The 70,178-nt window shown below is 41.3% G+C and overlaps 6 protein-coding genes across 6 annotated transcripts; 5 read left to right on the top strand and 1 right to left on the bottom strand.

The window, feature by feature from the left end:
* Positions 1 to 26,590: 26,590 nt before the first annotated feature.
* Positions 26,591 to 30,222, top strand: rabepk (Rab9 effector protein with kelch motifs). Its single transcript, XM_030784869.1, has 8 exons — positions 26,591 to 26,676; positions 26,983 to 27,076; positions 27,158 to 27,312; positions 27,570 to 27,725; positions 28,918 to 29,079; positions 29,339 to 29,488; positions 29,677 to 29,826; positions 29,985 to 30,222. The coding sequence occupies exons 2-8, from the start codon at positions 27,024 to 27,026 to the stop codon at positions 30,206 to 30,208; spliced, it is 1,050 nt and encodes a 349-aa protein (XP_030640729.1). The 5' UTR covers positions 26,591 to 26,676; positions 26,983 to 27,023; the 3' UTR covers positions 30,209 to 30,222.
* A 1,115-nt stretch (positions 30,223 to 31,337) lies between these two features.
* hspa5 (heat shock protein 5) lies at positions 31,338 to 34,990 on the bottom strand. The gene is made up of 9 exons (XM_030783581.1): positions 34,871 to 34,990; positions 34,191 to 34,342; positions 33,841 to 34,072; positions 33,587 to 33,724; positions 33,353 to 33,465; positions 32,841 to 33,231; positions 32,467 to 32,704; positions 32,183 to 32,350; positions 31,338 to 32,080 (listed from the first exon to the last, which is right to left on the bottom strand). Exons 2-9 carry the CDS (start codon positions 34,316 to 34,318, stop codon positions 31,515 to 31,517), a joined length of 1,974 nt encoding a protein of 657 aa, XP_030639441.1. The 5' UTR covers positions 34,319 to 34,342; positions 34,871 to 34,990; the 3' UTR covers positions 31,338 to 31,514.
* A 2,288-nt stretch (positions 34,991 to 37,278) lies between these two features.
* On the top strand, positions 37,279 to 42,358 carry haus4 (HAUS augmin-like complex, subunit 4). The gene is made up of 10 exons (XM_030785295.1): positions 37,279 to 37,348; positions 37,743 to 37,852; positions 38,465 to 38,604; positions 39,174 to 39,305; positions 39,672 to 39,812; positions 40,160 to 40,256; positions 40,702 to 40,847; positions 41,017 to 41,147; positions 41,686 to 41,754; positions 42,175 to 42,358. The coding sequence occupies exons 2-10, from the start codon at positions 37,783 to 37,785 to the stop codon at positions 42,356 to 42,358; spliced, it is 1,110 nt and encodes a 369-aa protein (XP_030641155.1). The 5' UTR covers positions 37,279 to 37,348; positions 37,743 to 37,782.
* Positions 42,359 to 43,872: 1,514 nt separating this feature from the next.
* Positions 43,873 to 48,876, top strand: ddrgk1 (DDRGK domain containing 1). Its single transcript, XM_030784131.1, has 9 exons — positions 43,873 to 44,032; positions 45,027 to 45,179; positions 45,562 to 45,701; positions 45,853 to 45,954; positions 46,295 to 46,417; positions 47,042 to 47,080; positions 47,978 to 48,034; positions 48,130 to 48,178; positions 48,303 to 48,876. The coding sequence occupies exons 1-9, from the start codon at positions 43,945 to 43,947 to the stop codon at positions 48,461 to 48,463; spliced, it is 912 nt and encodes a 303-aa protein (XP_030639991.1). The 5' UTR covers positions 43,873 to 43,944; the 3' UTR covers positions 48,464 to 48,876.
* A 1,847-nt stretch (positions 48,877 to 50,723) lies between these two features.
* Positions 50,724 to 52,686, top strand: LOC115821470 (uncharacterized). The gene is made up of 4 exons (XM_030785294.1): positions 50,724 to 50,741; positions 50,845 to 51,028; positions 51,753 to 51,914; positions 52,303 to 52,686. Exons 1-4 carry the CDS (start codon positions 50,724 to 50,726, stop codon positions 52,611 to 52,613), a joined length of 675 nt encoding a protein of 224 aa, XP_030641154.1. The 3' UTR covers positions 52,614 to 52,686.
* Positions 52,687 to 61,248: 8,562 nt separating this feature from the next.
* Positions 61,249 to 68,729, top strand: lzts3a (leucine zipper, putative tumor suppressor family member 3a). Its single transcript, XM_030784992.1, has 5 exons — positions 61,249 to 61,773; positions 62,700 to 63,281; positions 64,676 to 64,996; positions 65,615 to 65,845; positions 68,010 to 68,729. Exons 1-5 carry the CDS (start codon positions 61,249 to 61,251, stop codon positions 68,727 to 68,729), a joined length of 2,379 nt encoding a protein of 792 aa, XP_030640852.1.
* Positions 68,730 to 70,178: the final 1,449 nt, after the last annotated feature.

Genomic DNA, 70,178 nt, shown 5'->3' with positions numbered 1-70,178 from the left:
CAGTATGATATTTCAAAAGTCAGGTTTTTGACCCAAACAGCATATACAGTAGCATCCCCTTATCCACTAATGTAAGAGGTAGTTATTAGGGTAGTGTTCCTGAAAGGGTTATCTGGGTAGTCAGAACTGTGATTGTACAAAGTTCCAAATTATTTCTCTGAAAACCTGTTCTAAACCTTTGGCAGCAGTGTTTTGAATGAATCCCTCCAGTGTGTAGTAAACAGTCATGTAGTCTGTGTTTTTGACAGCTTGTGAGCATTGTCTAAGGGCAGTTTGAATTAGGGCCAGAAGTTTGTACTGTTGGGTGTGCATTTTTAAAATTGTGTGTGAAGATTTAAGAAAATGGTTAATTGTTCCAGCAATTGCGTCTAAGCAATTGAGAAAAACTGTAAGATACTTAACAACAACAATAATAACAATAATAATGATGATGATGATAATAATAATAACACTGTATCTATCAACATAGTTGAAGTCAGATATGGATGTCTTATGGTTTAAATGAGCAAATGACACTGGACTGTCTTATGCTTTCAAAAGCACAGAGTGACACTGAAAGTGACTGGTCACTGATGTTAAGTGGGCAATTCTGGCGAAAAGTTTATTGTAGGTTAATTATTCACTCTGTCTTCAAAGTAGTCGTAAAATGAGACTTACTGAAACAAAGCTGATTTTTGATATGAAATACACTGGCTAACACAGTTTTATAATGTTTCACATACACATCTTTGAATGAGTTTAAGTTATGGGGGAGTAGAGTGTAATTCCATATAATGACTCAATTACAGTCATTTTTCTTTTTTTTTCTTTCATGTAACATATTTTCAGTCATTCATCTGACATAATTGAAAACTCAGACTAAAATGCCTTGAAATTTGTCAGGTTTAATCGACTTGTTTGAAGGAATGTATATAAATCCAAATAAATTTGAAAACATTGCTGATGGACAAGGTTTGGAATAATCTGATTCGTTGTTGCTGTTGTTGTTCGTTGTTCCTGCTCTCAAAATGGGGAGAGTTGGTTTGACCTTTTTCATTTTGCTTTTCAGTTCACTGTGATGTCAGCACAGTCAAGTCTTTAACTGCCCCCCTGACACACTAACCCATCAGTGACCCTCCTGCCAGCTGGAATCTGCACCAGAAGGCCACCCTAATCCTGAATTTTTATCCCCACCTTGTCACACAGCATTAGTCCAAACCACTCTAACCCTCAGCATGAAATGCACACATCTGATTGGCTGAAACCTGGGTGCTTTCCTGGCTTAAGATCACTCTCCATGCCCTCAGCCAAGAGTCTGTCAAAACCTTAAGTACTCACTCTATCATAGCCAGGAAATAAGACCACACACACACACACTTTGCTAACTTATACTGATCTTCTCTTATCTGATACAATTATGGGACAAAAAAAACCTGATGAAATTCCAGCTGTTCACCATTATATTGTTTCCTAATCCTGGCTTGTTTAAATAACATGACATTTTCACCAAAATGTTCTCCCTCCCATTCCTAAATTCACAGAGCCGGCACTCTGCAGGCCCTCTGTTCTTTACAACCATTCATTCTGTTGCCAGTTCAGCTTCCCCTTGGAGAACTGTGATGCTCAGGAAAGAAAAATGGCAGAGAAGATGGCGGTGTCACAGAGGAAGCAGTGGGAGCTTACGGGGAGGTCAATGCAATGTGAAGTTTCACTGAAATCCACAAAGACCTCTGTTCTTTAAGAAGAAGTAACAGCAGCAACGAATGTTTGAAAAACCTGCATAAAATTATAACAGCAAAATACAGTGACAGTGTGATCTTACATTCCTTAGTATGGCCGTTAGATATGGAGACGGTCATACATTTCATCAAAGAGAGTTTGTGTCTGAAATCTTCCAGGCACATGCCAAAGGCATCCCATTTATCTGAGCAGGCAATATTCATAAGATGACATAAGCCTTTCACATATACGTGGTGTCATGTAATCTCCATGCATTCCTCAGAGAGGAGGTGTAATTGAGACTGAACCAGCCCAGGTCAAAGGTCACCCAATTCATTTGAGTGGGAAAATTTTTTGAAGTTCAAGGTTCAACCAATGTCTGTCAGGGGGAGTGTCATACCTAAAAAAAATCAGGTTGTGGACGGTTCTCATGGAACTAGATGATATCATTCTGTTTCCTTGAATTTCTCTCAAAGGGTCAAGTGTGAGTTCCCCGTACAGGTATTTGTTTGAACTTTTGTATATGCTTTCCAGGAATCACCCTACACCACATTTTTCATAATGACTGTCAATTTAATAAGGCCCAATCCTAGAGCTAATCACAAAATTATACAAAATACACTGTTTTTTCACTGTAACACTAATTTCAACAATGAATTTGTACTGGTTTTTATTTATGTTACAATTTCATAAGAGTTAAGATGTGACCAGTAACATGAATAAGTTCCTAACCTGACTCATATTTTGCATGACAGTTCTGTAACTAAATTTCCACATATCCCTTAAATTTAGTTTAAAATACATATCCTGTATACCATTAAATGGCTGTGACTGCAAAGCCTGAGGACCATTGGTGTTTGCAGTCAGCACTGGACAGCAATTACAGTGCATCATGAGCATTCCAGGTGGTTGAAGTGTGTAATGCAATTTGGTCCACAAGTTTACTTTAAAATTGCTATTTGAAAAACAACTACAAATAGCTCATATAATGTTTGTTGATGGTGGGGCATGAGCACTTACTGGCCAGTGTTGGCATTGTAATTTTTTACAATCGCATATCATAAATATCATTTTTTGGCCTTGATTAGGTTTGGGGTTAAGTACCATTACTGGAAGACCAGATTGGGTTAGACTAGGTTAAGTTAGAGTTAGAGTAAAGTGGACTATTTCAAAATGCCATGGAGATCATAGACAGTAGCCAAAGAAAAGATGTCAGTATGTATTATTTTTCTTGTTGTGTGCTGGAAGTCACTTGAGGTTTACAATCTCTCATAAACAAAATATATTTTTGGATAGTGGCATTATAGTTTTGAATCACTCTTGTTGTTCCTACAAGTTGAGACAAATTCAGAATTGGAACATGCCTATTGCCATCTTGTAGGTTTTGTTCAAGCTCAAAGGAGCCAAAATTCAGCCCCGGGGGGTAGGGGAGGGGGCGGGGGTTAAGCCCTACTGCTTTTTTTTTCAGCTCTTACTTAGATGTTGACTTTTTCCTTGAAAATAGGTGTGCGCACTCTTAAGCCAATCACATTTTCATCTTGTTGTGTGCTAACATTGTGGCAGAGGTTTGAATCTCCTACAAGCAAAAAATTGTTTAGTGTGTCTTGAATCCCAATCTATGCTACCTAGGCTGCAGGCAATTTTCAGCAATGTCTTATTTTTTACAGTGAGGTCTGTGAGGGCTTTGTTCAAAACCCCGGTGAAACAATAAAAGGCGGATAAAAGGTGGATTGGGAAGCTGTCTGCTTATGTATTCTTCTTGTTGTGTGCTATCATTTTGCTGAGGTTTCAACATCCTTTGAACGAAACAGGTTTTTTGACATTATGCTCAATACAGGAATCTTCTCATTGTTTTTGCAAAGAATGATGGAAAATATTAAGGACTGGAATGTACCTATTACCATTATGTTGGTTTTGCTGGTTTAATAGTTGTCTATTTTTTGGCTGCAACTGTTCAATATCCCCATCTGAGTATCTGATCAAACTTCTATCCAGTCAAAAAAAGTTGGTCCTGTGGGATCTATTGCTTTGCATGCGGCTGAATTTTCAATGTCTGATGAACAAAAATATTTCACAGATGTCCAAGTAGGATTCTGGTCTTTGCTGCGTAGGTTGCAGGGAATTGCAGTCTCTTCAAAAGTCAGCTCAGAGGCTTTTTTCAAAATTCGGATGAGATGAGAAAAGTTTGCCGTAAGGGGAAGCCGTACCATTGTATACCCCTGTTCTTGTGTTCTGGAATTTGGCTGACACTTCAGTCTACATGTAAAAAAATTGTTTGGTAGTCCTGTCTTGGATGATGATCCTTGTTATGTAGGCTACAGCAAATTACAACTTTTTCTACGGTTAGATCTATGGAGGCTTTGTCCAAAACCCTGTTGAAATGATAAAAGGTGAACCCAGGAAAGCTATATGTTTCTTATTCCTGTTGCCGTGTGCTACAATTCATCTGAGGTTTGAATGACCTATGCTAAAAAACAGGTCTCTTGACATTGACATTCCAGTGGTGGATCTTTCACAATGTCTTGCAAAGTACAGGCATGATGGAAATTCAGGATTGGGGTACCTATTTCTTGAACTAACTGTCTTGTGGGTTGGATAGTTTGATAATTGCCTGTTTTGGATTCTAATATCCCTTTGTAAAAGCAACGAGCAATTAAGACATGTTCTTGCAGTAATGTCTATGGTAATATTTTTCAGAGAAAGTCAATTTAATGGAAGCTAACAGTTTGTATATTCTTGGCCTTGTGTGCTAGAGTTTGCCTGAGTTAGGAAATGGAATAACCAAAGACCTGTATGATAGCTGTCCATATTGGATCCTCATCATTGTTACGCAGGTTGTAAGCAATTATGACTGTCCACTCAGTGGGGGATTTGTTTTCAAACAAGATGAGAAAAGTTGGCCCCAGATACTTGATCGATTACTATTTTTTGAGGTTGGACTCCCATAATCACAAAAGTATTTGACAGCTATCCATTTTTCAGATTCTGATCTGTGTTATACAAGGCACAGGCTATTACAATTTTATTCTTGGATCTTGGGAGCTCTGTTCAACCATAAAAAATGGATACAGGGAATCACTTTATATATTCTTGTTGCTGTGTGCTAGAAATTGGATGAGGCTTCCATGCCATTTTAACAAAATGGGTTTTTCAACTGTGGCGTTCCAGTTTTGGATCTTATGCATTGGCCTTGCCAAGGATGATGTTAAATATTCACAATTGGAACATACCTATTACCATCTTGTAGATTAGATGTGCTTGTTTGATATCTGTCTGTTTTGGACCCTTTCCTCTCTTATGTAACTGGCTAGTAATTGAGAGTTTTTCTTACGGTCATGATGTCAGTGTTCAAATCCGCATGGAAGACATCAGATTGGCTCTGTGTGCTGGATTTTGTCTTCAATTTCATCTTCTAAAGAACAAAAGTACATGATAGCTATTCGCTTTAGATCCTGATTTTTATCACATAGGTCACAGGAAATTATCATTTTTATGATTTTTGTTGTTGTTGTTGTTGGTTTTTGTTTTTTGGGTTTTTTTTCCAAAAAACCTGTTGAGATGTGAACGGTTGGCTGGAGGGAACCTACTACTTGGCATATCCTTGCTCTTGTGCTATGGAATTTGGCCTAGGTTTGAGAGTCCTACTGACAAATTTCTTTGATAGCTGACCATTTTTCAGTCCTAATCTTTGGTACACTGTAGACAATTAAAAAGTTTTCCTATGATCAGATCTGCAGGAGCTCTGTAGGGGTCTGGATCTTATCCATTGGCATGCAGAATATGATGGGAAACACTGAGGACTGGAATGCACCTGTCACGATCTTGTTGTTTCAATGTGCTTGTTCAATAACTGTCTGTTTTGGATCCTGTTTCTTTTTTCTTTTTTTCTTTTTTTTTGACGTGAAACTACATTTTAGCAACTGAAAATTAAGATGCTTTTTCCTACACTAACATCTGTGGTATCATTCTTTAGATCTGTATTTCAACACAGCCTTCAGTTTGTGTGTTCTCAGCTGTGTGCTTGATTTTGGTTGAGTTTTCAGTGTCTAAAAGACAAAACTGTATGATAGCTGTCCATTTTAGATCCTGATCTTTGTTTCATAGATAGAAGGCAATTATGATTTTTTTTTTCTGCACTCAGTTCAGTGAGGGCTTCTCAAAACCCTGCTGAGATGAGAAAAACTGGCCCAAGAGAAGCTATTAAGTTGCATTGTGTACTGGAATTTGGCGGAGGTTTGAGTCTCCTATTAACACAATTGTTCAAAAGCCATCTGTTCTGGGTCCTGATCTTTGGTGTGTAGGCTGTAGCCAGGCGACTTTTTCTGTGATATGATCTGTGTGGGTTTTGTTAAAAATCATGGTAAACGATAAAAGCTGAACCCAGGTAAGCTTTCACTTTGTTTATTCTTGTTACTGCATGTAAGTATTTGGCTGAGTTCTGAATGCTGTATGAACAAAACAGGTTTGAGAACAGTGCCAGTCCAGATCTGGATCTGGATCTGTCTCATTGTTCTTGCAAAGACTGATAGAAAATATGGAGGACTGGAATATACCTATTATGATCTTGTAGGTTAGATGTACTTGTTTGATTGCTGTGGTTGGAATTTTAAAGTATCTGCTCCAATCCCTATCAAATCAATAAAACTCAGTCCTTTGGAAGCTAACACTTTACGTATGGCACAGTTTTCAGTGTCCAATGAACAAAAATACTTGATAGATGTCCAAGTAGCATTCTGATCTTTGTTACATAGGTTGCAGGCTTCTGTAACTTTTTCCATCTGTTTTACTTTTGCATTCAAAATTAGTCATTTAGCAGAAGTGGTGAATAAGCTTTATTCAACAGGCCTCAGTATGCAAAACTACTGCCGAAAATCATTGCAAGCACTGTGTATGGTTTTAGTGCTTCACTGAGTCAAGTCTTTCAGCATAGTGCTCACACTGAAAATACAGACAAGTCTACTACAGTTAGTGATTACGAGGTCAAAAAGAGTTGTGTTTTTAAGTGTTTTGGATCTTTTTGGTCATTATGTAAGTTACTGGTGAACGACACACTTTTAATTATGGTCTTATCTGTGGTGTCTTTGTTCAAATCCAGATCAAAACAACAGAAGTTGGCACCACTGAAGCTATTGCTTTGTGCACTCTTGCCTTTGTCTTCTAGAATTTGGCTTAGTTCTGAATGGACAATGAACACAGTTGTGTGATAGCTGTCCAATTCATATCCTGATCATTGTTAAGTAGGTTGCACACAATTATGACTTCTTCTACAACTCAGTGGGAGCTTTGTTCAAAACCCCGTAGAGATGAAAAAGTTGGACCCAGCACACAGTTTGTATATCCCTATTATTGTGTCCTTGAATTTAGCTGAGGTAAGAGTTTCCTACTCATAAAAGTGTTTGATGGTCATCCTTGTTGATCCTGCTGTTTACTCTTTGATCCTGATCTTGATACTGAGCTCGTTAAAAATTATAAAATGTGGACCCAAGAAAACTATCAGTGTGTATTTTATTTTTGCAATGTCTTTGAATTAAACCAAGATTTCAAGGTCATGCGATCAAAATATGTTTTCAGATACTGGTATTCCAATTTTGGAACCTCCTCATTGTTCTTGCAAAAGATAATGGTAAAAAAATTCAGGATTGGAATATGCTTATTAGACTCTTGCAGTTGTGTTTTGTTTGATAATCATATGTTTTGGATCCTTGTTTTTGTTATTTAGGCTGCTGGCAACTCAAACCTCTGTGTTTGGTTGTGGTAAGAGCTATGGGGTCTTTTTAACAAACTCTATTAAAATTGTAAAATTGGGCCTCAGAGAAGCAATTCATTCATAAGTCCTTGTTTTGTTTTGTTTTGTTTTGTTTTGTTCTGTTCTGTTTTGTTTTTTGCGAGTGGGGGGGGGGGGGGGGGTCGTACCTGGGGATTAACCCACTGAGATGATATATCTCAAACCCAGGCAGTCAATAGCTACGGTTACATGCACACATTTTTTTTATTGAAATCATTCCAGTTCCTGATTCCGAATGTACTGTTTACATGAAAGCGATGATAGTTTGTGTGCATTTACATGTCACAAGCATACAATCGGAATTAATTGCAAATGCGAAAAAATTACCTGGTGCCAACCTGAACGATGTAGTTGAAGGCTATATAAAAATCTCTAAGCCGGTCATACACAGAAATAAATAATGATAGAGTGGTCAAAAGAACTCTTACTTTCAAATATTTTAAAGAGCCAGGGCAACGATAGCTTTACTTCAGGTCAGTTATTTGATCAGTTAATTACTTAAGACAATTGTAACTTTATAATTATAATAACAATTACATCATCTCTGCATGTAATTTCATTACGATCAAAGTATTTACACGAAGCATTTTCATTCCGATTGAGCTGGAATCCTATTATTAATGGAATATTAGGCTCCATGTAAAAGCACCTACTCAGTTTGTACATTCTTCTTGTTGTGTGTCTCAATCTCTGGATGTGCAGGAGTCTTGGAGGCGCAATTCACTGCACTACATTTGTGCTGCTGAATCCTGGATATTTCTTTTTGTTCTTGCACAGGAAGCTGGGAAAAATTCAGGACTGGAATGTATCTATTGTAATTTTGTAGATTTATCGTAATTGTTTGATAGCTGTCCATTTTGCATCTTTGTTATCTGTCATGCAGGCCTAAGGCTAAGGTTTTGTTTTAGGTTTGGGTGTAGGCTCCTGGTTAAGAGGGATTCTAAGAATACACTATACATTTTGAATGCACAGGCCAGTTTGCATTGCCTCTCCATTTAAGTGCTTGAAATTCAGATGCACACTGAGTCATACTTGCATTTTACAAGTGTTCTAGTGCAGCCGGATACTAAGTGCATCCCAAGAGATACCACTCACGATCTGAAGAATTGAAAAGTTTTTGTTTTTTTTAAATGTCCCAACAACCAGCTAAGAATTAAAAACTATATATAAATACCAACACTTTGACTTGATACCATTGGAGTTCTGGTCTGGTACCCCTTGGGAGATTTTAAAGTGCCAGCTTGTTCACTGCCAATCCTCTGCCCTTCGTTTCCGTCACCATGACATGCAACACCCAGTCCTATTTCTGTTACCTGAAGTAGGTTCTGCGTCATGTCTTCATGATAAAACCAGCAGACAGAAATATTCTGAACCCTGACTGGCTGCCAGTTTTTTTTACTGGCACTTCAGGACAGGAGGCAATGCAAGTTGCTGTTTTTCACTTAAGCTATATGAGTATTTGGTCGCTTGTTATTTTTGTACCCATACCTTTGTCTTCATGTCACCTTTGTGCTTCTGTCCGATTTAGAACAGAATCGTTACGTGCTCTCCAAGATGTCACTCCTCCCATTCCTGAACCTTGTAACTTCATTCCATCCTATCCTGTGGGAGAAGGAGCCATTCCAATTTCCCACTGGAGAAGGGAGATGAACAGAAAAAAATACATAAAAGAGGACAGCAGTATAGCAAACCAAACAGTGGGACCTTACAAGGAAGTCATAGCTGGGAGGCATTTCAGTGAAATCCATGAAAACCTGGGTCCTCTGTGCAGCTATACCTTCTCCTTGAAGCCCACCCAACCCCCTCAGGGCCATGGGTTATGGTTCCAGGCATAATGACTGGAAAAAAAACTGATGGCTACACTGCTGCACACACACTTAGATCATACTTTTTCCCACTCAGGCCTCTTTACCCCAAAGGACAGATTGGAATGCATAAAAGAACCATGTTAATTGCCAGCTTTTGCTATGCTTTAGCTGCACACAGATTTGGCAGACACATTTCCCACACTTGGCAGATGCGAACATCAGTGTTTGGTTGCCTGATGCCTCAACACCACTTGATTCAATTCAGAGGTACAAGGGATTTTGGTGTATTAATTTAGTTATGCAAACCTCAGTGTGATGCATCATAGTTTAGTTAGTAGACATGCCAAATCTATTTAACATCACTACCTTGTAATTTGTGACCGATTAAAAAAAGAGACAGAGAAACATGTTTTTCATGTGGCCCTGAAGCGGCAGTGACATACTCAAATCTGGACTGAACTCTGGGTGAGATGAGCCATGAGCACAAGGTGTGTCTGATGTTTCTGACATCCGTTGCCCGGTCATGACTGGATTCGAACTGTAATTTGCTTCAAATCCAAGTCCAATGACATGATCCAATTAAACCGCACTCGGAACTCGAATAAGCACTGTTTCATTTCACTGTAATCTCTCTGCCTCCGAGGGAACACTGTCCTTTGTATGGCACCTCAGAGATGTCCTGTGGCCAGTGATTCATTCAGTCATGAATTCTCTCGGTCACAAAGGCCTGATTTGGTAGAACTAATTCCATCCATTTAATTTTGTGTCATTTTAATATCCAAGAATCCAAAACACTCTCTGTAGGTGCACCAGTTTCCTATTATAGTTGCTCCCTCTTTATGGAGACCCAGTATTGTTCATTTAAAAATGTGTGCAAAAAAAAAGATTTTTTATGAAAGTCACACATATTTTCCTTCATCATGAAAAGTCTGAACTTTGTTTTAAATGTCATATAAGCAACCAAATGTCTACAGAAGCCTCATAAATGAGGTAAGTTTTCACTACCATATGATTTATCACTCCCACACATTCTGGTGGCCTGTTTCTGCCACACAAAAAAGTTTGCTTAATTGCAACTTTATTTCTCGGAATTCTGACTTTTTTTTCTCGCAACTACGACTTTTCTCTCGCAATTCTGACTTTCTGGTTTCATCCTCGGGACAAAGGGGGATGCATGTGGAGGTGATAAGGCATCTGGAAAGGGCATTACTTTTTTAAATTATAACAGGGGAAGGTCTCTAAGGCAAGAAGCTATTTTCTGGGGTAAAACAGAGCATGTCAATTTCACAGGTGGATTAAACAGAAAAAAGCAGTAGTTCAGTTCCATCAACATCCATAGTTCAGATATAGACCTGTACAGTCCTGTCAGGGTTCAGTAAATCCATGAGATTTTTACAATTCCTTTACACTGTATATGTCTCCTTTATGTAGGAGCAGCTTGATGAAGTGATGACTGCATGGAATAACCACAGAATAAGGCCAACCCACAATCCCCGGGCTCCCAGTGGTCGACCTTCAATCATGTACGCTGTCCCCAGCCCATATGGAGCTCAGAGTTATCTGCAGACAGTTGACCAAATTAAACTGGAAATCTGTCGTGAGGATTGCTGTTTAGAGGACTACCCTTGTGATGAGGAGGTCTTTAATCTGTGTGTTGAATTTATGGCTGAGCACAACCTTGCAACATTGGATGACGTTTATGAAATTACAGATCTTTACCTAAGACTATGTGAAATTATCATTAATGAGCTGGACCATGAGGAATAGGAGGCTCCACACTCACCATGCCAGATTAATCAGTAAAAAATGGAACTGATGAACTGTCCAATTTAGAGATTAATTTACAAGGAATGCAAAAGTATTTGTATACCAAATGTTAGTAAAACAAATAAGTCTAATTTGAATATATGTTGTCATTCATTAGTAATTCTTATCTTTATCTGTGGAAACAAACATATTTGAAAGAGGAGTACATTTAATGTTGACCATTGCTGATTCTTTTGCCCTTTGACAGCTGCTGTGGGCAGTCATGGAAGTGTAACTGTACAAATAAATTACACCAGTAGGTGGCAGAACACAAAGTAAAGATGCTTGATGCTTCTTGTGGAATATTTGAACACTTAGATCACTACATCATTCACTATTACCAGTTCCTAGTTATAAGATCCAATTTTTAATTCCAACACCATTTCTGGATGTATAACTAGTTAATTGGCAAACAGAACTGCCAAGAGCCCTTCTGCTCATTTGGCACATTTAAACATTGAACATTTGAACACTTGGAGCATTTGAACATTCAGTTCAACTACATTGTTCATGACAACATTTATTTCTCTAGCTCCTAGTTAAAGAACAAGTTTTAATTTCTACACCATTCCTTGACATACAATAAAATTGGCTGGTTGAAAGAGTAGTCAAGACCTCACCCCCTTACCTTTTCGAGAAAACAAAAACAAAACACAGTCATGTAAAGTCCTCACTAATTACAACTAGGCTGTAATAGCAACTATAACATAAAGCCAGGCTTTTTTACATGAATACCAGGATTGTCTTCCCCAAGGTACAGTAAACAAGCAGGATATGTTTTACTTGAAATACCAAAAAACAGGATTATTTTGACCAGACTAAAAGGCTTGTATAGGCTATTTGTATTTACACTGGTGCAGCACCCTGTGGTTTGAATAAAAATAAAAAATTCAAGAGGTCTTATTAAACAGCTTAAGGTAAATGTAACTGCTTCGTCAAATAAAAGTATCATATAAAAGACACAACTGTCATTTCAAGTTAATAGGAAATTAATTACAAATTATATCACGTCCATGACCCATACATTACTCTCCAAAATTTTATTCATTTCAGACCTAAAATCTGGGTAGCTATCATAATGAATCGACAGCCTTAGAAAACATGCACGTGTATGTGCCACGGGCCTTCTCTCAAAGCCCTGGATGTTTGTAAAGTTAGTGGTTACAGTCTTACCTAGACACAGATCTGAGCCTGTACAGAATCTCAGAAACAGAGACTGTCATTTTGTATCACACTCTCCCAGGTATGATGTCAAATGCTTTGCTATTTCCTTCTTGTTGGCTGCATGTTTTTGTACACAGCTTTACAGCTGAGAGGGGCAAGAATGCTTGTCCACTGCTCAATAACAAAAGCAGGCTCTTGGATAAGAGTTTTGTGTGCCAATTCTTGTAGTTTTTGTTCAAATTGTCTAAGATCACTTTTCACATACCCAAGGGCTGCTTGCTCTAAGATCACTGGAGCAAGTTTAATGGGATGGTATTTTTCTTTTTGCCAACCAAAAGAAATGATCCGCCCTACACTTCCATGTTTGCTTTCCATAATCATGCTGAAGAAAGGGTACCTTGAAGTTGTTGCCCATGGTGCACTGCTCATAGAATTCATGCCAGAATTCAGAAAGGTAATCTCTGAGAACCCCTCCTTCATCCTGTCCCATCTCATATTGTCCATTTGGAAGTAGATGCTGTATTTCAATTTCAGACTGTTTATGAGCCAGATTTTCATCACTGAATAAGCTCAAAGAGTACCTGACCGCAATGGATGACAAGAATTTTCTTTTTCTGGTGTCAGAGGTAAGGTGTCTTCCAGGCTTTGCTCTTAACTGTAGATAGGTCTCCAGTGTATATTGTAACAATATTGTTTTCTTACAGTACATCCTTAGTGAAGACTGCAAAAGTGTTCTGATCTAAACTGGGATCATCTGTGACATCTGTGGGATAAAAGTTAGTTAGATTATCACTATCAAAATTAAAATTATTTCCAGCACTTCCGACATAAATCGCATCTAAAATATCTGAGCCTTGGGATGATTCTGCCAGTGGTTGATAAGCTTAGATGCTGGAAGAGGGAGAACCAGCACCACCCTGCAGGTTTTCCTGTGTTAGATCTATACTGTTTGGTTGTTCCACACAACTGCTGCCCCCTCTTTTTTTGTTTTTGTCAAGTAGAACCTCATTATTGTTAACTCTGTGGCCTCATACAGCGCTCCTACTGTGCTGTTCTCATCTACTGAATGTTTTTCAGAATTCTTCAAATCCACCTCAAACTCTGAGATGCTTCCTTGACCATTTTTTATTCCATCTGGGAAAAATAAATGTTTTGCTTCCTCTATTAGCTCTTTCTTTTTCCATTCCTTAGAAGCATTTATCTTTCATGTTCCACCTCCTTTTTTGTCCTTATTGTGCTTTGTCATCATACAGCATCCAGCCCAACTCCACTTTTCTCACTGCCCTGCGTGCATTCCTTGTATCCGCCTCTTGGTGAGACGCATCGTTTGTGTCATGACTCCACTTTTGCTTTTTGCTAAGCTTTGCCTTCAGTCTCTGAAAAAGCTCTGATTTCCTAGAGCTTGGCACATCTTCCTGCCTCCCGCAATACCCCATCACTGCCAATTGGTCTTCATAAGAAGGCAAATAGTTCCTCAGCTGCTCATCTGTCATTAAGGGTGTGTTCACATGTAGTGTCTTTTTTGATGAAAAATGCAGAGCATTTTCTCAGGTAGAAAAAAACGCTGGAAACGTTCGATGCTAAAAGCAAAAAAAAAAAATGCTCAGTGTAACAGTGAAATCAATGTGAAAACAGTGAAATTTGCAAGATCGTTATCACTGCAAGTTTCAGTGTAGGCTACCACTCACACACACACACTTGGAAATATTAAAATGCCGGGACAGAGCAGACGCAGCCTTTGTAGCATTTGCTGATACCCGTACCCACCCTCGTAGCCAGCTATAAGGTCGCCGAGGTCTGGACCTCAGTAAATTTTTTTCCTTCTCGGGCTGATGTTTTGCATTATATGTGCGTGTGAATGAACATGATTTTATTTTGTGAACAAAAGTGTTTTGACATTATTATAGATCCCCCTGCCGACACATCTATGACGCTAATGTTAGAGTATAGCCTAGGCAGAACAGTCAACAAATCTGAGTGAATTCTCTGTAAGCCCTATGGTCGTATTGATCCGCCAAATAAGACTTATTTCAGCCAATTAGAACTTGCGACCATGTTTCTATCACATCTAATAGTCTGAGGGATAAAAACAATGAGAGCCTACCAAGAGCGAGTAAAATTTAGGGTCTGTTAACTAGTGTCCTTGAAAACCAAGATATGGTCACCGTAGATAAATATTAACATTACATATTTACCATGTTCACATATCTGTTGAACCAGTCTGTTCACTACCTATGGGACAGCAGTACTTCCGAATGACATTTTGTATCATTTTGTATCAGCTAAACGTTATCGAGCTGGCTAGCTAGCTAATTAGCTAGCATTAGCTAATGTAACCAAATGTTAGCTAGCTGGTTACTAAGATTCTCAACCTCTTGGGAGTTCTTCAAGTAGAAGGCTCCTGTAGTTTTGCCTTGCACAGAATGATTTTTTTCTCAACATTCTCAATTTTATCTCTCACAGGCAGGACATATGTGTTATCTGGGCCTCTGCTCAGAAATTTCATCACGTAGTGTTCTCTGTCAGGGGATGTGGACATGTTAATGGGTCTTCCAGTATAACAGGTTGGATATAACAGTGTAGTGAAAATGACTGCATGGTATACATCTGTTTGTATGGTGAAGGATGGATCAGCTGGGGCTTTAGCATTTTCTGTGTCTCATGGCTTGGGATTCGGTGCTGCCATTGTTTTCTTTGATTCTGGTTTGTCATTTTTTCATTTTCCAAAATGCTGTTGGCTTTTTTTTTCCCCCCTTCTCAGCCAACCTGGCCATGGCTTCTGAAGATGTCAGAGATTCTGCATACTTCAATGTACTTATTCTCTGTTTTTTGGAGTTCTCTTTTTTACAGGCAAAGTTGATGTCCTCTGAAGTGCATGGCTGGGCTTTGGGAATAATTTCTTGTGGTGGACTGGCAACATCGATGTTTTTTATGTTCAAAATGTTTGACCCAGGGATTGTTTCCACACTCAGAACAATCTGGGACATGGAATCCACACCATTCATTTGCAATGCTGACAGGTTCTCTGGGAGTGGACTTGTCTCAGTCTGTAGACTATTGGTGGTGCTCTTAACACTAGTAGGCTCTGGTTAGTGCTGTATAGTAACACTCTCTGAAGGCTTTTTACCCGATTTGGGTTCCGTGGACAAATCCCAGTGGCCTCAAACCCACCTCTTACGTTCTGGGATTTTAGAGATGTCTCCAAGACCTCTCTGATCTTTGCAGGGAAACCTTTCCTCTTGATCTTGCCCCTGGACACCCATGCATCACACAGCAGCTTCTTTTTCCACTGCCTCTTAACCTCTCCAAATACTGCCTTGTCCAAAGGCTGAAGGATGTGGGTGAGGTGAAATGGAAGTTGCAGGAGCTTGACATTGTTTTCCTCTGCCATTTGAGCCATCTTTAGGGAGATGTGTGATGAATGGCCGTCAAAAATGAGGATCCTTGGAGAGTTTGGGTCTGAATACTTTGCAGACTCCAGCAAGAAAAGGTTTTTGAAGTAATCCTCAAACAGGGTTCTCTCCATCCACCCATGGTGGAGCACAGCATACCCAGCAGACTCTATACCACGAACACACCAAGAGCTGTAGAGGTGCTTTGCCTTGTAGACTGTAAAGGGTGGTAGACTTTGACCTGCTGCATTGCCTGTAATACACACAGTTATCTGCTCTCTACCACTCCCCTCTGTGTATTGGTAGACATTTTTTAAACCTTTTGGGGCAAGGACCCTATCTGAGGCAGGATCTGTAATGAAGCATGTTTCATCCACATTGCATATGTTTTGTGGTTTGTTATGCAGTTGTATGTCATCCAATATTTTCCCAAGAACTTCACTGGACCATGGTAAAAAATGGCAATCTCATTCATTGCCTTGGCCCTTGACTCAGGAAATTGCTCAGATTTTCTGAATGTCAACTTGGGATGGTCTCTTATGAATCTCTGGAACCACTTGCATCTAGGCCTCTCAAGTGGTGTTTCCAGATCATTCACCTGCACATACTCTTGCACCAGATCTAAAAGATCAGATCTGGTGAATCCCCAGCCCCATTGGGAAAGGACCAACACAGAGAAGAGATTAAATAAATAAATACATTTTTCTATACACATACACAGATGTATTCAAGCCTATATATTTGTATCAGTGATCAGTATCTATTGTATAAACTGACTCTTATCATAGACACCTCTATTTAATGGTCCAATTTGTCTTACTGTAACCTAGAATACCTGAAGACAACCTGAGATCTCCCTTTCTGTCTCTGCACTCAGGTAAACACCCTTGATGGGCCTCAACACTGATGTGCTCCTTTACTAGAGCGTTTCTGTCTACTCCGAACTTTGGACAGATATGACAAGTTTCTGATGGCTCCCTGTTCGTATAGATGACATGCCTCTTGCATCTTTCGGCATGTACTATAGTTCCACCCCAATTTTGTCATCTTCAGGCTGCAAAAATAATTTAATAGGCCTAATCATTTTTTAAAGATTAACTTAAAGTGACAACCATCAGTGAATGTTTAATGTCTGTTTATGAAATATTTACAGAGACGTTCAGTGTAAATGAGCTTAAAGAGAGCACAGGAGAAGCAGCAATTTGATTTAAAAAAAATGTTATATCAAATTTGAAGTATAATATTTTGCACCATAAATGATCTAGGTTATGTGTTAAGTTTGTATGTGACTTTAATATGAGCAAATAATATTGATATTAAATATTAAATGATACTTTTTCTTGTTGATGTCACACTGAAACTCTCTGGTCTTTATAGCACTGTACCCTTTAAACTCATGTTACAATGATATGAATTCTTTTAAAAAAAATTGCAGCAATCTACAACTGTTGACCATCAATAAACTGGAAATTTATGGTCTTATGGATTTTAACACACAAGCCAGTAATACCTGTGATTAGAGTTGAACCCGTCGCTTATAATAAGGGATCATCCTGTTTTGGAAAACAAAATGCTGCGTCCCGTATTGAATCAACAAGGGTATTTCCGGCCATCATTTCATACATATACTAGGTCTCCAAAGTGCTGAGAGTAACATAACATAATATCAAGAGAAATCAAACCAGTTATACAAGCGGAGTGGGGAAGTTTAATTTCAGTAGTGAGCTACAGACCGACAAGCCCTGTGTGCTGTGTGAGATTGCACGTCAGTGTCATTGTTGCCATTACACCTAACTCAGTGGTTGCCTTCAGTTAAAAACAGGACCCTCAGTGCTGTTTTTTTCTGATTATTATTTTAATGATGTCTGCAAGTCCGCCCGTGAAACGCAAAAAGAGGCTGTCGAGATATAGGGCTGAATGGAAGACGGAATATCGGTGGGTCAACCCTGTTTCTGGCGACAACTGTACAGTTTGCCATCGAGCTTTTTCGGTCAACCTTGGAGGGATGTCTGACCTTAAGCAGCATGCTGCAGGTGCTACCCATGTCTGAGCAGCTAAAGAGCAGACTACACAGAGTGGAATCACTCGATTCCTTACACCCCAGACTTCCCCCGAGGCCGACATGGTATTGTTTAATTAATTGTATATTCCCAACTGTAGCCTATATTAATGTACGTTAGGCTATATTACATGCAGTTCTTTACACCTGAAAGTGGAGTGATGAACAAAATGGTTGATTTCATGGAGATTCCCAACGAATCTGCAGAGGGAAAGTGGATTGCATACTGCACTCTTTCGGGAAACTTGGATTGTCATTTGGTCAAGTCTCAGCTTTCAGTTCTGCCAACACAAATGTAAACTATGGTATATACAACTCAGTCTACATGATCTTGAAGAAAAAACAAAATAATCTTCTTCAGGGTAACTGCCACACCCATATTGTGCATAACACAGTCAAGCGTGCACTAGACACAGTCAAGCGTGCACTAGTCTGACCATAGATGTTGAGAATGTGGTTCTAAAAGTGTATAGCCACTTTTCTGCATCAGCTAAAAGAAGAGAGTCACTGAAAGAATTTTGTGAGTTCTGTGACGTAGACCTCCAAGAAGTCCTGCGGCATGTCACAACAGGATGGCTTTCCCCCAATCCAGCCATCTCTCGGCTCATGCAAAACTGGTCCGCATTGAAGTCATACTTCATCAGCCTTGGGGACGCATCTGCACTTTCTGCACTTTGCTGAAGCTCAGCACTGATGTTGCTGGGGTGCAGGATGAAGAGGACAGTGATGCAATAACATTTTGTCCCTTTTTGAAAGTGTTGTAAAGAAGCTTGAGGCCAATGGTACCACCTGTGTAGAGCTGTATTCCATTATGCATTCCTTTAGAGCCAAACTGACACAGAGGCGAGACGACTAGGTCTATGGATACCTGACAAAAGTGAAGACGCAGCGTCTCTCTCCAGTTGATGCAGATAAAGCAAAGGAAAAATTCACTGCATTCATTGACATAGCCATTAGATACATTGAAAAATGGTTTGACTTCTCCAACAGCAACTGGCTTTACTGTCTTCAGCCCCTCTCTCTCCAAGAGAAAAAACACTGCTTAATGCAGCAAGGAGTGATAAAAAGTGCTCGTGGAAGACCAAGTAGAGAGAGAAAGATGATTGGCTCCACACAGAAAGAGTGACTGACTGAACAGCTGCTATGGAAACAAAGCGAGGCTACTGGGGAATTCTTGCAGTTACTGATGTTTCCATTTGTTTGGGATGAACACAATGTTATGTTTGTGATGTTTCAGTCTTGTTTGTGTCAAACCAATCAATATTACAAATCCAAAATATAATACAAATATTTTTGTTACACTTGTAATTGTACGTGCTTTTGTTATTTTGTCTTGCAATAAAGCACTTCAAACCGTTTGTATTGGCATATTGGATTCCAAGACAATCAGTGCTTCACCAGGGGGGAAAAGATGTAGGACTTGCTGTGGGTGGCAGGGGGGCAGGACACTTATAAAGGAGGCGTCCCTTATTTCTCCACATAGAAGGTGGCAACCCTACCTGTGATGTAATATATTGGTGTAGCAAACAATCTTATATGGCTAGTATGCTAACTATGTACTGTAGCGCCTGTGCTATGTCTCTAAAACGGTCTTTTGATTTAACTGTAACTATTTCCTACATCCAAGTTCCAAGATATACTATGCATAGTTCTAAACATTAATCTCTTAATTTTGCAATGACTAGTGATACTTACCCAAATTAAGGTAAAAACATCTGAAAAATCTGAGTTTACAGCACTCCACTTATGGTCAAAGTTTTCAGACTGCCTTCAAAATGGCTGCCAACAAGTGTGAACACACAGATACCCATATCTTTGTATGTAGTTATCTGACTGTCTTAAAATTACAGCCGCTATGTAGTAACAAACACATAAATTGGTTAAGACATCAAATAGGATAATACACTACTTTTTTCTATAAGTAATTTGAGCTAATAGATGATATTGTGCTTAATGGGTGCGTGAACTTAATAGGTATGCTTAGCCTAATGCTGCATTGTATGGTTTACAAATTGACAAAAAATGATTCAGGAAGAGCCTGCCTAAAACTTTTAGAAAACTTTGCTGAGTAGCAGGTCGCAGATAGCCCTGTTGCCAAGCAAGAGTGAGGCAACTGTCAGACATCTCTGAAACAGCTAGCTAGCTTGTAACACTCACCAGACTGTAACAACCTCATCAGTAATCACAAGCGCAGCACTGGCTGGTACTCTGCTTCTTGTCAATGTGATTTCATCTTACAGCACTGGCTGGCCTCATAATTTGACAGCTTTGAAAATTAACGTTACCTGTGCAATGTGGTCCAACAGAGTAACTACATGTTGCTATATTAACTAACTAACAATACTCAAGGCCCTGAGCTTATTTTAGAAAATAGTTGAGATAAACTGTTTTTTGGTTTTTTTTCCCAGAATATTTTCAACTATTTGTCCTAAAAGTCGATTTTCTGTTCATAGGTTACATTATGATTCACAAGCATTAAAATTTCACCAGAATGCAGGAAAGTACATGTCTGAAACTCAAAATTTCCTGGCAAAAAAAGTACATGCAAAAAAGTACAAGTAAAAAAAAAAGGGTACAAATATACAGATATAAAATAAACCCGCTTTACTTATGCTTCTAGACCTCAATTAAAATTTTGCCCTGGCTACGGCCCTGCAGATGGCATAATATGGGTTGGAATAACATAGTGTCGGAGAAATAATGTTTCCTTAAGTTACTCATTGTAACAATCATGATAAACACTGTAACAATTATGTAATCATTTTTATAGGAGTGAATCAGTGTAATCATTTGTATTAAAAGTTGTAACTATACAATCTTTTGTACTACAAGAAATATCAAGTTCTTTGTGTTCAAAAAGAAGAGGTCTGTGAGGCCCTTTAGGGGCTGCATGCAAGATAAGGAGGGGGCCTCTGCCGGTGTGTTGTGGTCATTAACAAAGCATGCGGACGGTGAAACATTCAAGGTTACACAGTGTGTCTTATTCCACTAATGAGTGGGGCAGTAAATATTGGTGAAAACGTATGCTTGTTGTAAAGGGAGAATATAAAATAATGACATATTGCAGAGTGGATGGGGAACCTGCAAGGCTGGGCTGGCAGGGGCACCCAACCACAAAGAGATGAGGCAATGCACATCCTTTTTTGGGGAATGGATAAGAATATGTATAAGAATCTGTGCTTTGTGAGGATTGCTTCAGCCACTCCTGGGACCGGCTCCATTTGTATACTGCATCAGACTCTGAAAACTTTGATTATTTATTTTGAAAGTAAGTGAACAGTCTGGTTAGAATCTTAGCCATATCTGGCCTAGGCTGAGAATTCTCTCCCACAATAGGAACAGAGTCCTCTCTGGGTTGTAGTGTTCCAAAGAGCTGCAGGTTTTTGTGGTACACCACAGTATGTAATTGCATTATGTTATATTCTTCAAACATTGTATATATAGAGCATACAGATATCTGTCCCTCTGTAATGGCTTATGGGGTAGATTGTTCACAGATTCACCTTAAAATATAAGATGAGTTTAAAATTCTGTTCATTACCTGCAGGAATCTGACAGAGTTCGGTGAAGAACCATGAGGGCCTGGACTGCCTGAAGCCACTGTAGAGATGGAGGAGAACTAAACTGTCGGTCAAAGACATCACACTCAACAGACAACCAATCACAGATGTTAACAATGCCAATAGATAAAAAAAAGGTTTGTCTTATGAAACTATGACTGTGTATGGGCTGACATCTAGAGACCAAAGAAGGTATAATTTCAGCTCACCTAGAAGTATCAAAAGAGGCACATCAAAAGAATGTTACATGACTGCATTTGGCTCATATCAGTGTCTTTGCAACATTTGAAAGACTGACATACACGCTGTCCCTGTTTTGTTTTGTTTTGTTTGGGGGGGGGGGGGGGGGGGGGGGGGGGGGTTCAAGGCATTGTTGGCGGTTTAACCGGGAATAAAAGCCAGCATTGAGAACCCCATGTGCTGCTCTTTAATCCTTTATGTTTTTCTTTCATTCAGTATTTGTCAAGTCTGCCTGGGCGAGAGCCAGTTCCAAGGCAAAAAATGTGAGGCGGACAGACTAGATTAATTTCTTTGTGTGTTTTCTATTTATTTGCTCTATATTTTGGGGGGGGAGGGGGGGGGGGTCTGACAAAGAAAAAAACAACTGTGCTGATGTAAAAAAAAAAAAACTCCTCACTCTTTCCACCAAATAATTATGAAAGAAATAAACTCTTAATGCAAGTACAAAATGAGAAGTTAATAATGGTTTATATTTTCTGTTTATGTTTTCTGTAAAAGTTACCGTTCTCAGTGGCAGAGGCACAAAGCCATGTTCCTGTGGCACTGTCAAATATACACTTATACCAGAGGTCGGAATTTTCCACATCTCCCCAAACCCACCATGACAGAAACACACACAGTAATGGTCAGAAATATAAAAGACACAGGTAAGATATTTAATTTATTGCAGCACATTCTAATTCTTGGATTGGGACAAAAATATACAATAAATCAATTATTAATGCTCACTGCTGAATACACAGTATGAAGACTTTTAATGATGACACAGTGTGACATAGCAGAATGCAATATTAAGTTTCACAGTTACCTTCTCCATGGTAGCAGTGAATAGCATAGCCAAAGTGATCAGGTGCAGTACAGTCCCTGAAAGCAACGGGAAGGCATGATGGTCTGTCCTGCACACAAAAGAGTTGTTGTAATAAGATGCTCTCTCTCTCTCTCTCTCTCTCTCTCTCTCACTGTCTCTCCATGGGTAATAATGACTTTCATCATGTCTTCCTCTGAACACTCTTCTGAATTTGCAGCAATTATCTGTGTACTTCTATTAACCAAGAGCAATTTGAACCACTGGAATTTGGATACTGTTTGACTGAATCTGCATTTGAAAAAGGAAACACACCTCTAGAATTAAATAGCACTAAATAGACATTACTTTTGTGGATCCCTGATCTCCTGCTCTGTGGCTATACTTTTCTGCAAATAACAGTTCATGTCTACAGATTGTATAGAAACATCCCTATTTATCCATCATGGGTGCCACCTGAAGACTTACTTTTACATTTATTCTTTTAACACATGATTTTTTTTCAAAATATTTTTACAAACAGTGCATCATCACATCTCTGTTTTGTCAGCAGCAAATAGAATGGAATTTTCATGGACTTTTATTCCTAGTATCAGTGACAACTGAGGCTTCACCTAGGAAATATTTCCCCAACACAAGTCTCACTTAACTGTTAGATGCTGTTACATTTAGATTGTTGCAAACAGATCATCAAAATGCACAAATTCCTTTAATTTAAACACGGTGAAATGTTTTTTTGTTTTTTCACCACCACTAAGAGGTCATATTCTAAACAAAAAGAAACAGATGAAAACCTGACAGAATGAAAATGCTGTAAATGAAGCAACTGCTTACAAAGTGTCTTTTCATCTGTTCTGCCCCGTTTACTCTGATGAGCTGTGTTTGGCTGAAGTGTGAACGGAAAGTTAGAGTCAAGATTTAGTAGGCAATGTTCATGTGCACGTCGGCTCACCACTGATTTCTACCGCATGATCATTATACTCACATGAGGGTATGAGTTAATAATACATTTTCATTCTTTATTGAAAATCCTTTTTTTTAGATGGACATTTGTGTGCGTTGGAGTCAGCTGCATTTGGAAAATCTGGTTTAAATTTATAGAGTTTTTTTTTCCTCCCAAAATTTCGTTTAGACTGTGCAGCAGCACATGATGTGTGTTGTGTACCTAGCACAGACATGGACAACAGTGTACTATGGCCACCTAGTGTAAGTCATGCAAGAAATAGTACCAGTGTACTCTAAAATTCTTCCAAACAATCGTATATTGCAGTGATTTCTTTAACTGAAATTTTTTTAACTGAAGTTCAAAATTGTATTTTGTGTTGACCAAAAAAGACATATATCAATCCATCAAAGCTCACAAAGTCTTTAAGGAAGATTTAAAATGCAGGACACTGTTCTTGGATGTTGGTGTGTTATCCAGTTCAAGTTCAAGGTCAAGTTTATTTAAAGCCCAATATCACTGTTTACACTCTCAGAGGGCTTTACATGCCCACAGGTTTACAGTAAACAAAGCAGACAAAGCAGGAGAGGATCCCCTGACTTAATCCACATAGCGGGCAAGAAAAAACTCCCTAAAAAACCCAGATGATATAGGGAAAAATCTTGAGAAAGACCACAGAGAGGAGATCCCATCATGGCCAGACAGGTATGCAATAGGTAGACAGAAATAGAGATGACAGAACAGTGGAGGGAGGGCACAACTGAGGCAGGCAGCACAGCCACGGCAGCACAGGAGGAAGAATAGCCATGAAGCCGCAGCAGCTGCCAGGATGGCAATGATGAGGAAGATGACACTTGCAACTCCCTGCAAGTTGAGAGCCAAAAACTCGATCAGTTCGACAGTTCGACAGTTCAATCAGTCCGTAATCAAATCACTTGAAAATTTATCACTGTTTTTCATTTCACATCCATTTTTACCACTCTATTTTTCAATTCACATGCATTTTCATGACCTCCATTTTTATCAGTTATTTATTTGTTTCTTCCACCCCTCATATCTTTCTACTCTTTTTCCTTAGCTGCCACTCCCCTCCCTTCTCCTCCTCTTTACTCACTCTCTCAGCTGGGAAATGAGAGGAATGCAGGCTTGATTTCTATGAAGGCATTCTCAATGCCCATTTCCTCCAGATTCCTTCAGCCCTCCTCTAAAATCTTTGGCTAAGTCTTGCACAGTAATAATGGGTCCATGCTGTATCCGCCAAAAACCAAAGACAGAACTAACCACATAAAGAGCATTTCAGCCTAACAATCACATAAAAACATGTAGGCCTACACATAAGAAAGAAAGAAGGAAAGAAAGATAGAGCAACATGCATCATATCTTATTTTAATATGTAATATTTGTAATACTGTAATAATATCACTGGGAAATATAAATTCAAGCTTATTTCGGCTGTTCTGACTTGTGAAACGTCATTACTGTACAGCGTCCGAATCAAGTGAAACGAACGAGCCGTAATTATTGCCCTCTGGGAGCAACTGCATCGCTCCGTAGTCGAGGGGGACATACGGACCACCCAGAGAACAACCCTCAGTCAGCAGCTGTTGATGTAACCTGTAAGACTCTTGCTTTGAGAGGGGAAAAAGAACTTTAGTTGGCTACTAGATTAAAGTAATTTGGGTAGTAAGCTGCTTGTGTCCCCTTAGTTTATTGGTTTGAACATTGATTACATACTTGTTGTTACCGAGCAAGCGGTTTACCATACACAGAAAAAGAAATGAACGCATAGCCAAGTATTTACGAGGACAGCGACCCGTCATACGACATATGATATAAAGCTACGACATAGTAAATATGACTCAATATATCAGAACTGTGGTGTAATAATTAACAATTATGGATTAATATTTCTACATTCCACCTTAACATCCCGCGGTTATGACTTGATATCTTGCAATTACGATCGTGCCGCAATACCTTACAGTTACACTTAATGTCTCATTATAATTTGAGACTAAAATCTAATGACTCCCACTTATTATGGGTAATATAAGAAAGGGGGTTGGGCAGCTATCCTCAGGACATGTTTATAAATAAATAGTACTCAACGCTACATAGCAGAACATGCTAGGCTCATCGGGCACTTTGTCTATGTACGAGCTTTGTACAATGCACAGAAACAGTTCTAGGTCTCAATTTCTCAAAGAATCAAATGCCTTAACTTTTCATAATCTACAGTAGTGTCCGAGATTAACTTGTTATGCATATGCACACGCAGACTCGGTAACGGTTGCATCATATTTAGCTATTGCAATTTAGCCCAAAATTATTTCATGACATGTTAACTGCTGGTCAACTTTGATTCCGTTTCATAGCATTGCCAGACTTTACTAGGGTCACTTGTTGGTGTGGCAACAATTATTCACAGTCCTCTAGTGCCATTCTAGACAGCTAGTGTGATACAGAGTACATCATTCATTCGAGCATGAAGGCAAACGCAACACAGATGTAATAACTAAATTGTAATTTTTAGATATTAAAGCAGAATTACAACACACCGGCTGGTAACTGTGTGATACTATATCTTAACTCTGAAATACGAAATAATAGTTCTAGACATTAAATTATAATGTCAAGATATTAAGTTGGAACTTTGAATAATAATTCATAATTATGTGATATTAAGTCATAAATGTGATACAGTAGGTCGCAATTTTTACTTATTTTGTCACAATGGCAAGATATTAAGTTGCATTTGCGAAATGACAAAAAAAAAATGGGAAAAGGGGTCACCAGTTCCCTCCCTTGCTATCACTGTTGCCAGAATGTTTTGTTGTTTGGGGCTCTTGCAGTGGATTTAAGAAAATACATATATATGTATGATGTGCAGTTTAATGCCGTTGGCTCTTTCATTGCATTAAGATTACACAAAAATTAGGCCAATTTCTCCACTCTAATGAGCAAAACTGTTTTTTCCGCAAGAAGACAGCCGTCATTAGATGTATCTTGGACAATGCATCTGACGTTCAACTGTTTCTCGTCTTTCTCGTTCAACAGCGACCTCAAGTGGTGGTATTTTAACGCATTCAAAATTATAACAGAGTGCTTACGATAAATGTGTTTTAAATGGGTATTGTACATGATCACCGTGTATAATTTTTCATTAAGATAGTTAGATAAAGACGATTGATTAAACTTACGAATGCTGTCTCTTGCCGACTCGTCAACTCGCGGCATTTGCCATTCCGTTACCAGTCCACCTCGGCACTCCAGTCCAGTAGATGGAGGCAACGCGCCATTTGTTGGTATGACAACCAGAACAACCTGACCAGAAGACGAACGGAGCTCACACGTTAGCCACCCCAGTGGATAGGAGTGTTGTTGTGGACTTCTTTCCCTACAAGATATCTCTAGAGGTAATATTACCCACTCACCCAGTTATCGCTGGCTTTGTGTCAACACCATTATCAATGTGGACGTTCTGGGGATAGCACGTTAAGCACTTGACCTATGCAAAGACTTCAGTGTCCTTGTAGTTGCGTTTAAAAGTTGCTGTCCTGTAAACTGCAGTTCTGACAAGTTCTACGGTGTTCAAATTTAAACTAAAGAAATCACTGTCTGTATTCATGTTCACACCCATTTGTGCTCAAAATGTTTTGTGATGCCAAAGAATATGCTGTTTCTCTATATACACCTGTACCTGCGTGACACGTTACTGTCAGAACTACGCCTGTCAGCTCTTACTGTGAGGTGACACCGAGTGATGGAATTGCTCCCGATTCTTGACCCAGAAGACGAACCACGAGAAAGACAGTGGTGAGATATGAATAGCCATATCGGATACCTGCGTGTTCTGTTGATATTGTTGTAATGTGAAATTACGTGTGTCTTTGCCAGGTATGCCTTGGTACCCAGAGGTGAGGGTCCCGGGGTGAGCGTTGGACACACTTGCACATACCTACCGTCTGCTGAGGGAGGCAAAGGAAGAATTCTGATTGTTGGAGGAGCCAATCCAAACGGCAGTTTCTCCGAATCCCATGTAATAAATTTAGGTAATAAATATACATACACATACATATGCGCGCACACACACACACACATACACACACCTGTCTATCTATATGTTTATATGGTGGCTTGTGAGTGAATGTGATGTCAAATCCTGCACATGCTTTTTTAGCTGCTATTTGATCATGGTTGTTCTTGTTCTTGTTCTCATTTTGCCTTGCTTGAGTAAAGTCATAGGACTGAGAGAGGAATAACTGACCAGTAGGTGGTGAGGTAATCCCAGCATTTTCTGTCCGTCTAGACGATCATGAATGGGACGTGCCGGAGTGGGCGGGGCTGGGAGCGCGGTACGAGCACTGTTCCTTCGTGTCCGACAGTGCTCCACACAGTCTGTGGGTGTTTGGTGGCGCCCAGCAGGCTGGAAACCGTAACTGCATCCAGGTGTTACACACGGCAGGTGAGGTGTAGAGAACAACTGTGTTCAAGTTCGAATTTATTGCCGTTATACCTTGCAGCATAACGTAAAGCATATTCCCAGTGCAATACAGCACACAGACTACAGTTAAAATACGACTGGACAAAAGGGAATGAATGAATGAATGAATGTCGCTGCAGTACTATAGGTACTATATACAATATATGGCATCTGAAAAGTATATATTATATATATAGGCCTATTCAATATATATGTTATTCATGTAAATATATATGTATGTAAGACTATCTATCTGAGATGTTTGTAATTATCTATAGATACACATTATATAACAGCATTGTGAAGTATATTGGCGATTATGGTACATTATTAGGGAATGGTTGGAGGTAGAAAGTGGTGGCCATAGGTGAAGTACAGTTTATGACAGCTCTTCTTGCAGGTGTTGAGGCAATTGATTGGTCGCAATGGTGTGGGTTTAAGGTGGCTAATAACTTCACAGTCTGCCAAAATGAGGCCTACATACCTACAGAGAAAAATGGCAATTTCATGTCAGAGCCTCTTAAAAGTGTGTCTTTCCACCCAAGTCTGTTTATAACAGCTGCATTCATTTACCCAATCAGTCTCCCAGTCTGTTCTTTCCTCAGTCTGTGAGCTGGGTACCGCAGCCCAGGGTTTGATTGGATATACTGGAGTTGGCCAGTGATACTATGTATCCTCACTATCTGCTTCTCACACATATCATCATGTAACTCAAACCTCTCTACATCCTCCCCCCTAACTGAAGTAATAATATCGGTGTGTTTAGATAATCAGCCTGACTGAAGTAATAATGTCTGTGTGTTTAGATAACCAGCCTGACTGAAGTTATAATGTCTGTGTGTTTGGATAACCAGCCTTACTGAAGTAATAGTAGTAGTAGTAGTCATTGTAGTAGTAGAAGTTTTGATTTCGATCTATAATAACATTTTTCCAAAATGAATGCACATAGATATAAATAAATATCAACAAGGTATTAAGTTGAAAAGAAAGAACAAAAAAATTGACCGAAAAGGTGTAGGCTGTAGCTTTAGCTTATCACACCTACCCTTTTTGCATAGCATATTCTAATAGGCAACCCTTTCACTAGGTTTGGGCAATACAAAAACAAAAAAATGAAAACAAACAAACCAAAAAAAAAAACGTCTGACTGAAGCAGTGATGTCTGTGTGTTCAGATAACCAGTCATGGAGAAGTGTGCAGGTGAAAGGTGTCCCACCGTCACCGAGGACTTACCACACCAGTTTAGCCTGTGTGGGAGACAGACTGTTTGTCTTCTCTGGGGGGGATTCAGGGACCACTCCGGTTTCAGATGCCCAGCTCCATGTCTTTGACACAGGTATGTCCACCTGTTCCACTCACACAGACAAAAAATACCTAAAAACACTGCTCAGAGTGACACTGTTTTCACTGTGTTACGTTTTCTGAGAACATTGTAATGTGTTGACAAATTTAATTCTTAACGAAATAACCTGAACAGACACACACAGGAATGAACATGCCCATTTGTTTACCTCTCATTTGAATTATTGTATTGTTTCCTTTGAATCACTTTGTTTTCAGTACATTGTACTGTCTTTTCAATTCCCCCCATTCAGTGACGTCTACTTGGTCACAGCCAGAGACCAAAGGGAAACAGCCCTCTGCGAGACAGGGCCATGTGGTCGTTGCCGTGGGAGACACAATTTATGTTCATGGTGGGATGGCAGGCGGAAAGTTCCATAACGATCTCTCCTCTTTGGACACTTGTAGGTCGTTGCTGTTACTGTTCAGGTTTTTGTTTTTTGTAATTTATAAAATTTTTATTTTTTAAATTTAAAATGTAAAATAATATTTTTTTGTAAAAAAAACATTAGAAGTTGTCTACTCCTTTTGTTCTTGATCTGAATTGTAAATTCATTTTTCACATTGTTATGTCTCTTCGCTGCCTGTGTAGTGAACATGCGGTGGGAACGGATAAAGGCTAAAGGTGACCTTCCGCCAGGACAGGCTGCACACTCATCTGTGGCTTTTGGAAAGAACTTTTTCATCTTTGGCGGACTGACGCCAGAAGGGGCGACCAATTCCATGTACAGATTCCAATGTGGTAAGACTGTCCCCAAAACACTAATATCCTCTTAAAAGGCAACGACAAAACCTACTGTTAAGAGTTTGCAAATATGCATGTTAATTTGCAATGTACCATATTGGTCGAACCACAATTTTACACCTACATCGTCTTTTGACTTGCCGACATTCCTGCAGACAAACATCGCTGGACACTAATGACCTTTGACGGGGACCTGCCCCCTAACAGACTGGACCATTCGATGTGTGTGGTGCCGTGGCATGTTAGGGCGGACGTCAGCGGAGAAAGGGATGCAGAGAAAAACCCTCAAACGCGGACAGTTCATCTTTGCTTTGTTTTTGGAGGCATGGACACTCAGGGAGAAATATTTAATGACTGTCTAGTGACTCTACTGACATGACTCTTGTTTTGTTTTTTTGGGGGTTTTTTTTTTAAGTAAAAGAGTTGTCTTATGAATTATAGCGTCTCTCGAATTATTTTTGCATCAGTAATAATGCATCCATGTCTTCCATAACATTCCCAGGTGTTCAAATATTTTTGTTTGAAATATCATAAAATTCCTTAATTGTAAAGATGCGGTCAATAGGGTATGATTACTGTTAAGGTAAGATCAACAGTAAGCATTTAAGCAGCATTAGTTCCCCACTCTTTTTGCCCAAAGCATGTACTTACCTTATAACTACTCCATACTTAGGGATTTGATGCTTCCATTGCCCTTAACAGATGAGTAGTCTAATGAACCTACTGAGTCATCCAGAAACAAAATTACATGAGACCAATTTGGCCGGTTCTGACCCCTGGCTTTGTTGCTCCTGTGATCTGCTTGAAACTCAAGCCATCAAACAGTGGAAGTCACCATTGAATTTCATACAAAGCAGATGTTTGATAGTCATTATGTAAGGCTTAATTTTGTACATTTCAATACTGATGCAGCGACTCTCCACTGTAAGGACACAGGCACCATGGTGGTACCACAGTGAGACTGTAATAGTCAAACCTGGTTATCATGAATTAAAATCACAGATTTTTTGGGGCTCTTGTACTTTAGTACTATAATGTTTTTCATATGTCTTGTCAACGTTACAACAACTTTCAGTTTTCAAACTCTCAAATACATTAACTAAAACTGGAAACAGTGGTAAAGCCTGGTTGGTGAAATTCCATGTAGTTAAGTATCTGAGATGTTTGTTTGAAAGCTTGTTTGCCCCCCTCCTGAAAAAAAAATCTTCACACAACACACCAATGTGATTTTTTTTTTAAACAAACATTTATTTCATTGTTGTAGTAGAAATTCTCTTTCTACAATGAGCAGACTTAAATAAATAACTTGATAACGTTGCAGTTGAACATGACAGTTGTCCCTGGGCCCAGACACCAAACTAAACCCTCTCTACTACCCCACCCCACCCCTCCCCACTTAACCCCATTTTGAAACTGCCTGAGAACAGCAGTAGAGAGCCTCTATCCAGGCTGACTTTTATCTCCACTTGACAGTGAAGAGCACATCCCTCACTCTCCGCTCTCTCATGCTCCACAAGTCCTTCCAGAAAAAAAGATCTGTGGTTTTTAAACACCCCAATTTCCCCTGAAATTCTGCCCTTCCTCTCAATTGTCCATCGAGTCCAATAGGTACACCTGTGCCACTACCAGAGAGGCAGGGGTATCACACGGAGCATAAGAGAGCCGAGACGTGATCAAAGGCCCGCCTACAACTCATCCTTCTCCTCCTGCTCGGCGTCGCCCTCTGGTGGCGGGCCGCCGGCACTGCCATAGAGCTTGCTGATAATTGGCTGTACTACCTCCTCCAGCTCTTTCTTCTTACTCTGGAACTCTTCAACATCGGCATCCTGGTGGGACTCCAACCATTCGATCTTCTCCTCCACCGCCTTTTCGATGGCATCCTTGTCCTCGCTGGACAGCTTGCTTCCCAGTTTCTCCTTGTCGCCCACCTGGTTCTTCAAGGAGTAGGCATAGCTCTCCAGCTCGTTACGGGCATCAATTCGCTCCTTCAGCTTCTTGTCTTCATCGGCAAAGCGCTCGGCGTCATTCACCATGCGTTCGATGTCTTCTGGGGTCAGTCGGTTCTGGTCGTTGGTGATCGTGATTTTGTTCTTGTTCCCTGTGCCTTTGTCTTCAGCGGTGACCCTCAAGATACCGTTGACATCAATCTCAAAGGTGACTTCGATCTGAGGAACGCCGCGAGGAGCAGGAGGGATTCCAGTCAGGTCAAAGGTTCCCAGCAGGTGGTTATCTTTAGTCAAGGGACGCTCACCTGAAAAGACAGACAAAAGAGCAAAACTGTTATTCTCTATTCAACGGTGCCAACTCACAAAATATTTCAGGTTATTTTCAGGAGGTGAACAAGTAAACTTACCCTCATAAACTTTGATTGTGACCGTTGGTTGATTGTCAGAGGCAGTGGAGAAGATCTGAGACTTCTTGGTGGGCACCACAGTGTTCCTGGGGATAAGTTTGGTCATCACACCTCCGACGGTCTCAATACCCAGAGTCAAGGGGCAGACGTCCAACAGAACCAGATCTCCTATGGATAAGAAATACACACACCAGGTATTAGAACCAAATTACAAGCTTAGATGAGGGGGAGCAAAAACTGACAAGGGAAAGTTGGTATGTAATTGGCTATACACCAAGATGTACCTGTATCCTCTTCTCCAGACAGTACACCAGCCTGGACTGCAGCACCGTAGGCCACGGCCTCATCAGGGTTGATGCCTCTGGATGGCTCCTTGCCATTGAAGAACTCCTTCACCAACTGCTGGATCTTGGGGATACGGGTGGAGCCTCCCACAAGGACGATCTCATCAATATCGGACTTCTTCAGGTCAGCATCTTCCAGAACCTTCTGGACAGGCTTCATGGTGGAACGGAACAAATCCTGCACAAGGAGAAAAACAATTAAAGTGAGACTTAGATGGATCCTCTGCATTATGAATTAAATCCATCAAAAAGGGGGAGGGAAGAGGAGGGATATGATTTGGTGCAGTGATGCCAGATTTTCAAGGCACCCTTACCATGTTGAGCTCCTCAAACTTGGCACGGGTCAGGGTCTCGGAGAAGTCCTCACCCTCGAAGAAGGACTCAATCTCGATACGGGCCTGGTGTTGGGAAGACAGGGCCCTCTTGGCCTTCTCTACCTCACGGCGCAGCTTCTGCACCGCGCGGTTGTCTTTGCGCACGTCCTTGCCAGTCTTCTTTTTGTACAGCTTGATGAAGTGCTCCATCACCCGCTGGTCGAAGTCTTCGCCGCCCAAGTGGGTATCTCCATTGGTGGCCACCACCTCGAACACACCGTTGTCAATGGTCAGGAGAGAGACGTCGAAGGTCCCACCACCGAGGTCAAATACCAGGATGTTCTTCTCACCGTCTTTCTTGTCTAGGCCGTAAGCAATGGCAGCGGCAGTTCTAAACAGAAACAACATGAGATACATATTAGCTTCACAGAGAAACAGAATCCAATCTGTCCAAGAGTAAGCTGTTTACTAAAACACTTCAACGGGTAAGGTCATAAGTGAGCGAAACTTACGGCTCATTAATGATTCTCATCACATTCAGGCCAGCAATGGTTCCAGCATCCTTAGTGGCCTGACGCTGGGCATCATTGAAGTAGGCGGGGACAGTGACCACAGCGTGTGTAACCTATGAGAAGGCAAACAACCAATCACATTAAGAGAAGGAATTCCATATGATTCATCTGAAGTCAATGTAATATCCACTTAGGGATATATACACCCAGTTCTCAAAAAAAAGAAAAGCCCACCTTCTTGCCCAAGTAAGCCTCAGCAGTTTCCTTCATCTTAGTGAGAACCATAGCAGAGATCTCCTCAGGAGCAAATGTCTTGATCTGGCCTGATCCAATGTCAATCTGAATGTGAGGCTTACTCTTCTTCTCAATAACCTGAGGGACACAACACACAAACACACTTTCAGTTTATCACTCAGGAATGGCAAATGACTGAAATACAATTAACTCTCGCTTTATTATTAAAGTTAATGCTTTAGTTGAATATTCACCTTGAAGGGGAAGTACTTGATGTCCTGCTGGACAGAGGGGTCTGACCAAGTGCGGCCAATCAACCTCTTAGCATCAAAGACAGTGTTCTCAGGGTTGGATGTGAGCTGATTCTTGGCAGCATCGCCAATAAGACGCTCACCCTCAGTTGTGAAGGCCACATAGGAAGGAGTGATTCGGTTACCCTGGTCATTGGCGATGATCTCAACACGACCGTTCTTGAAGACACCAACGCTTTAAAAAAAAAAAGGGGGGGGGGGGTTCAGAAATGTTAATATAAATATGTTTTGACAAAGACATATAGAAGTCATTGCACCTTGACTGTGACGTTTGCTCCTTGTTTCACGCTTACCAGGAGTAAGTGGTCCCAAGGTCGATACCCACTACGGTCCCCACGTTTTCCTTCTTGTCATCTTCATCGGCACACACGTTGCTGCCGATCAGCAGGAATAAGCAGAACAGACCCGTCTTCATCTTCATAACAGCTCTTGGATCCCAGGTATTCTGTTGAAGAAAAATGAGCTTTTAGTCGAGTCTCTCATCTTTCCGGCCGGTGAAAAGAAAAGCCGCCATCTCATAACGCACATCGGATGTAACGTTACACTGTGGCTGCCGACCTGTGGTTTAACTACAGGCTAAAGTCGCCGCTAGTGGTTTGAATGGCGGTATTTATGTTCGTCTATACTCATGCGCCAGTGAGGATATCAGTTCATGTAAGCTAGGAGAGTTAAACATTTATCGAGGTTATTTGTAAAAACTATCTATGTTACCGGCATGCCATTAACTTGCAATGGGATCCAGTAAATCCGTTGTTTAAACTATCCGGAGACTACCGCAAGACTCGCAAGCACTGACCTTGCAAAATCAGCATTCAACAAAAGCTTTTACAATAAAATTCAATTACTTAACGGTTAACTTAACAGTAGACTCATACAACTAGCAATTTGCTAACTTGCATTACATCTCCCAGCCGGCTACTTAATAAAACTGCACTGAGAGACGACACATGCCAAAGAATTTAAAGCCACTTACCCTTAAGACTGTAATTAATAACAAATATTTGGTGCTGTGAATGTTTCGCTAGAGAAATCGCAGACAGCGATATAGGCTTTAAATTCGCAATAATACTCGATGTCTTATTCTCTTACTTGTGCTGGTACATAGGAACTGAAGTTAACATTGTGAGCTCGCCACTATATAAGCACTCACAGCTTCCCCGTCGTGGAGGCTTCTTATTGGTCAACTAGTAGCTTGTTGGAAGGCTTTCATTGGCAGAACGTTGTACGCTGGCTGCTGTTGATTTGCACACGTACTGATCGTAGTTACGTCACGAGACGTGTTCGACTGTACGAGTTTGATTGGATTACGTATCCGTCATTTTGTTAAGACCCAATAAGGTGCTCGATGGTGGACGCTGTCAAACATGAGCTGGCGAATGAATTGTCTCACATTATACGGGGTGGCGATAGACGGACGGCCCACAGACTGGCAGTGGCAATCACTAGAATTTTCTCAAATTAAATCAGTTCCAGTATTTGAGGGTTTATCATTTTGATTTCTTACCTTATCACAAATACTTCTGGACGAATATACAGCGCTATGTAGTCTCAGTTGGGACAACAACATCAATAAATGCAAAGGTTTAATATATGAAAATACAGTAATGAACTGGGTAAATGGGTACAGGCCAAGGGTGTGATCCGCTTGTTGCTTCACCCTGTTTTTACAGAAATAATTTTTCTATAGAAAATGAAAAGGTTTACAAAGTAGGTGTGTCACGTTTGTATGTCGTAGGATATGCTATTAAATCAAAACTACACTATCATTAGTCATCACTGTAGGGAAATGATGTGAAGGGGAGGAAATAAGTGATTGAGATTTAACCACAGAACATTTTTTGGTGTCTTGTGCAATCACTGGTTGATATTCCCATATCTGACAAGAAATAAAGGACAGTATTTTCTGAGTTCTATGCCACAATTACAATTACACGAGTCTTTCTCATTTAATAAGAGGACAAGGCATCAATGTATGCTGTCAATGTTTGCGTTCATTGCACAGGCAAGGGTTGAACTCACTGAGCCTTGCGGAAGGGAATGTGACTGCTCACCTGCTAACTGATGGTGCAACCCGTATAAACTTTGGCGCAATGACAGTCATTTTCTATGCATTTATGTATGTGTGTCTCTATGTATGTTTGTATGTATGTCTTTTGCAGATTTTTTTGTTTGTTTGTTCAGTTTTAATTGTACAACCAGTACAAAACAACAGTGATACAGGCATGGAATGACAAGGAATGGCAAAATCTTATGCTGGAAGGGAATACCATTATGCACACACAAAAAAAGCAAAGATTTATAGTTTTAATTTATTTTTTGTTTTGAGGATGCCCAGACTGAATCAACAATTATTTCATCTCATTTCTATAAACAGTTTTAATCAACAAAATAAAGTCTTGATCAATATTTTCAGAAATAAAAGCAGGGAGGTTTTGCTAGCAAAGTTTCACAAATGCCAAACTAAATTATCAATTGTCCCTGGTTATTTGCAACAAAATGTACAGTTTATGTCAATGTCTATCTTAAGTTTTTAGCAGAGAAGTTTTATGAGTGGGTGGAATTTATGAGTGAGTGCAAATAACACTTCTTTCACTTTGGCAGCAATTAGACATCAATTAAGCATGAGCCAGGCTCTCTTCCATAGAATATCATCCACCAAGCAACTCCAGCATGAAATCACATATGATAACGAGACAACATCTGCTTTGAGCTTTTATAGATCTATTGTCGTTTAATCGTTATTGGGTTTTTTATACAGATCTATTCTTTTTTCACTTACAATTTTTTGTACTTGATTAAGTAGGGACAACAGCTGATTATTGTTGCTTGTTTGATTCTTAAAAAAACGTACAGACCTCTGCACAATCCCAGGAGTTACAGGGATATGATGTTGTGTCAAAAACTCGTCATAGGTGAGAAGAAAACGATTCGCGTTAAAAAAAATTGGCCCAGTTTACAACTAGGTTAGCTCACTGGGGAGATCACTGTGGCGACGAAGATTCATGGTTACAGGGGGGAAAAGCTTCTGGTTCTTCCCAAATTCGTGATATTATATTCGTTGCAGTATTTTTTTTTTAATCCAGACACCTTTAAAATGATACGAAAACACAAAGACACAGTCGTATTTTTGGACTGAAACAAAAATAAGTTTTCCAACTAAGGCTTATTTTGACCCCAGTAGAAGACAAAACGTTTGCTTGAAAAAGACTTGAGAGGTACAAAAGTATATGTCTGTACATTTAAAAGGAAAGAGGAAATGATCGCTTCCTTATTCCAATTATTTAATCTTCCCGTACTTTAGATGGCGGTACAACAATTCACCTTGCTGCGCGACGATACCACGTCACTGTACAGACGAAGAAAGGGAAAATAAAGACGAGCGGGAAACAGCTCCACGGAAAAGTTGAATGCAGTGTCACAATATTGTCCAAAAGATCATGTAGGTCTAGAGGTAAGTTTTGAGATTTCTTTACGCGATTTCCAACCAACCTGCAACCCTCCAACCAATCAACGATGTAATGAAGTATTTATTGTTTCTCACTTGGATGTGAAAGTTAATGGAATGTCACTGCGAAAAGGATGTTCTCTTTGACGAACCTGTTATAGAATTAACTTCAGTGAATCAGCATGAATGTCTAGCTTATGTCTGTTATTCAAATCAGCAGCAGTTTTAGTAGTTTAGATTTTCTGTTGTTTCAGCTTTACCTGTTACCGATGAAATGATAAACAGCTAGCGAGCTCCCAACAGTCTGAAGTGTTCAGTTTATATGTCGTTCTATAAGTTAGCCAGTATCAACGCTATTTTGCTGTTAACCCTAATGTTGTTGTTTTTGTTTTCCTGGCAGGTAATTGTCCTGAACGCCTCTCAGAGCTGCGTATTAATTTATGATGTCGTCGGGAACGGAATCTGTGTCTATTTCAGCACTGGACAAAGGGGATAACCTGCGTCAGCAAGGTCCTGATCTCTGCGCTTTATTTTTTAAGTAAAACATATTCATGATCGTGTGCAGGGAGCAGCCAAAATAATAGAAGCACCTAACAGATTATCCAAGGGCATGCGAAAAGGCTTCAAAGCATCTCTTCATAGTTTTGTCATTCACTGTTTGTAGAGGAGGTGCCATCACCTGAATCTCCCTTGAGTTTCCAGTTAGGTGCCTTGTTGATTAGGGCATTACATCCTGAACGAATCTAGCACGTACAATCGTGCATGTCTTGGTGTAATACGGCGTTCGTACGCTTGTTTCCAATAAACTAATGCCGAAATGTTCTTCTGTTTTGCGATCTTTTGCTTTAGCCACGGTCGACAAAGTAGTGGGCCAGCATTTTTATACGTGACCCTTAAACATGCCGGGACGCTAGCTTCTCATTTAACACAGGACCTATACCTGTTTGGAGGCACCTGTTCTCAGTAGGCTATGTGTCTCTTGTAACAACTCTGTTCTTTTATTTTAGGTGTTAGCCGTGTGTTACGAATGAATAACTGTCTGCTGTATTGTCTATGTTGCGCTGTTAAACTTTAACAGTGCGTTGTCATTAAACGTTGCTTACTAGCGGTGTCTTAAAGCAGTTCTTACAGCATTTCCGCTATGTCAGCTGACAGAAGAGGATCTAATACAAAATCCCCAGTTCTGCAAACTCCTGGCCACACTCTCCCAGTATGTGGACAACACTGGACTCACCACAGTCCTGAAACGGGAGCTGGAGAAGGTAAGTCTATCCGCAGACCCCAAGTCCTCCCGTGAAATAGTGATGTCAATCTGCTGTGTTTGGACAGAGATAGGTCGTGGTATTTTTGTGTTCGCTTTATACAAACGCCCAAAACCCGGCTAGTCAAAGCGCCATGTGGGTGGGATTTAGCATCGTGGCAGTATATGCTGTTTTTCACTTAATACTTATGGGCGTTTGTATATGAACTGAACTGCTCTAATGAACATATGAACAGATGGGTGTTTAACAATTGTCAGTCATACAGGGCACTAGCCTTTTAGAGATGAATTTCTCATGATTAAATGAGAATAGCTTGAGGTTTTAAAACGTTAATGATTTCCCAAAGTGAAACAATCAGGCCTGAGGAAACTAGTTAAGATGGGCTATAAGTGATCTTGATTGATCTGAGAAAACCAGGAAAAGAGGAGGAGGAGGAAAGGACAGTTAAAAAAATGTTATTAGCATTTAGAATCAGTTTACAGATTACAGATCGAAAATCGAGGATGTGTAAGTGAAGATTGGCCCATGTCAGAGTCAATTCTCCAGCTGTTCTGATGTTTTTAACCTAGGCTGAGAGGGAGCTGCTGACCCAGAGACAGACCTGGCTTCACTTTGAGAGCATCCACAGGCTCCTACAGGAGATGATCCAGGAGCACAGCATCAGAAAGCAGCACGGAGGCGGGCCAGCAGAAGAGGAGAAGGTACACACCCCACACACTTTGTGTGTGTGTGTGTGTTTGTGTGTCCACACAGTGACACTGACACTGTCTGTGTGACCTTTACCAGTGTTACCTCACTCCCCATGTCACCACAATTTCAAAATGAATGTTAAGCAAAATGGACCTCACTACTGGAAAAAAAAAAAGCCAGCTTGTGTCTGTTGATATGAGAGCAGGAAAAACTGCGTGACTGCCTACACTATACAGTGCGATAGATAGACTCTGGCTTTTAAGAACAAACATTTTAACCAGATGTAGTGCTCCTGTGGTAAACGCTGTAATGAAATGTGTCATTTAAAGTGTCATTGAGGTAGTCTTGGTGTGTGTGTTTTTTTTTCTCTTCGGCAGTTCTATGAGACCATGGAACAGTGTCTTGTGGTAGCTCAGTGCATCAGACTTCTGGAGAACAGTTCCACCCCTGGTCAGGACCAGTGCCCTGTACTTGGCCTGTCTGCCAAACAAGTGCTCAGTCACATGCCTTCTGCACAGGTCAGAATTAACTGCCTATACTGGACATGTGGGCATGCATGTTTTTAACTGAGAAAAAGCAAGCCAGATGCAGATAAAGACGGAAATCAGATATGGAATAAACATTATTTAAAAACTGATTGTTTGTTTCGGTTCAAATGGCTAAACCAGTGACCAGGAAACATTTTCTGTCACAGTCTTCCCTAAATAGTAATAGCTTTTAGCTTGTTTTTTGAGTTAACAGTAGGCTGTATCCTAACTATCCAAACTGCATGCTTACCTTATGTGTCTGTGTTACTGAAACTGTTTCTCATAAAACATGGAGAGATTTTGTCTTTTTACTCCCTCCTCTCTCGCTCTCTCTTTAGGATGTGTGGCAGATGAAGCAGAGGTTACCGTCAGAACTACAGAAGCACCTGAAGAAGAAAGCATTTAACCTTCTGGCCTACTACCAGCCTGAGTGGGGTAAGATTAAAAATTACATTACAACACGATGACTATTATAAATGCTGCTTTATCATAATATGGGCGTGTTTGTTTGTGGTGTTTTTGTTTGTTTGTTTTTTTGTTTTTAAAAGATAAGGAGGTATTAGACAGGACCTTAATGAAATGGATCAAGACACAGAGTTTCTTTTGAATTTGAAGTTGAGAATTTATTTTATGCGTTCTGCAATGAAAGTTTAAAACAAAATGAAATGCGTTTGTTTGGGGTTTTTTTTGTTCTGCAAAGAAGGTTTAAAAGCAAATGAGATGTATATTGTGTGAGTCAGAGCTATGCAGTATTAGCTGCGTTGTGTTAAGATAGGGTTTGGGTGAGGTTTCGTTTGAGTGTGTATATACTGCAGCGTTGGGTGTGGGCAGAACAGACGATGTCTGTAAACATGATATGATTGCTTTCCATCCGTCTCAGAGAAGGAGAGTGAGGGACTGAAGTGTGTGAAGCTGTCCCGACTGTCCGAGCTGCTGGAGAGTGAACGGAGAAGAGAGGAGAGCCTGACGGAGAAGAACAGGGAGAACGCCCTTCTGCTACAGCGACAAGCTCACTCTTACCTCACCGTGAGTCAGTGTGGTGTCATAGGGTTACGTTTGCCGTGATGCTCGCGATCCCATCTCCATGACAACTAACGTAGAGCATGGAAATACTGTACTCAGGTATCAAGGGAGCATGTTATCAAACTTTCTCTCTGTCTTGTTTTATCTGTGTCTATATCACACACACACACAGGAACTTTTGGGATGCCTGCAGGTCCTCCAGTCTCTGGTCTTGGAGTATAGGCTGAAAGCACAGAAGGAGCTGGACAAGAAGAAGATTGAATACTTTGAAGCCAAATGTGAGATTGGCATGCAGAAGATCAGGTCAGGACATTTTAAACTGTTCCAGATTCTTCCACTGGTGCTGCATACAGAGCAGTAGCCTATTGTTTGGCTTATGTCCAGAGTCCAGATAACTCTTTTGTTTACGATCACACATGATAAGGGGCGGTGGGGTTACAAACACACACAGACTAGAAGATCTATGCACCAGGGGAATTTAGAATTTCTGTACAATTTATGAAACAAAGGGAAAATTATTTCAGCTGTTGTCTGAGAGGTTTGTTTCCTGCCAGAGGCTTGTTTATCTGGTTCTGTTTTATTCATTCCTCCTTTGTTTTATTCATTATTCAGCATAAATGATGGTTTTTCCTGCTTTATGTTGTCTAGTGGATAAAAACCTCCTCAGTTGGTTGATTTGTATATAGTTGATCGAATGGCTATTAGCACCATGGTTTCTGTAAACACCAGCTCTGAACAGAGTTTTGTTTTTGTTTTGGGTTTTTTTTTCCCTCCCTCTCTTTTGCTAAAATCCATTTGGTATAATCAAACCCATTCAGCCTCATATGTGTTCTCCCCTCAGGGCAGAGATGCTGGAGCTTCAGCTGGACACCTACACAAGAGACAAAATATCTGCCCACAGAAAAATGACGTAAGCATACCCTTAATTGGTTTGTTTAACAAAAAACAAAATTAGTAAAGCCCAAAAGTTACTAACATAACCATTTACAGTCTACAGTCTGGATGGGGTCATTACTGAGGTTTTTTTTAGGAACATAACAGTAGAAATGCCCAAACCTAACATAAGTTAATTAAACATAATAGCCATTTTTAGCACACACAAACTGTGTGGATGTTATCCGACTGTCAGAGCCAGCGTTTATCGTGCAGAGTTAGAAATGTGACACATTTGTTTACTTCTCACAAACTTTACAAGATGATAGTGAAGCCTCTTCCACTCAGTGTAATCTGAATAAATACGTCGAGCCTCAGCATAACCTCAATCCCTTTTTTCTGTTTTCCTCCATCCCTTTCTTTTAAGCATTCACCGATCTAATGTCTTTCTTTTCAGAGAGAAACTCAACACAGAATTAAAAGCTGTGAAGATGGAGAAACAGATGGTGGAATCCAAGCTTGCATCTTTCGAGATGTTCGGTCGGGAATTTGAGGCACTTGCCGAGGAGTATTCCCGACTCCGACAGGAGATAGACACTAAAACCTGGGCCCTGAAGGAGTTTACCCAGCACACTGTGTAATGGATAAAACCCTGGGATACAGCGGATACATGGCTGAAAAGAACTTTCCTGGTTCCTGTCATTCTGTAACCATGGGTGCATTTGGAACTCACTCCAGCACAACAATGACATTTCATACATGTCTTTGGAAACTGACCATCACATCTTCAGCAGAAACGCGCTTGATGGACCTCTCTAATCTACTCCCATCATTGCAATACATAAACTGATTTCATCAGAGACATGTATATTTTCTTCACGTCTTCATTTTATCACACAGTTCAGACATGCGAGATATATATATATGTATATGTGTGTGTGTGTGTGTGTGTGTGTGTGTGTAACAAATATAGCCTTTTGTCTGATCGATTGTTTTGTTATTTTTTGGAAAACAAAGTCTGTGGTTCTTTTTTATATTTGGTTTTGTCAGCACCTTGCTGTGTATGAGGCTTTCCCCGTCTTGCTCCAGTTTAAAGTCAGATGTGACTGGAGAAGAAACTTGAGGGTGACAGTACAAAGTGTGAGGGTGACAGTACAAAGGATAACAATATAGATGAACAGTAGGATTGAGGTAACAGGGAAATGGATGAACAAGCAGAACCGATGGGATGGAGTTCTAACGAGTACGTAGAGTATGTTGAACAAACATTGTTGAGCATATTAAAAGTGGAATAATGTGAATTGATCAAATGGACAGTACTATACACCAGTGTCTGAACTGATCAGTTACAACTAAATAAAAGAAACTGAACAGCTGATATGACCGGGTTTTGCTCTGCAACACCTGAGGCTTAATTTCAGAGTAATCCGTTATGTCGGGGGGAACATTTATAGTCTTTGAAACACGCAATAGGATTTGTAGTATTTTTACTTGCATCTAGTATATGTATTTGTTTCTCACAGGGACAGCGGCATCAACCACCAAGACATACACTAACCTCCAAGACATACAAAGGCTTTAAAAAAAATAATAATAATAAATAAAAAGATTTATGCCTACTTCTACAATACCCAGGTGCTTAGCGAAATCACCTAGGAGACCTAGTAAGCAATGGTGAGGGTAATCGAAGTCACGAGTACAACTTCAGGACTGGTATCTACTGACAGGTAATTTGGGAAAAAAAGACCAGCCAAGCTTTGTGAACTGCAAGTCCCGAGGTTTGATTTTGTATTGGATAAAACTGTCAGGTTAAGCAGACGCTCTAGTTTAGTGAACTACAGTCCAGCTGTCCGAAGCAGGTGGTTGCCAATGGTGAAGCAGAACCTTACCAGTTCTGTAGTTCACATATAAGGCGCGTGCTGGGTTTCCAAACACAGGTTCAGGCATAGTTCTGCATTAATAATGATAAGGCTGACAAAGAGAGTGACAGTTAACAGTGATATTTAATCTGCGACCCAGCCACACAGGCGTATTACGCCCCAGCAGGTCCTTAGTTTTACCATACTCCACTCCGGTAGGTGGCAGTAATGAAAGTAATTGCTCCCCATATTAACCACTAAAGCGCAACATATAAGTTATCCACGTCAGGCAAAGCTAGTGGAGTAACGCAAGTGAGCTTTCCTAAGCGGTACCAACACATGTTAAGTTAATTTTCCTTTCCTCGACAATGGATCCTGTTCTGTACATTATAGCCGCCGTGATTCTTATCGTGCTGATATTTTTTACAGTAAAAATACGTGGACGAGTACAGCAAGGTGAGTGTTGCTGGCTAACGTTAGCTAAGCTGTTAGCTAGCCCTGCAGCGGTTAGTTCAGCGAGTAAACAAACATCTGCAGAACTGTCAACTGAGCACGTTAGACCTTATAATTTAAAATGATTCCTAATTCAATTATTATAAGTATTGAGCCCACTGCTCAACTGAAATTGGTTACGGAACACATAACAGTGACCAAGATATTACTGTGATGAAGGAAAATACATAGGCTGAAATGTAGCGATGTCTAACGCGTTAAAATTAACTGCAACCTTCACGAAACTTATAAACGGTCGTTTGCCGTGCGATGACAAAGCACCGAGCTGTTGAATGATTTACGTGCTAATTAGGCTCCTAAAGTTCTCTGAATTAATGACTTAGTACCATGCAAACAGCAAGCTATAGTGTGAAAGGACAAGTTATTAAATGAGTAAAGTAATGCTTGGTGGAGTCTGTCTATCATTCAATGAACGGTAGTGTGAAGGTATAGGTGGATAACATCAACGGTTCAGAAAACAGTCTACTGATCTTTTTCAGATTATAATCTGTACAGTGTACACTACAGTGCATACACACAACTGGTTACTCCACGTTACTGACCAAGTTTTAGCCTTGATGATTTTGGCCTGCAAACACTTGATATCAGTTGATTTGTTTTTAATAAGCACTTACTCTTAGTGGTATTTTAATGCTCCAAAACAAGGTGTCGATTCAGTTTCCATGCCAACTGGAGGGATAGTTAAGTCTGATTTAAGTTATTATTCTGTGCATGATGAAGAACATGGGAACACAGGCCATACAGCAAAGCAAAGAATTCCACTGTTTTTTCTTCTTTTTCCCAAGGCCCTGCAATTTCATTGTCCCTGCAACACTAAGCAGACAGGACATCGCTTTGGTTGTCCAAGATCACTTGAACCAATTATTACACAGGGTCATTTAGTCTTACAGTCTCGCGATATTAACAGTGTAGCACCATCTCTTCTCTCCTCCTGTAGCTGACCGTGAAGACCATCACAATGTCGCGGCACGCGCTGCTGCCCGTCCCCACGTGGAGGAAGCACGTGGTGCGGGCATGCCTCGTCGCCGTAGAAACCTCCAAAGCAGGATGATCGCTCAAAGAAGTAACCAGAGGGACGCCTCAGACAATGGTATCCCTTCACCGAAAATCCGACAGCACACACCGCCGTCAGCACAGATGTTTTTGATTATCACGCATTCAAGGTTATAAATATCAAAAATCAACACGTTAGCCTCCCTCTGAATGAAGAGCAAGCAAATGATTGATGTGTCTGTGTTTTTGATTTAGAATTGTAGCATCAACCCTGCTGTCCTCCGTAAAGACAAATTGGCAACGATTGTATAAATTATAGTGCATTTTTGCATAGTCATTCTAAAGCTAACAGATCAAAGCATTTGATCACTACAGATGTGAGAGATAACCTTGTCTCTGTAAGTTAAACGTGCTGCTAAACACATCTGTTAAATGATGAGTTCTAAGAGAGTGTGTGACTTTGGTTTTGCCTTTGTCAGAGGACAGCCCTGTTGACTTGGGTGCCGATGAGGATGAGGAGCAGATCCACGAAGAAGAGCAGCTGCAGGCCAAAGGGAAAGTGGGAGCGAAGAAGCAGCGTAAGCTGGAGGAGAAACAGGCGAGGAAAGCCCAGAGAGAGGTACGGGTAGTTTCTAATCACTAACTCCAAATTCTCTCACATATTTACAGCAGGTCCTTTAAAATACATTTGAATTTACACTAACAGAGCACTGAACGAGTGTTTACCAGATGGCGTTTCATTGTTACCGACCTGGCTTTCTCTTTTTTAGGCGGAGATGGAGGAGCGGGAAGAGAGGAAGAGAATGCAGGAGCTAAGAGAGCAGGAGAGACAGAAGGAGGAGGAGAAAGAGAGACTGTTGGAGCAGAAGCAGGTGATCTATATTTAAAGGTTATATAAACTAAAGAGTAGCTGGCCACAAGATGCCACTCTTCAGGTCTTTTAAACCGGTTTCTCAGACAAAGACCATGTGTGGTTCCAGAATGAATAGCATTCATTCCAAAAGTCTCCTTCAGAAGTGGTGGCGTAACTCAGAATTTATTGTGACCCTCATCTGGAAACCTGTCTACTATGAGTTTGTTTTATATAGAGTCTGCTTGTGTTTTCAAGAGAAGACTCCATTAAATGGCCAAATGTCATTTGACTTTTTTTTTTTTTTTTTTTTTTTTTTTATTAAATGATGTTGACTGGCTGAGTGTGGCACTCTGTTATAGGAAGAGGAGTTGCGTCGTGCTAAGGAGGAGCAGGAGAGGAGGGAGGAAGAGGAGTACCAAAGGCTTAAACAGGCGTTTGTCATCGAGGAGCAGGGTGAAGCTGACGAACTAACAGAGCAGGAGGTACACGCACAGTTTCACTGATCTAGGCCTTAGTCCTGTGACATAAACCTATTCACAGTCTCTCATCCACACACAGTTTCACTGATCTGGGCCTTAGTCCTGTGACATAAACCTATTCACAGTCTCTCATCCACACACAGTTTCAGTGATCTGGGCCTTAGTCCTGTGACATAAACCTATTCACAGTCTCTCATCCACACACAGTTTCAGTGATCTGGGCCTTAGTCCTGTGACATAAACCTATTCACAGTCTCTCATCCACACACAGTTTCACTGATCTGGGCCTTAGTCCTGTGATATCTACATATTCACAATCTCTCAAAGACAGAGAAACTTGAGTATATCGGTCTAAACCAACTCAAAACAATGATTGTAAATGAGACTAAATGACCTTTATAACTGAGAAGTGAAAGTGAATGTTGATCTAGCAGAGTGAGAATATGACTCATGGTTGACAGGACAAGACAAATTTAAAGTGCTGGGTGGGAAAAAATACATGTATATTATCCATAAAAAAGCCACTAATCACGTGTCTGAGGTCTAAAAAAAAGTATAAGCTTAGTTTGAACTCTGTCCAGAAAACAATCTGGTAAAACTCTTGCTCATTCTGTGTTTTCCTTTCAGTCTCTCAGCCTGCTACAGGAGTTTATTCAGTATATCAAGGTAAAATCATACGCATCCACACAACTGTTGAGTTTCCTAGTTTCTCTGCTAACTGTCTGTTACCATCAGGAAAAAAAATTGACTAACTGCACATGGATGATTTTGACCAGTTTCATTAAAGCCACATTAACTAGAAATGTACATTCATACACAGAACTGAACTCCTCTATTTTAATAATGGAAAAGAACCATCACCTGTGGTCACATACAGGTGTGAGTGAGTCAGGATCACGCTGCTCCTTTAAAGCTTGATCAGTGTTTGTTTATTTATTTTCTAATGGGTTTAGGACTGTCACAAGTTCATGCCCCTAATTTACTACAGTGGCATCTGCTTTAATGTGATCTGTACTTAGGTGCCCATATGTATGAGTCATAATTGTTTTTATTCAGACATAATTAAAGTTGAGTATATGCTAGAAGTTTCTGGAATGTCAGTTCTATGTGTTATGAGGTCAGAACAGTTCAGATCTTCTCGAACATTCTTGAAGGCTGTGTGGAGTATGCTTAGGTCATAGGGCTGTTAGTGTTGAGTGAATGATTGGTGAAATTGGGTGATGATAGACTGGAACAGTCAGCGGATGAATTAGTTTGGTTTCGACTGGGCCACTTAAACCCAACTGTGGTCAGTAGGATGGTGTCAATAGGCATAAATGTCAACCATTAAGAATCTTTACTATCTTTTCCTGTGGGTCATATAAATAAATAGTGATATTGGGCTCTAAATAAATTAGAACTTCCGTGTGGGTCATTTGTAGACACTGCTGACAACCTTATCAACACAGCTAACCAGATCAGCACTATAGATCCCACAATGCAACACTCATATACAGCATCTGCTGATCTACAATTAAATGTGAACATATATAGAAACACAGTCTCTCTCTGTTACTGTTGCAGGACTCTAAGGTGGTGTTACTGGAGGACTTGGCGTCACACTTTGGAATGCGTACACAGGTCAGACTTTGCCTCAGCCTTTTCCAAAGAATACATTGTAAGTAAACGGCAAGATATGTTTATTAGTGTTGCTGACTGTGAACGTGTGCTTGCAGGATGCTATTGCCAGAGTGCAGGACTTAATCGCCGATGGTTCCCTCACAGGTATGTTACACAGCGAAAAGTCAGACTCTCCAATGAGAGAGAGAGAGAGAGATGATGTTGATTGACGTCGTTACAGTTGGAATAAACTTTTCACTGCTGCGTGGTGTTCCTCTCACAAATTCAGGTGTGATCGACGACAGAGGGAAATTCATCTCCATCACGCCGGAGGAGCTGAACGCTGTGGCCCAGTTCATCAAACAGAGAGGGAGAGTGTCCATATCAGAACTTGTCCAAGCCAGCAACACCCTCATCGACCTCACGCCAGTGATCCGCAACACGACGTAATGCCAACACGCAACACCGGACTCAACCGTTCATGCTCTGAGATTTGACCTGAGCAGTTACACGGTGTCTGATCTGAAGCTACTAATGACCTGGACATTTTTGATGCGTCACAATAAGTAATAGTTGGGGAAAAAGATAAAATGAAATAAATAAGTCATATACAAGCAGATAGTTGAATATGGAGTTCATCCTCTGTAAGAGTGAAGGGTTTTCCTATGAATGAATGAATGTTTCTGGCCGTGTCTTTGTTATTTTGCCTCACAACAGTGATGTGCTGTGGAAAAGCCCAAAAATTTCTCCACTGCCTGTGTGTATGATTAGGAGCAGTTCATGACATGGGAAGAGAAACTGGCCAAAACGCTGTGCTGTTGTTGGGTTTTTTTTTCCCCTCTTTTCTCCTATAATAAACTGTTATGTCGTACACAAGAGATCTGGCTGTCAGTTTTATCAGGAAAGCGTGACACTTTCTGTTTCTCATACGTCTCATACGCTACCAGCAGATTTGTTCTTTAGCTTTTGGAAGCCTCAGCCTAAAGGCCTGGATGGTAACTGATGATTATCATCTGCTTCTCAGATTCAGTGAGTTCATTAATCTGTCAGATTATGTTGAATTAGGCCCATAAACTAAAGGACTGTAAATTTCACCCTTACTGAGGCGCTGTGTGTGTGGTTTTGGTGACTCGCGGACAACTTTTCACCACTTCCTTGATAAATGCACAAATGTGTCCCATGTCTTCTGGGAGCTTCATGCACCGAGTATGCTTTCATCTAGTGTTGTAATGCATTTTACTAGGGGAATGTGTCTATAAATAAATGCAAATTGATTAACGTTAATGTAATGTAAATGTGCAGGGTATTCGAATAAGCCTCTTAACACATGTTTAAAAATGGAGGGTTTTGTTTACGGTGATTCATAATAAATTTGCTGACATGTTTCGAATGTATCTTATTTAACTCCCGTGATAATAATATCCGGTATTCTCCGGAAGTTTGATTCCATTAAGCGCTTCTTTACGGGCAACGCGTCGAAATATAAAACCACATGGATAAAGCTCATCGAAAGAGCTGGCTCGACCGAAACGGCGGAAGTTAACGTTTTAGTGGAGTAGCGGATGCCCCTTGTGGTTGACCACGAAAATGTTTCACACCGAACTTTGTCACGTAGAGCTGAGAAAAACATAATACTCGAGCAAAGGTTATATATCTCCTGAACTTTTCAGAAATTAACAACCGTTAAAACTTGAGTAATTAGGGGTTTATGAGTATGAACTTTTGGTCATCTAGCTCCACAGTTTGTCGTAGAAAGACGCACTGACAGAGTGGATTTTGTAAGCGAACATGCAGTTCTGGTACCAGCCTCTTGATGGCGCATAGTCACTTGGGCTACAAGGGTGTGTTTCTCCAGGTCTAAAAATAAACCTCTAACATTGATCCTTTCCTTGGTTGACATGCAGCTAGATGTCATATGATGAAGAAAGAATATTGCTGGAAATGTAATAAGGAAGACATGCCTCTCCATTTTTTAGATCTAAGTCATTTTTTTCTGTCTTCATTTCTCTGATACGACTGGACTCGTCGCGACACGGTGAGTTCTCAAAAACTGTAACACTACTCTTGGGTTGTTCCGGTGACAGATTAGAACCTTAGCCGGACAGTTTACTGTTTGTTGTCGTTAATCAGATACGAGCTGTATACGGGGGTAACATCAAGCATTTGATCTTGAAACTGTAATGTATTACGGAGCTTTAGATTTCACCACCAAAAGTCGAACCATTTTGATACAGCTAGTGCAGCTCATCTATATAAAGTACTTTATTATTTATCGTAGCTCATTACGAATCTGTTTATCGTATAGAAGCGATTGTCTCGGACTACATGACGCTTTAAAAAGTGGCGTCGGTTTGAATTCCTCTTTACAAAGGGACCACGAGGCTGCCAATATAATGTGAAACGATATATACAGATTTTGTATATACAGAGATATTTACAGATATACAGAGATATAGATTTTGATGACTCCTGTAGCACTGAAACAAGAACCCACGACAAAGTTCATCTCTCGGTTGCTTTTTACGCTGATCTAGGAACAGGTTAGCTGCCACTACCAAAATCCATAACTTCTGTCGAACAGGTGATACAACTGGTTTCAGATCAGCATTTGAGGACGGCCAAGTCCTGGAATACAGTTATTAGTGTCCGCTATCATTACCATGTGGATCATCTTTAGGTATAGAGGGAGATACGTATACAATAATTATCGATGACAGATGTTGTTACCGTACCAAGTCTGACCCAGTCTTAAACTCAGACATCAGTTTAAGACGTCTTAAGCTTCTTTGGGACTTGAGGCTCTAACCTGGTTCTAATTTTGTTTGTCTCAGGTAGTCATGCCCGTCAGTCTGTCACCGGCTGCTGTGTGCCAGTGCTTCACCCTGGTGTCTCTGTGCACTTCCATCGCCGACCCGAACTGGATCGAGGTCCGAAACACCTCTGACCCGAACAGTAATGAGCTCATTTACGGGGTGGCGTTTACTCTCCATGCTGCACAGAACCTCACTGACACAGGTACACAGATACACTCACCTGTCGGCCCTCAGTCAGTGGCGAAAAGCACCATACAGAACTTTGTTTTGTTCTGCTGTTTTTCCCTTGGGTCATTTTCCCTTCATCAGACCTTAACTTTGCAGAGCTGTCTGCCCATCTCTGGTCTCTTAAGTACTATCTTGGCCAGGCTAAACTGCAGACACAAATGTTTTTCAGTGCTTGTTTTGAGAACATAGCTCTGCTGTATACAGTTTTTTTTTGTGTTGTACAATATTAGACATGTATGATTCTTGAATGTCTTGGACATTCATAGTTTGTTAACTTTGAACACAGAAACTCTTTGTTCCCCAATGAATTCATTCTTCTGTGTTGTTGTCTTGCTTTTGAATGCTGACTGAAAAGCAGGCATTGTTAGACTTTACTGTTGCTGTTACATGAAAAAAAAGAGTTGTAATAACATTGTCGTTTACACCTAACCATATTAGACATATTACACATCTGTTGTTATGTTCTATACGCTTTTCAAAGCCACAGTTTAACAAGCCTAAAGAAAGTATGCAAATGGTGGCATCTTCCAAAGGCATTTTCTAGTGAAATGGATGTGTTGAAAGTAGCCATCACTTGGGTGATATTATGTTTGATGGGCACTGGTATTTGTAGTGGTTAAAAGTGTTAATTATGTATGTTAATTATGAACCATGTCCTGTGTGTGTGTGTGTGTGTGTGTGTGTGTGTGTGTCTGCAGGTCCTCTGGGGGGTGTAAACGGATGGGGGATGTGGCTTCTCTACGCGCTAGCCGCTGTGTGTTACTGTGCTGTCCTATTCTCTAGTTCCTCCTTCCTGCTGGACTTTCTGGGTGTTGGGGTGTCTCACTCTCGACTGGTGACATCACTTCACGTTTCCACAAGTGAGCGCCCCCACCTCACTAAGCCCCCCACAAAAAAGGAGAGTCATTTACAGACTTCATTAGAGTCAGCTGTTTCCCCGGTCTCCGTTCATTCATTTACATACCTTTAGTTTCAGTAAAGAGAATCAGGACAGTTAAGACTGGTTAAATTTGTCAAACAGTATGTTGATAACCCCGTATGTAGACAAAGTGCAACTGATTAGTTATTGATTATTTCTCCTACAGAGAAAATATTTTTCATTCATTTTCTCTCTCTCTCCCTCTATCCCTTTTGTGTAGTTCTGTGGAGTTGCTTGCTCAAGACAGCATCTTGCTGTACTGGAAAAGGCTAAATTATAATGAACTCTGTCATTCAAACTGTCTCTCTGAATTTTTTGTCTCTTTCCAGCCTTCCTGTGCCTGGCAATACTGGGAGTGTGGGGTGCCTGTTTGTTTGTCATACATCATAACCTGACCCAGAGGGGAAGGTTTGGGGCGTCTGGAGGTGCCCACGTCTTCGCCAGGCAGAGTAAGAACGAACTGACGCCCTATCCAGGGGAGAGCCCGTTCATAGAGATTTTTGGCCTTTTCTTCTCTCTCATGGCTTGCGGTTTCACTCTCACCTCTCCGCCGGTGACTGCCTCCCCTAGGAACAGGCAGGAGGCAGGAGACAGTGAGACAGAGCCACTGGTTGAGGGAGAGGAAAGACAGCAGTGGTGAGAAGAGGTGATAAGGTGATAAGAGTTGCCCATCTGAAAAAAAAATCTTTAAGAATGCGTACTGAGGTGCTGTTGTTTGCTGTTATCATCAAACACTCCACTGACAACCTCCATAATGGTTGTATGGAGAAGTCAGGTGAAAGGCGGTTAGAACGCTCACCAGCTGGGACATGGAACCCGCTCTTTCAACCTAATCTGTGACGATGGTACCGATGGGTCACCAGATAACACCTTCAAACCAAGCACGCTCCTCCCTTCACCCCACCTCAGAATTCATGTCAGTAAGCTAATTCAGGAACCAAAGAATCCAGATCTGTTTCTATTTCTGACCTCCCGTCTACAGCCTTCACTCTTACAGAGACCTGGCACTAACATTGCTATGAATGAGGCAACGGCTGAGGCAGCAGAATTTGTATTAGCGATTATAGGAATCCTGCAGTGCCTTAAGACTGTTTTGGGAGGGTTTGGGGTGGTGGATGGTGTGTGTGGGGGGGGGTAACTCTGAATGACTGGATAAATATGTAATCTAATAAGGAATAGAAGTTTGATTTACAGGCAAAACTTTATCAGTGACCAGCCATACAGAGCGTGATTATAACTAATTTTGGTCATAGCAAAGCACATTTTAATGTTTGGGAATGAACAGTTTCATTTTTTATCACGTTCCTCTGGTTAGTTTTCAACTCTTTAATGGGGCAGATCTCCACTCGTCCCCTCGGTCTGCCGTGCACTGTTAGTTTTTGATTGTGAGTGAAGATATATGAATGTTGCACGCTGTATTTAAATGGACCTAAAAATAATGAAAATGATGAATTCAGCCCTTCAGAGGCTGGGTGAGGTGAGGAAAGGGGTCTGATTTGACAGCGTTACTGAGTGAAGGCGTGGTTGGCACAGCTGTACCAGTCAAAAACCCTGTGGTCTGGCACTGAGCACACTATGGTGAGGCTGTTTTGTGAGTTGTCACATGGGCCATTTTGTGTCTGTTCTTCCTTACCCAACCCCTTTGTGCAAAGAGCTCCCTCTTGTGTAACCGGAATTTGGCCATCAAAGGGCAAAAACAAAGCTCATTCTGTCCAACGGCCGACACAAGCTATTGTACCTGTAATTCTTCCAGTGGATGGAGTCTGTGTGTGTTTCAGATCAGGGTCTTTCATGGATTGTATGATCAAATCAGCTGCCTCACAGCATTGTTTCTGACAATCCTCAACACAACCTCTGCAGCTGGAAGTTTCTGGAAGGTTCCACCAGAGCCACCAACAAGAGAACCTACAGGCAAAACCACCCACGACTGGTTTTGAAGTGTTATTTTTACCGGAGTCTCACAGTGGCTCCCCTGTCAGTGGCATTAAGTTCCTCATTCAGGCAATTTGTTTACTGTATTTGACTTTGTACATATAACCTCTTAATTGAGAACTTGTAAACTCCAACTCTTTTTTTTTTTTTTACCTCTTAACTTTTGTTATGTATTTAAACGAGTGACGTCGCTCTGAAAGACTGGACACTGTGTTTGTACTCACTGTTTAAGATCATCAGTTTTATCATGCTCCACTGAGTTTAATGTAACTCAGAACTGGACAGAGGTTTTAAATCTTTTAAACAAATCATTCATAACACTCCCCTCTGTCTCAAGGTTTCTGGTCACACTGCTATAGTGTAACATGTTTGTCATCCTGGTCTTTGCCAAGCTTTGTCAACTTACTGAGTTTCTTTTTAAATCCAGAGTTATGTAAACTAAAGTCTTAGAAAGGCTGGTATCTAAAGTCTAAATCCAGTCAGGTTTGTACTCAGACGTGTTGGGTTGAATATCAGAGAAATTGTTTGGAACGTTTAGATGTTTATGAGAACCAAACACGTGAAAAAGGTGGTGTGTATTTAAACATAAACATAAACAGTATCTGTATTGCATATAGTCCATGTGTGAGTCTTACAAGCATGTGACCCACTCTCAGAAAGACATAAACTGCACAAAACCTCCTTTACAGGTCCTCTTTGTTGAGATACTCTCATGTTTTCCTCATATTTAGCATGTTTGTTAAAAATGGAAAAAAAAAAAAAAAAAAGACTGTAACTTATTGTAATTCTTCCCTCTCCAACCTGATCTTCATGTTTGAGGTAGACTCACGCTTTTATGTGTCTGCTTGCACTGACCTTTGTGGTATTTTTAACAAATAAACATGTTTACACACAATAAAGTTTGGACTGCCTGCCCTTTTGCTAAATGCAGCTCTTGGCCACAGTTATTAAGAGGTGTACTGTACTGTGCTGTGATGTGATGTACTGTAAAGGTTTCTCAGTCAAACAGGCAACTTCAGCCAAAATTCAAAACAGCCCAGCAACTAAGGAGAGTTCCTGTGAGGCAGTCTTCAGTTTTGATTTCGTCTGTCTAGCTAGCTGTCAAATCCTCTGACCTTTGACACCCACTGCAGTTATGGCAGTACTGACACACAGTGGAGTTATAACAGTACTGACAGACAGTGGAGAAATAACAGTATTGACACACAGTGGAGTTATGACAGTGTTGACAGACAGTGGTGTTACAGCAGTACTAACACATGGTGGAGTTATAGCTACTGACAATCAGAGGAGTAATAACAATACTGACAGACAATGGAGTTATAACAGTACTGCCACACAGTGGAGTTATAACAGTACTGGCAAACACTGGAGTTATAACAGTGCTGACACAAGATGGAGTTATGACAGTGTTGACAGACAGTGGTGTTATAGCAGTACTAACACATGCTGGAGTTATAACAGTACTTACACAAAGTGGAGTTATGGTAGTACCAACACACAGTGGAGTTATAACAGCACTTACACACAGTAACTTTCATATCTGGTCATGTATGTAAAAGTGGGTGAATCTGTTTGTGAAAACCATTAAATGTTTGATTGTGTGGAGGACAGGCTGCTGTGTATGCTGGTGTGTGTTTTATGGTTTCTTCATGTGAGAATTGAAATTTTTTTTCATTTGTTTGTTTGTTTTTTCATCATTACAGTGTTGGACTTACCTTTTGGGGAGAGATTATGAGTAAGTCACTTTCTCCTCATTTAATTTTTTCTCTTCTGATGTGAATCCAGAATTCATCCTCTCTCTCTATCTCTCTCTCTCTCTCTCTCTCTCTCCCTCCCTCTCTCCTTCCCTCTCTCTCTCTCTCTCTCTCTCTCTCTCTCTCTCTTGTAACGGCTTTCTCTACCCACTGTCACATGATTCCAGCTCGGGCTCTCATTGAACGGAACACATCGCCATAGTAACCTTGACAAATCGTTGATGTCACCAATGAATTTGTGAATGGAGTGAGAAGCCCTAGAAGGTAATAAGCTATTTAAGGCCCTGGATGTGGCACAGATGGGGAAGCATTAGCAACCCACACTCATTTTGCTGTGCTACACACCATGGTGTAGTCTCCTATACCATATAACATATACACACACCAAAAAACATAATGTACCTTCCCTCAGTGACATTTATCCCTCGTGTGTGTGGTGTCTGTGTGTCTGTGTGCATGTGCATGTGCATGTGTGCGTGTGTGTGTGTGTGTGTGTGTGTGTAGTATAGGGTGAACATAATTAAATCTTTTAGTGCATTAGGATATCAGGGGAAAAGGGGAGGCTACACACCCACCCACACCCCAGAGGGTGTTATTCTGGTCACTAACAGAAAAGAGCTATGGAGAGAGAGAATGGGAGAGAAAGAGAGAGAGAGAGAGAGAGAGAGAGGGAGAGAAGGAAGGAGGAGAAAAACACATCTTTAAATAATATTTATCCCCCTGTGTATTTCTCTTTAAATGTTCTAATCTGTAACGTGCAGTCTGATTCGACAGTTCTAATTATATCAGAAATGCACTGGTTGTTGCAGTCATGTCACGAGTGTATAGAAAAATGTTACTGTTTTACTGTCATGTGTTTTGTGTTGTCATCATGTTCAGTAATGCCCCAGGTAGTGTACACAATGCTTTACCAAATGAGTGAGTGCAATGGGGTTACCTAGTCTGTTGTGATGTGGTACACAAAAGCTGTGTGTGTGTGTGTGTGTGTGTGTGTGTGTGTGTGTGTGTGAGTGTATCAGTGAGGATGTGGTGTCAGAGTACTGGAGTGGACCGGAGTGCTGTTTTTTTTTTGTTTGTTTGTTTGTTTGTTTGTTTTTCCAATATAAGTTCAGCATTCTTTATCAAATCCCTTGGCAGAATTCTGTTTTCAGTGCTGGGATGCAGAGGTGTAAAGTGATCATGTAAAACATGCTTTTAATGCTGATGGTTGCTGAAATTACTGCAGTGTTTTTTTGTTATTGTTGTTGTTGCAATTAAATGCATTATTCTGTGCTGTTCTTTACTCAGCATTACTCATGATTCAACAGCTAAGCAATGACGCAATGATTAGTCGAGGAGTCTGGTTTGGGCGTAAATGGCTCGTCATCTTGGGTCCTGCCCTGTGTTTTTATATAGAGTTTCATGTTGCATTACCACAGCAGAATTGTTCACAGGGTACGTTCCACAACCTCACAGCTCAGTGCAGAATCTCATAACTCTATAAACAGAAATAAGGACACTAAGTATGTGTTTGGTATTTGAACGTTTGAATTTCTGTGGCTCTATGCTAGTGCCCAATCTAGACTAATCTAAAAATGACCATTTTATTTCTGAAGTGCTGAATATTAGTTTCTCCGGTCTGTTATTTTATTCCTCAGATCTGTGATGTCACAAACATGCGTCCTCTTCCTAACACAGACAGCTGATAGCGACATTCCTTCTGTCCTTTTGACCATAGATATCAGGTTTTTAATTAGAGAGGCTTCATCAAACTTATCTTATGTAATATGCAGAATTTTAGGTATTGTAATTTAAGAGACAGCACTGTAGTCAAAAGATATGTATTAAATGCGGTTAAAAAAATACTGTGAGACACTTGCCAGCCAAATAAGTGACAACCTAAAGTACGTTACAAGGTTGAAGCAATCACTTCTTGAGCTATGGGTGATCGCTCTAGGGGGAAACGCAAGCTCATTGTTTTTTTGTTTTTTTTCCTGTGAAGAGGGGTGGCTCTGTCGTATATCATAAGGGGCGGGGCGGAGGTGGGTGTGTGACACAGCTGATGCGCGCAGCTCTTGCTACCTCCATCACCTCATCCCTGCCACGGGCGTCAGCGTCAGCCCTACACACATACCACACGTTCATCCTCACCGCAACCTACGTGCAACCTCCAAACCTGGCCGGACGGTGTGCGGGCGAGGGCAAACCGACAAACGGTCATACAGAGTTAACCAGAACCACACGGCGCCGCTGCTAATAGTAAGTACACAGCTGCTATGTGTAGCCGTGTGATGGAGCAGATTCCTAGCTCAACGACACACTCACGTTCAGCGCGTTCTGATCATACACCTGTGTTTTCCTCACGATTTTTCTATCGTCTGATCGATGCCATCCATTGGTTATTTTATAGTTTTTTTCTTTGCACGCTGAATGATAACTGTAAGACGGGATTAGTTAGCAGCGGAGAAGAATATTGCGATGCCGTGTCTGTTGAGATTGCTTATTTGAGTGAGAGTTAAACCGGCCAGAATAAAGGGATCCGGGTGCATTTTAGAAGCACAGTAGTAAACGACGTGGTTCTCCTACCTCGAATCTTGCAACAAGCAGCAGATCATTTTGCGTGACCCACACACACACACACATTATGTAACGCATAAAAGGAGAGAGAGATCGCAATTAGGAGGGCAAAATTAAATTAATTGTTCTTCCTCTTCGTCTTAATGCCCAAACCAACCTCGCGCTTGGGTAAGAGGCAGCTGTTGTATCTCCATTGTGTCTGAGTGCCGCTGCATCCGCTGCCACATATGCCTACACACATTCATCAGCGGGTGCAGATGTGGTGTTAACGTTTATGCTGTATTTATTACCGAACGCCTTCGTGTCACTCGTATCGTCTGTGCGTTGTCAGATGGTGTAATCAGTGTACTTATATCACTAATCTGTGCCAACCTAGTGTCAACGTGACGCGGACACTTAGAACGTTGACAGGGTAGTGATGTTTATTTAGACTGTTGGTCTACATTCAGTGACGTGTTTTACACTGGTGTTGTAAGTTTAGCTTAACTTAAACAATTGTGTGTGCCTGATGTCATCTAAAAAAACGTTTGTCTAGCGATGCAGGTGTTCCGTAGTAGCCCTGTGTGTGCTCTGGATATGAGGGCCGTTGGTGTCTGCGCTGTCTTTCCGTTGCAGGCCATGCCATCACATCCTGCGTACCAGGCTTTGTTACCCCAACCTGCCATTGCACACTCTCTCTCTCTCTCGGCATTATAAGCATTTGTTTGGGTATCGTTTCTACCCTGTGTGTATATGCTATAAAAGAGAGAGAATTCGCCCCGAGGAGGGTATGAAGTTTATATAGCCTATGGAAGACAGTAGGCCTTTTGCTACGAGTAGTATTCTGATAATATTTTCTATACGAGCAACCTGAGCGGTATCGTCTTCATATACGCATTATGTGAGCACGAGGGAGAGAGTGAGGGAGAGCGAAAGATTGTGTGTGTGTGTGTATGTATTAGTGTGTGTGCGCGCGCGTGTGTGTACGCTGCGCGCGTGCGTATGTGTGTGTGAGAGAGTGTGTGTGCACCAGAGCTTGCCTGTATACGCGCTATATATGAAGCGAGGGGGCGATGATGTAATGCCTGTGAGTGAGTGACTGTGGCACAGAGGGTTGTGAAGGCACGTGCCGGTACCGATCCAAATGCAGCACCCCCGCTGGCCAAAAGGGGGTACTACATAACTGCTATCCCCGATGGCACAGAAAAGAACACAATGTATACTAATGAAAGTAAACGCAGCGATTCGGTGCGGAATCACACATGCAGATTCACATGTTTATGTGGTTGGCGTTGTTATTGTTCTTGTTGTTTAAATAAACTGTTTATGATCCGGTTTACCTTTTCCGCTGTTCATACCATCATGGAAACAAAAGGACACACGAGCCTCCTGGATTCACTTGTTTTCAACGTTTCAGTCACGTATTACTCATGGATAGATTATACATTTTTTCAAAATACATTTTATTCAGGGACAAACTGCTAATGTTTTACACAAGCTTTATTTCCATGAGAGACTGGTTGTCTCAACATACCCCTGTTTAACCACTCACCTCCATAGTAAATGCATCTAAGTGCATCTGTGAGAGAACCCAGACATGAGTTCATTGGAAGCACTCAGAATGTGGCAGTAGTTCTTTAGTGGGACAGTGCTTCACGTTGTTATTGTTGTTGTTTTTTACACTGTTTTTGCCAGTCCCTGCTAGTTACATACTAATAAAACGTGTCTCTGAGCTGGTAAATATTTAGCTTTTACAAGCTGAGATTAGTACGTCCCCAGAGTGCCTAGCACACACACAAGGGTGTGGTTAACCCATATGAGCAAATCGCAAAGGTGCTGAAGCATAGATTGATATTAATGTGTACTCATACACATACACTCACACACTCCTACACACACACACACACACACACACACACACACACACACACTGATCTGAAGCATATGAAAGCCATAAAGGAAAGCTCACTGTCTTTACCTTTCTTAAGCTTTCTCTCTCTCAATCTCTCTCTCTTTTTCTTTTTCTCTTTCTCTCTCTCTTTTTCTCTCTCTCTCTCTCTCTCTCTCTCTCTCCCTCAATCTCTCTCTCAATCTCTCTCTTTTTCTCTTTCTCTCTCTCTCTCTCTCTCTCTCTCCCTCTCTCTCCCTCTGCCTTCATTTTCACTGGGGTGTGGCAGGGATTTTGACCAGTTAAGTAAATGAAGGGTTAACCCGAGGAGGAAGCAGGTGTGCTTAAAAAAGACCACAAAACAGACACACACACTGAGTGGGAGACCGAAGACTGAGAACATAGGTGAGATCAATGCCACAGTATGTCATCTGTACATGTGACATTTGTTTCAGAACAACAGAAAATACTAAAGAGATTTTTTTTTGTCCTTTAATCTTTGGCAGTGTTTATTATTCTCCTGCAGTGCTAGTAATTTAGAGAAGTGTGTTTGGTCTGTTACGAGAATCTGAATGATTGAACCAGGACAAAGCAGCAGTGAGGAGAAGTCCAAATCCAGCTATTTGTGTTTATTTATTTGTTTGTTTGTCCATTTGTTTGTTTATGATGTCAGCTGAACATCCCTGCTCTTGATGCGGCATTGTGGCCACACTCTTTCTGCGATATTAACAGGAATCAATTGTCTCTAATATCGCTAAGACTTTAAACTTCAGTTCTAGGAAGGAGTTGCTTTGCTTTGAGTGTCTTGCTTTGATGCTTTTTCTGTGTGCAGCTCATGGTTCCAAGAACCACAAGATGGGAAGAAACTATATATATCTAAAATAGTGCTGTCCGTTTTTTTGTGCAAAGACGGTTTTCGTGTGTGTTTGTGTGTGCGTGTTTATGTGTATATGCACATATGTCTATCTGTCTATGTGTGTACATATACACATACATGTCTTTCTCTGTATACGTCTGTTCTATGCCTCTCCTGACCAGTGTGTGTATGTGTGTGTGTTTTTGGTCTCTTCCAGTGTGTGTGTCTGCCGCCTGGCACTGCAGCCCAGTCTGCCACGGCCCTCACCGAGCCTGGGCAGTAGTCTGAGGCCCCTCACCTACGAGGCATGGGCAGCGTAGGCAGCGGAGCGGCCAGCCACCGGAAGATCACCATGCGTAGCGTTGGCACTCGTACCACCCCGAACGGCCCTTTGGGAGGCCCCCCGCCCCCCTCGTCATCAGGGCGACGCCGTCTTGATGACCGCAGCTACAGTGCCGAGCGCTTCCCGGTTGGTGTCTCCAAGGCGAAAGGCTCGTCCGGCGACGATCTCCGCTACAGTGACGAAAGCTCATACCACAATAATGACCACTCACACACCGATGCGGACCGCGGGACAACACACAACGGGAACAGGCAGCAGGTCGTCAACGGCGACCGGCTGGTGTCCAACGCTGTGTTTGTGAACGGTGGGAGTCGGCGGGAAGGCCAGAGGGGCGGACACAGTCTGGACCCATGCGGGAATAATGATTCTGTCAACAACGCCAAGAATGGGAGTCATCAAGCGCCATCTCAGTACAAAGACAAGGGCACAGGCAAGCGGGATAACCACAACCCTCCCAATATTCTTCCTGTTTCCGGAAAACTGGAGCAGGTAGGAAACACATAACGCACATCATAGCATCCCATAACATCGGTTGTAATCGTGTCATGGTACCTTCAAAAGACCTGCTTAAGCGCTGATGTCTTCTGAAACATTAATTATTATTATTATTATTATTATTATTACCATCATCATCATCATCATTATCGTCATTGTCTGACGCTTCTCTGGGACTGGGTCGCAGTGGTAGCAGGTTGAGGATCAGCCCAACCCACCACCCGTGTGGCATCGCACCCGGCCCCTATTTCTCCCCTCGCAGGTGGTGGGCCCACAAGAGGGATTATAATTATTGTTGTTGTTGTTGTTGTTGGTGTTGTTATTATTATTATTATTAATAATAATAATAATAATAATAATAATAATAATAAACCTTTTTATGATTGGTCAAGTAGGAACAATTTTTTTTTAATTAATGGCCTGGAAGCACCAAGAGGCCTTTTGACAGGGACAAGGGACTGGGATTATGATAAAAGGAACACAACAGAAAGATGCAACAAGAAAAAAACACAGAGGGAAAACATCAGGGTAACCAAGGAAAAGCAACATTAGGACAACAGGGAACATTACAGCATTCCAACACACACAGAACACCTTCTTCTCAAGTTCCGCCGTGTTACAATGGAGCAGAATGTGAAACAGAAAGTTATTTTTTTTTACAATACCTTATATACCCTAAATATACCTTATACCTTATATTTCACATGTCTCAGGTTTATGAGCCAGAAATCCATGGTGAGATGCTGTTGTGTATTTTATGTGTTTGGCTGTGGAAGGTGAACAGTGTCATCTGCAAGACTGATATACCATAAACTCCATCAGTTTTGGATGGAGATTGCCTCTGGTTTCAGAAACTGACACCCTTGTTTCCCTCCCATCTAAAACCATCTCTCCTTCTTTCTCCTCTTTTCCTCATGCAGACCAACGATGGGTTGGTCCGTCCATCAGCCTTTAAACCTGTTGTTCCCAAGAGCTTCCACTCCATGCAGAACCTTGTGTGTTCCCCTCAGACGGGCAGTGGCAGTGGAGCAGGGGCCAGCCAGGGCGGTGCTGGGGGTACTGGGGGTAGCAGCGGAGGTGGTGGAGGAGGAGGGGGGGCGGGGGGGCGCGGGGGCAACACAGGTGCTAACAGAGAACAGCAGGACCCTGGAGGTGGCAGGAACGGACAGGGCAGCCTGTCGGACTCTGGGAGGAACTCTCTGACCAGCCTCCCCACCTATGCGGGGTCTGGTTACGGACCCCCGCCTGCCCTCGGGCCTCTCAGTGCCTCCACCAGTCACATCAACCGACTGGGAACGGCCGGCCTGGATAAGCCAGACAAGCCTGGGTACCAGAATGGCCTGAGCGCGTCTGACAGTGGCCGCTCGTCATCGGGGAAAAGCTCCTCATCCTACCAGCGCCTTAGCCACTTGAGTGATGCTCCGGCACCCCTGCGACCCTCGCCGTCATCCGACGACGTCATTCAGGACCTGGAGGACCGCCTGTGGGAGAGGGAACAAGAGGTAGGAGTTTCGCCCCAAAAAGAGTGTTGGGGGGCTCTGCTTACGTTTATGTGGTTGTTGACTACATGGGTTGAATGTTCACAGAAAAAAAGGAATTTTCATCTCTGGATTTGTGTTAAATGACAGTTGGATCAAAATGTATATGAATGAGACTTAAACCATCAGGAACGATGCTGCATTATGCTTACAGCAAGTTGTTAAGGGTCCCAGGGTGTTATTTGGCTATGTTCCCTCACATGGATTGATGGCCTAATCCAGCTTCTTGTTGCTATGGAACGCACTTGTCAATCAGATACGTATAATTGACTCGGTAACTGTATGGCTGTTGGTAGAACTGTGTGTGCTGTAATCTCCAAGCATCCCAGACTGTTTGGTGGTTCTGTGAGAGGATGTGATGAATGGGGGTGTATTCTCCTAGGTTGGTCCTCCAAGTATGACATGGTTACTGTACCCTAGTAGGGATGACTTAGCTTGCTTGGGTAATTGCACATTCCAAAATGAAGGATAAATTAATATAGAAATTGGATAAAATAAAACAAAAAAACCCTGAGAAAACACTAGGGGAGTAATGCCAAAGTCTTCAGTTAGCAAATAATATTCTAGAGCCACAACAGAAGTGTTTACTCCCTACTGACTGCTTGGGAATAACAACTTTCACTTTTGTTTTAAGAATCTGAAGTCTCACTTCATGTCAGGGTATTTAGTGCTACTATAAATGAATCAGTAGAAACGAGTTCTTCAGCTAATTAGCTTTTACAGCTGTGTTGTGTTTGTTCCTTTCACATAGTCTGTGTCCTTCCAGTCAGCAGGGAGATCAACATTTGATATCCCTTTCCTATCTCATTCCTTTATGTAAAAACAATACTTTTGTCAATAATGTCTTTATTTCTTTTACATTTTAACAGTCAAACTATTTTGAAGTGCCATTAGTCATCGAGGGAACAAAGAAATAACTCATAGCACTGAAAATGAAAATAATAGCTCAAATCCTTGTCAAAACTAACAGTATTATACAGGATTTTTACTCTACAGGAGAGATCTTAAGATTGTCTTTCAGAGTGATGGTTGTCAACTATTTGCACAAATAACATAGTCAGCTATGCTCTATATTCTGGAGTAAAAAGTGAAGCTTTAATAGTTTTAAGAAAACATTCTCCTCATGCTAGAGTTAAAATCCAGGGTTCAGTCAGATATATTCTATATATAATAGGGTAAGAGTAAAGCTTTAATAGTTTAAGTGTTGTCTTTCTCCACTGACCTAAAAAAAGACCTAAACTTTTCATTACAGTCTTACTGTTGTTATACTCATTTCCCAAGCCTGTGAAACAAGCCCATCTGGTCCCAAAAATACAAAACCCATTGACACGCCTGACTTTCCTCTTGGCTTCGTCCAGGTCCTGCACATGCGCCGTAACTTGGACCAGAGCGAGGCAGCCATCGTCCAGGTGTTTGAGGAGAAGCAGCGCGTGTGGGAGCGGGAGATGGAGGAGCTGCGGCAGAACTACGCAGGCCGTCTGCAGCAGGTGACGCGACGCGCCCAGCGAGCGCAGCAGGCGCTGCAGGCGCAGATCACACGTCTGCAGCAGGACAAACGGCGGCTGCAGGATGAGATGGCCGTCCTGCTGGCCCAACGGGAGGAGCTGGAGAAAAAGTGCTTGGACTACAGGAAGGAGCAGGCCGACCTCCTACCCAGACTGGAGGAGACCAAGTGGGAGGTCAGAGGAGCCTACTGTTCTACTGCTTTTCACTGAAAAATGTTGTAAAACTTCTCGTTTAATGACCGTATCAAAGCAAGCAGATTGGTGTCCTGGGTATGGAGTAATGTGAGTCCTGAACTAAACGGCATTTGTTTTAGAGGGGGGATCTTCATTTAGAAGTGTACACTGTGCCTAAGGGCCATTTTTATTTTAATCAATAACCTTAAAAATCATGACTGGTATGAAACTATATAGTCAGTTAGTCAGTTAGTCAGTTGCAATGATAACTTCGCAAAATGTTACAAAGAATGATTCACAGATTTTTTCCCCTTTTATTTAGTTTTAGTTTTTTTCAATAATAGGTTCATGATAATAAAAAAAAAAACACTTGCTAAACTTGTGAAGATTCCTCGGGATCAAAACCGTTCATAGGTAAAACATTGTATCAGTGAAACATTCTGAAGTCCTTTCAGGTTGTGCCTCTTCCTTGCATTTTATAGGATATGCCTGTATTCCCACCCAAATCAGAGAATCAATAAACAGTAAATGTTTTTCCCTGTTTTTGTGATTTCAAGAGTAAATCCAATTGCTGTCACTTTAACGTGTGCTCTTTATCTCGTACCTTTGCTTTATAAGGTGTGCCAGAAGGCCGGGGAGATCTCCTTGCTGAAGCAGCAGCTTCGGGACAGCCAGGGGGAGGTGACCCAGCGTGCAGGGGAGATGGTGGCTTTGCGGACCCAGCTGAAGGAGCTCAGCGCCCAGCTGAAGGAGCGGGAGGACGCCGTGCTGGGTCTGAAGGAGTCCTTCTGCACCAAGACTCTGGAGCTGGAACGCTGCGAGGCCGAACTGCAGAAGATGTTGACGGAGGTAAAACGGCCTCAGTTTGTCTCTCCTTTCCCTCTGCGTGCTAGACTACCCGCCTGACTTTCTTAAGAGGGAAGAGTACACGGCGTCCTGTGTAAACGAGTCGATTAAGTGTTAAGTGTGCACATAGAGGAAAATACCATTAGAGAGATGAAAACAGAATCTCACATGGCAACCTCTTTTGTAGAGAAATGAAAGCTTTGCACACACTTCCTCCACTACATCACAATACATTTACACTTACATTTATTCATTTATCAGACACTTTTATCCAAAGTAACTACCAAGACAAGCTCCCCACGCTGTCCTCTTAACCTGTTCCTCGGTCTTGACCAAACAATTGCGCCTTCAGTATGCCAAAATTCCAGTTTAATAGTTAGAAATTACAACAAGATATCTTAGAATGATTACTTAACATTTCAAAACAGCATTTTGGTATTTTAAAGTTGCCACGCAACATGCAGTCATCACGATTTGATATCTAAAAATTTCAACTTAGGGAGCATATCCCCATGTCACGTTGACCACCACGCTTCTGATGTTGTAGGCTGTCCACCTGTAATTTTGGTTTGTTTTTCTCCCAACAAAATGTTTTTACACGACTAAAATATCTGAGTTTTAGTGACTGCTCTCCCCCTCTAATGTGACAGTCAAATCAGAGGTTTGGTGTACACTTGTGAAATCAATCTCCAGTCCATCTGTGGACCTTTATTCCAGTGACGTAATTTCAAAGGAAAAACACCTATCTCCACTCTTTATCTCTGTCACAAAACTGTGTGTATGTCAGAGTAAGGCCTCTTCCAGAAAAGACTGAAATGATCTGTTGTAGGCCCAGGTTTTTGGTGGAGATGGAAGTTACTGAATCTCCAAGATTCTTGCAAGAGTAGGATTCTTGCAACAGTAGGGGAATCTGTCTAGCACATCATGAGTTAGGAGAACCAGTCTAGAGTACTCTGAGATTGGAGAACCAATCTAGAGTACTTGTAAATTAGAGAACCAGTCTAGAGTACTAGGAGGTTGGAGAACCAGTCATGATGATTCTGAGAGTGGAGCACCTAAACAGGTGTGTCTAGAGGACTGAAAATAGAGATCCTGTCTAAAGTTATCTGTGATTAGAGAGCCTGTCTAGATAATGAAAAGAATGGAGAACAAATCTAGATGATTCTAAGATTGGAGAATCCATCTAAAGGAATCTAAGAATGAAGACCCTGTCTAGAGAAACCTGCAGCACAACAGTAACCATCATGGCAGTTCACCAGTCGATAACCACATAACATCACTCATGGAGTATGCAAGAAAAAAAAAAAGCAGAGACTGAAACTGTGTGGCTAAAGTTTCTGTGGTCTGATGAGACAAAGGTAAAACTGTTTTCATCTGAATGTAAATACTGTGCTTGGTTAAAGCCAAGCTCTGCTCGGTACAAGCTAAAACCATCCCTATCATAAAGCAAAGCAGGGTCATGTAGGGGATGCTTTTGAGGAACAGGGACTTTGATACTTGTAACGGGAGAGGGAAGAAGAATAAAGCCAAATACAGGCGAATCCATGTGGAGAATCTGCTGTGGTGTGCAAAAAACATCGGACTTAGGCAAAGAATCATTGTCCAATAAGACAGCGAACTCCAGTACACACTCACAAGCGACACTGGAGTCGCTCCAAACAACTCTGTGAAGGTCCTCGAGTGGTGCAGCCAAAGCACTGACTGGAATCCCATTGACGGTCTGTGGCTAGATGTAAAAAAGACTGGTATTCACCAATACAACAGAGCTTTAGAAAATGTTTTTTTAAAATGGCAAAAAAAAAAAAATCCAGGCATCCAGAGGTGACACAGACAAACTGCAAAAGCTGACAAGGGGTGCTTATACAAAATGTTTGTTCAGGCGAATGCTTATTTTTTTTGTTCAAGTAATAAACTCACCATGATAACATAAGTTGCAACTTTAAATGTTACTTAGAAAATTTGCAGTTGTTCAAGGCGAGTGAACATGTACTGTAACTGTTGACCCTCTGCTGGCCTATGCAGTTGTTCCAGTCTGTTCAAGAGCTTTTTGGAAGGTGATAAAATTCAAAAGGTGTAAAGGTTTCTCAATTTCTTTCGCGCGCTCTCTCTCTCTCCCTCTCTCTCTCTGTCCTGAGGTCAGTCATTCTCTGTTTCTCTTTCTCTACAGGTCTCTCTCCTGAGAGAGAAACTGGGTGCATTTGAGGCAGAAGTCACGGGTCTGAAGCAGGTGCTCGGTGAGTTCAGCGGACCCTCGAGCCTAGCAGTGGATTCTGGGATGTCATCACTGCCTGCTCTCACTGACAGGGCCTCCAAGGAGAGGCTCATCCTGTCTCCTCTCTGCCCTCCAGAACCATTGTCTCTCCCTGCCCTGCCTGCTCCGGATGCTCTGCTCAGCCTCCAGAGCGATGAGGCCAAGGCACAGCAGCGCGACGCAGGCGACCTGCGCAGGCAGCTGGAGCGGTTGCAGGCAGAGTTGCGGATAGAGCGGCAGCAACGGGAACGTCAGGCTCTCACCTTCGCTCAGGAGCGGCAGACCTGGCAGGGCGAGAAAGAACGCGTGCTCAAGTACCAGGCCCAACTGCAGCTCAGCTACGTGGAGATGCTGCAGAAGAACCAGGCGCTGGAGCAACGAGTGGACCAGCTCGGGGCCAAACTCGTCGGCCCTTCTCCGACGTCCCCGCCACCGCCCCTGCAGCCACCTTCGCAGGCTCCCGGCATGGCTCTGCCGGTGTTAGCCCTCCCGTCACCAGCCGCGTCGCTATCTCCACCTCCACCTCCTCCTCCACCTGCGACGACGGAGGAGGAGAATTTGCCATCCTTGCACCAGCTCGTACCGCCCTGGCCGGTTCCAACCCGTTTGGAGCGGATCGAGTCAACTGAGATCTGACAGTGCTACATGCCACACACAGAGTACTTAACACAGAGCACCGGAAATATTAGCATTCAGTACAATCCAAAACCAGGCCGTGGGTACAAGCCTCCCAGGACAGTCCAAGGATGCCCTGCTGAGTAAAGCAGAAGGGAAGGGTTGAGGTGTGTTTTTGGAGCGTGTATTTACCATATGGCCTTAAAATAACTAGCCGATCCAGGACCAGTTATGGCATTTTACCCATACTTTATTAAGTTAGGACAGGGGTAGGAGGGGCTGGTCCTTAGCCAGTAGCCAAGGGTAGAAAAAAAAACTTTGAGACTTTGAGACTCAGGGGAATAGGGATCAGGCATCCATTATTTATGAGGAGAAACTCAACTGTTTGCCTGGAAATGGGGCATCCAATTGAGTACATAGTGGATAGGTTTACATGTATGTATATATATATATATATATATATATATATATATATATATATATACACACATACATATATATAAATAACACATAGACACCTCATCCTCATGAGGGCTGGATGAATCCATACATGAGCAGAATCCCATTCTAACAGTTAAACAGCTGTCTAGATTAATTGGTCAGGGAGGGTGAAGTAATCTGTCATGTGAATGATCAGTAGAATGGTCTGTGTCATTTAGGGTTGTGTAACTCCCTATACCCCAGGAAAACAGTGAGATTAAAAGGAATAGAGGGTGTTAGGAGGGTGTTCCCCATTTTTTTTCTCTGAGAGACTTGGGAAGACATTTATAGTTATATCTTTCTTTTATGGTGCTTGGACTTAACAATCCACCAAGTGGTTTTGGTTCAAAGAACCAATTCCTTAAAAAAATCAGGTGCCAGGCTTAGAGGTTTTTGAAGTGAGATTAGAGATGACGGTCTTGGCTGGGGTCAAAAGGCTTTTGTGATGTGCGTCTAATGCGAACAGATCGCGGAGCCGTGCTTAGAGCAGGCAGGTACATGCGAGCGCTCAACCCTACTGCTCTGTCAGCGACTGCAGTGGCGGAGGACTGACACTAGAGGGAGTACACTGACACGTAATCAATTAAAACCGGGACATTTTTGCTTGAAAAGTGAAAATTATCTGTTTCCTTTGATTCATGACGAATAAATTATGCGAAATAAATAGGAAGGAGAAAATTTCAACAAATGTAAACATGTAAATGTATATGACGTTTAAGTGTCTCATGGTACTTCTTTTGGCCAAGATTATCGTTTGTTGTCCCCGAGTGACTCAAACGATGATTGGTTTATGAAGCTGCTAGACAGTTTGTGTGTGTGTGTGTGTGTGTGTGTGTGAGAGAGAGAGAGAGAGAGAGAGAGAGAGGTTTGACAGTCAGCAGCTGAGCCAAAAAGCGTGCGGAAGTGAAAGGAGAAAAATTCTTAGACAAGAAGATGGTTTTAAAGCTTGTTCCCTCAACAAACTGAGATCTGATTGTGTTTAGTAGGATC

This window comes from Chanos chanos, chromosome 9 (genome assembly GCF_902362185.1).
Source record: "Chanos chanos chromosome 9, fChaCha1.1, whole genome shotgun sequence".
Lineage (NCBI taxonomy): Eukaryota > Metazoa > Chordata > Actinopteri > Gonorynchiformes > Chanidae > Chanos > Chanos chanos.
This window is presented reverse-complemented; position numbering and strand designations above follow the sequence as displayed.

Bases quoted from the DNA above. Each gene is read 5' to 3' on its own strand.
- rabepk (XM_030784869.1), top strand. From the start codon at position 27,024: ATGGAATTGCTCCCGATTCTTGACCCAGAAGACGAACCACGAGAAAGA. The intron at 27,077-27,157 runs GTGAGATATGAA...TGTCTTTGCCAG, and splicing joins GAACCACGAGAAAGACAGTG to GTATGCCTTGGTACCCAGAG. The intron at 27,313-27,569 runs GTAATAAATATA...CTGTCCGTCTAG, and splicing joins ATCCCATGTAATAAATTTAG to ACGATCATGAATGGGACGTG.
- hspa5 (XM_030783581.1), bottom strand. From the start codon at position 34,318: ATGAAGATGAAGACGGGTCTGTTCTGCTTATTCCTGCTGATCGGCAGC. The intron at 33,232-33,352 runs GTAAGTTTCGCT...GTTTCTGTTTAG, and splicing joins ATGAGAATCATTAATGAGCC to AACTGCCGCTGCCATTGCTT. The intron at 32,351-32,466 runs GTACATCTTGGT...TCTTATCCATAG, and splicing joins GTCTGGAGAAGAGGATACAG to GAGATCTGGTTCTGTTGGAC.
- haus4 (XM_030785295.1), top strand. From the start codon at position 37,783: ATGATGTCGTCGGGAACGGAATCTGTGTCTATTTCAGCACTGGACAAA. The intron at 38,605-39,173 runs GTAAGTCTATCC...TTTTTAACCTAG, and splicing joins TGAAACGGGAGCTGGAGAAG to GCTGAGAGGGAGCTGCTGAC. The intron at 39,306-39,671 runs GTACACACCCCA...TCTCTTCGGCAG, and splicing joins GGCCAGCAGAAGAGGAGAAG to TTCTATGAGACCATGGAACA.
- ddrgk1 (XM_030784131.1), top strand. From the start codon at position 43,945: ATGGATCCTGTTCTGTACATTATAGCCGCCGTGATTCTTATCGTGCTG. The intron at 45,955-46,294 runs GTGATCTATATT...ACTCTGTTATAG, and splicing joins GACTGTTGGAGCAGAAGCAG to GAAGAGGAGTTGCGTCGTGC. The intron at 47,081-47,977 runs GTAAAATCATAC...TTACTGTTGCAG, and splicing joins AGTTTATTCAGTATATCAAG to GACTCTAAGGTGGTGTTACT.
- LOC115821470 (XM_030785294.1), top strand. The intron at 51,029-51,752 runs GTACACAGATAC...GTGTGTCTGCAG, and splicing joins ACAGAACCTCACTGACACAG to GTCCTCTGGGGGGTGTAAAC. The intron at 51,915-52,302 runs GTGAGCGCCCCC...GTCTCTTTCCAG, and splicing joins ATCACTTCACGTTTCCACAA to CCTTCCTGTGCCTGGCAATA.
- lzts3a (XM_030784992.1), top strand. From the start codon at position 61,249: ATGGGCAGCGTAGGCAGCGGAGCGGCCAGCCACCGGAAGATCACCATG. The intron at 63,282-64,675 runs GTAGGAGTTTCG...GGCTTCGTCCAG, and splicing joins TGTGGGAGAGGGAACAAGAG to GTCCTGCACATGCGCCGTAA. The intron at 64,997-65,614 runs GTCAGAGGAGCC...TTGCTTTATAAG, and splicing joins TGGAGGAGACCAAGTGGGAG to GTGTGCCAGAAGGCCGGGGA.